This window comes from Nicotiana tabacum, chromosome 11, assembly GCF_000715075.1.
Source record: "Nicotiana tabacum cultivar K326 chromosome 11, ASM71507v2, whole genome shotgun sequence".
NCBI lineage: Eukaryota > Viridiplantae > Streptophyta > Magnoliopsida > Solanales > Solanaceae > Nicotiana > Nicotiana tabacum.
The window spans coordinates 125,006,375-125,078,463 of record NC_134090.1 but is presented as its reverse complement, the minus strand read 5'-3'; the positions used below and the strand labels follow the sequence as shown (position 1 = coordinate 125,078,463).

Below are 72,089 nucleotides of genomic sequence, written 5' to 3'. Positions count from 1 at the left end.
GAAATAATGTGGGCCTAGCCCATTTTTTTTATCAATATTTATTATTCTAATTATTTATTACCCAACTAATATGTGTAATATAGGCTCACTTATTATTTAATCAATCTCAATCTCACAAATAATAAGTATATCAAAATATTTTGGGTTATTACATTCTCCCCACTTAAAGAACATTCGTCTTCGAATGTTAAGCGAGCAATACCCTAGAAAAGAGAGGTATGAATACCTCATCGTTAAGCTCATCTTATATTTGCATATTTACCCTACATATGCCTTTTGTAACTCGTTTGGAATCTTATTAACAACTACCACTATCCCAAGGGTCAAAATCTCTACCCTATTGTCTTAAATCATAATTAGATATGTTGAACACCTTTTTATTCATCTCATATAAAACTTTCGTATTAGAAAATTCCTCGCCTATGGCAATCGCTAAGATCATAAGGAACATCAAATCTAATATCTTTTACCCGACAATTGTGCATCGCATAGTACGATACCAATCAATCCGTGCACATAATAACATTAAAGACAGACCTCAGCAACATTAGTAGATCTACTATGGTGTCCCATCCATGAACAAATATCACACATTCTCCGTGTACTCTATCCACAAATATAGTCTTCTTACTAGGATCGTCACCACATATGGCACATTAGGATTACTAAATATGACAAAACCAGTCAATTCAGGCCCAAGTTCACTTAAATATCAACAGTTCAAACCATAACGAATTCGCAATCATCCCTCTGTCCTAACTGTGATCCCACATGTCTAATAAACACAATCAATAATAGTAGGCTCCCTCACTTGTGTAAAATTATACATTTCAAGTTATCGCATCACTTTATCAATATTAAAACTTTCTCAACTCATGTTGTACAACATCATGGCAACTGTTAGAACTGAACACTAAATTCAATAATCTTTGTGTTAATTCTTTCCAAGTATTTCAACTCTTTGAATTGTCTATCTCTCTCGTATATAGTGCACGACAGTCTCCATACTATACGTTCTACCCTTATTTTAATAGCTAATCATGCCACTACTCGCTAGGTTTCATACTCGCCCTTTTACTATATTGGCGCATTAAGCGTTATACTTAAGTCTTACTGATGATAGGCTATAATTGCATATTTTAGTCGATTATTACACTCTAATTTACTGCACTTTAGTTGAGTTTGCGCTTTAATCGCTAGTGTTTTGCACTAATTATGTGTTTTATGCCTTGTAGGTGTGATTCCGAGCTATATAGATGTTATGGAATGAATATAAGAAATTTGAAGCTTTGAAGTCTGAGTAAAAGCTCAAGGAATTAAGCCGGGATCGTGTTCGGGGGTCAAATTTGATAGTTGAGAACAAACGAAGACTCGATGAGGCATATTGCGCATTGTCTAGTAAAATGCACATAACATTTTACGCAGAACTCCATTTTGGCTCCATAATATATGGCTGGAAAGATAACTCAAAGGGATACAACTTTCATGTTTTGCGTTTTTTAAATTCTAAATGGAACAAGATGAAAAACTGCGGTTTCACCGCAACTGCGGCAGAGTGCAGACGCAGACAATTGAAGAATTAGGGGCCATGTTTGGCCGCGGTTTGACCGCGACCGCGGCAGGAGGCGGAAATTTTAGGGACTAAAGTGAAAAATACGGGATTTTTATCCCAAAACCCTAACTCCGCCCAAGAGAGGCATGTATTGTTTTGGAGAGTATTTTTGGCAAGAAGAACAAGTGTGAGAGATCACCCAAAACATCTTGGTTTCTTCTTCTCTTTATTTTTCTTGCAAGTTTTATGATAAATATTGTTTTAGTTTATTTACCCATAGCTATAAGTGGCTAAATCCTTTGTCTAAGGTTTTGATGGAACCTATTTGGGGATGAACTTCTTGTTTATGTTAATACAAATTGCTAGTCTCAATCTTTATTTGTTCAACTTTGTGTATGTTGTAGTTAATTAATAGGATCCTCAATTAGTTGTGCCTATTTAGTATGCATAACTCGGGAGAGAGTGCATATTTAGGTTATTGTTGAGAAACACCACTCCCAAAGTATAAGAGGGATCTATAACTGCAGGTTTAAAGGCGGGATTAGGGATAACGAAGCTTTGGGTTCAATCTTAAGTGAACTGTGTTAATTAAAGCTAGCTAGTGTATCTCGGGAGAGTGCAATAGTATATTACTGTGATTACTCGGGAGAGATTTACGTTAAGAAAAGCGTTCATGATTGATAGAGGTGTGTTGGTCAATTTATATGAAGCATAAACAGAACGGATTCCATCAATAGGGGAAGTCATTACCTTAGCATTTTCTTATCATTGTTTACAACCTTAGCATTTTAGTTTACAGCTTGTTATTTACTTGCAATCTTAGTTAGTAAACAAACCTTCAACTGTGATTCAAAAGTTTGGGAAATTGATTCTCAAGAGCTTAGTAATTCTAAAGATAGTGATTGACAGGTTAACTCTCTGTGAATTCGACCCTGGGCGTAATACTCGGGTTATATTTGCAACGTCCGCATTGTCCTTTTTATAAGGCATAGTTGGGCGTGATCTGTCACGACCCAAATCCCGGTCGTGATGGCGCCCAGCACACTACTAGGCAAGCCCGACCATTATTCAACACTTAACCCAATTTATCAAAAATAGCGGAAAGAAATATCAATTAAGCAAGATTAAAGTACTGAAGAATTTAACAAAATACACAATATAATCTCACTAGGACCCGGTGTCACGAATTTGAGCCTCTAGAATACAGAATATCATCCTAATACATGGTATATCCAAAGTCTGATAATGCGGAAATAAAGAGATAGGATAGGAGGGAGAATATCAATGGCTGCGAACGCCGTGCAGCTACCTCGATACTCCCAGAAGCTGGATCTGCTGATCAACAGGATCTACTAAGCCTGAGACTGCCTTGGATCTGCACACAAGGTGCAGAGAGTAAAGTGAGTACTCCGACCCAGTGAGTAATAAAAGTAACTACAGTCCAAAGATAAGAAAATCCAGTAAATACACAAAGTAAGCTAAAATCCAAATATACAACAACATATGGAACTGAGCAGCTAAACAACAGTATAAATAGAAATCCATGAATGCAATGCAATGCATATGATGGTACATTCCAGTACCCACTGCAGCGTGCAGCCCGAGCCATCCATATTTATTTATCATCGACGACGCTCACTGAGGGTGTGTACAGACTCCGGAGGGGCTCCTACAGCCCAAGCGCAATATCTTGGGCAGTCATTGTTACCTGACCGGTCAGCCATTGTTACCTGACCAATTTATATCATACAATGCCATTGTTGCCACTGTTCAAGTATATCAGTCAGTGTCATTGTTACCACTATTTCAAGTATATCACACAGTGTCATTGTTACCACTGTTTCAAGTATATCACACAGTGTCATTGTTACCACTGTTTCAAGTATATCACACAGTGTCATTGTTACCACTATTTCAAGTATATCACACAGTGTCATTGTTACCACTGTTTCAAGTCACTTTATAATCAGTCCAGAAAATAATATAATAAGCCCCTTGGGCATTTACAAAACAGAAGTTCCCAGCCCGGAATACATTTAAAAATATCATTTAAGTTTTCAACACTTAGAATTATGGCTGAGTTTGTAAAACAGCATTTAAAACCTTAGACTGAAGATAAATGATATGCAAATCATGCTAAGCAGTAATATCAATCCTCGAAGGATTTTACAAATCGGCACAAGGCCCCAAACATGGCATCAAGCCCCGTAATATCAATGAAGTATGTGTATCAATCACCAGTATAGTATAAACATCACACGGGATGGACCAAGTCACAATCCCCAATAGTATCCGACCCCGCACTCACCATGGAGTGCGTGTCACGCCTCAATATAGTATTACGATATGAAAGTCCGGGGTTTCAAACCCTCAGAACAGCATTTACATCTATTACTCACATCTAACCGGCCGTAGACTTGTCTGCAATGCCCTTTCCTCTTGAATCAACCTCTTCGCGCGTCGAATCTAGACAAAACCACAACGAATACATCACAATAGGCTAAGGGAATATAACCCAATCGAAAAGACTCGAAAAATGTCGAAAATCCCGAAATTAGCAAAACCCGAGCCCCGGGACCACTTCTCAAAAAATTACGAAAGTCATATCACCGGATTCCTCGTCTCACCACGAGTCCGTACATATAAAATTTACCAAAATCGGAGTTCATTTGACCCCTCAAATAACCAAATCTTATTTTCAAATCCCTAGGCCTAAATCCTCAATTTTTCTACAATTTTCATGCTCAAATCCATACATAATTGATGTACTTAACTCAAAATAGGTGGGGATAACTTACCTTCACATTGATGATGAAAATCCCCTCTTGAAGCTCCCCAAAAATCGTCCATACTTTGAAGAAATGAAGAAAAGTGAGCTAAATCCGTGTATAAAAGAATTTGTGTGTGCTTCGTCGAGTTGTACCTTGCACTTGTGCTATACAAGTTGTACATCCTATTAAAATTGTTCCTTGTCGGACACCTTCTGTTTAAACACCCATAACGTCTTGTATAAATATCCAAATGATAAACGGTTTGAAGATTTAGTAACTAGACGCAAAGATCTTTAATTTGATAGGTTGTACACCACATAACTCTTTATATATCCCGAGATATGAGCTTCTAAAGTGCATCGTAAATTCTGCCGAAATTGCTCCAGCAGCCCTTTTCGATCCATCGTAACTTTCTGAGATGATATCCAAATCGCGAATGGTTTAACTTTCCGAAAACTAGAATGTATGGTCTACAACTTTTGTGTTTTGCACTCTTTCTGATTTCTTATAGATTACAAGATATGAGCTTCCAAACTGGACTACTCGCAGCTGAATTTCTGCAATTTTCTGCAATTTTTCCTAAGTCCGAAATCACTCCGAGACACCTCCGAAACACTCCCGAGCACTCGGGGCTCCAAACCAAATATGAACACTGACTCTAAAACATCACACAAACTTGCTCGAGCGATCAAATCGCCAAAATAACATCAAAATCAATGATTTGAGCCTTAAATCCAAGAATTCTTTCAAATTTCATAAACTTTCAAATTTTTCAATTTAAGGCCGAAACCCGTCAAACAACGTCCGTTTGTAACCAAACTTTACAGGAAGCGCTTAACCAACATATATGACCTTTACCGGGCATCGGAGCCAAAATACGAGCCCGATACCATTACTTTCTGATCAAATTTCATTTTCATTTTCCTCAAACATTTTCAGAAAACAATTTCACGAAAAAATTCATTTCTCGGGCCTGGGACCTCGGAATTCGATTCCGGAAACACGTTCAACTCCCATATTTTTCTATGGACCTTTCAAGACCGAAAAATCACGGGTCCGGGTCCGTTTACCAAAAATGTTGACTAAAGTCAACTTTAACAATATTAAATATCAAAATTCTTCAAATTTTTCACATAATTCATATATTTCAACACAAAAATATTCCGAACACACTCCTAAGTCCCAAATAACCTAACAAAGCTATCCAAACCATAAAATTTGCATTTCGAATCCGATATCAAAATTTCCACTTCCGGACAAATTTTCTCAAAAACCTTCAATTTTCCCTCTTTAGTCGAACGACTCCAAAATGACTTACGAACCTCCGAATTCACTTCCGATTGCGCTCCCAAATCCAGAATCACCATACGGAGCTACTCCCAGTCTCGGAATCCCAAACAGACATCAATAACACTGAAATGCATTTTAAACCAAACTGATGCAATTTCTTCTAAAATGCTATCTTCCACAATAGGCGCCAAAACACTCCCGGGTTATCCAAAACCCGATCCGGGCATACGCCCAAGTCCGAAATCATCATACGAACCTGCTGGAACCTTCAGATCCCAATTCCGAGGTCGTTTACTCAAAATTCCAATCCTAGTTCATTTCTTCAATTTTAAGCTTTCAAAATGAGAATTTCCATTTAGATTTGACTCCAAACTTTCTGAATTTTAATTCTGACCATACACACAAGTCAATATACCTGAGATGAAGCCGCCCATGGCCTCAAACTGCTGAATGACGCGCTGGAGCTCAAAACGACCGGTCGGGTCGTTACAATCTCCCCCACTTAAACATACGTCCGTCCTCGAACGTGCTGAGAACTACACTGAAGTAGTCTGAAATAACTTGTTTAACATATCATGCACCTTCCCATGCTACCACTACTCCGTTGAGCACATTAGCTCGATAATTCTGTAGATATACTTATTTATTCAAGCAAATAAGCCATTAGGCCCAATTCCAACATCCTGAATTTCCCTCCTAAGCCTGTTTCCATCATACGACCACCATATCAATCTCCACACGTTGTACCTAAACATGACTGCATAACTTTGCTGAATTCACACTTTGCATCACTTTACTCATAGAATCACAATAACATTCTTTAAACATAATAGTCGGAATTCCATGAATCTGATGCTCCCATTGCATCTCATGATCTACACAGGTCTTGCTCTAGTTTATTTATTATTATTATTATTTTTTTACACCGATACGACTGAAGAGATGTGTCGAAATTCACAACCAACTGCTGAATCAACAATTCATTGGATCTACACTACTGACAAGTTCCATTACCTTGTCCCAAACCAAAGAATGATCTTTGCTCTATAATATACTTTATATAATCAGTTTGCACTGACCCCAAATCTAGTAACCTCGTCTCACCCAGTACGAACTGATCAGGCAATAAGCTACCTCAGACATAATCAAAAATCCCACAAGACGCCACAATGTGCCAGTATGCTATCAATTCGAACGTGATACAAAAGGAAGGCGAACTCTAGAAGGAACTACTCAACTCGCACACTAACATAGACTTCCTCAGAAAACAGGGAAACAGAACACACAAAAGTAAATATGGGCACTGAATTGAACATCGCATTGTTGCGGCGTGCAACCTGATCCAAACAACATACCCATGGCGGTGTGCCACCCGATCCACATATAGAACTCACATAAGGAGATATATGTTGAGCTGAAAAGCTCATCACATCAAAACACCAGATATCGGTCATAAACACACTAAGGTGCATAATACCATTCCCAAGGAAACATATAGCTCTATAGGCTACAAACTCAAGCACAACTGAGGTGTGATACATGATCTAAGTCTCAAGAGCCATCCCGCTCATATAATATCACCGCTGAGCGGAACCTCAACACAAAAGGAATTTACCAAGCCGTCTCACAACTCATACGGCGCAATATATCTTTTCATAAATTAGCTGACCACGAAATAAGACTGTGACTATCTTTTCATAAAGAGCGCATTGCTGAAATAAACACAACTGGCCTGACGTAAGGCTCACTTCCACATTTAAATCTATCCACCGACCTCAAGTTGATCCTGATCGTGCCAAGCTAGGCCAATAATCTTTCACAGGTCCATAACCCAATAAACAGAGTGCCCTCCAGGCATAAATTCTCAAATGGATGATATTACCAAAATCCTCATACTTGGTTTAAATTTATAATTAATCAAGTGACTACATGTCACACTTATACAATATTCCTGTGGGACAAGCTCCCACCATCTTCCGAAATAATTAATGGGTCTGCACATCCAAACCACCGGCTGCACTAACGCTGAAAAGCGATCAAGAATCCCTAACCAGGATGCAAAGCCTTTCTCACAGAACACCGACCTCAGGTGATACTGACGTCAATACCCATCTTACTCGAAACACTGAAACTCATATACTGCTCATCCGAGATCGTGACATTACAGTCATTGACCAAACTGCAACCTTGGTCCTTACTTCAAATTCCATACCACTCACTGCACCTCACGTGCCAATATACGATAGACGCGATTTCCATCACAACTCTTGAACCGCTGATAGGCTAATACTTCATCACATAATACCTTCCATTTAACTCACTTCAGGAGAACTATAGCAACATACAGGCGAATTCTCATAACCGTCGAATATGCCAATCTCTAAGTAGTGGTCCAAGCCGCCATAACCCTTTCCGGGATCCGCCTACTCATAACAGGCCCTAACAGAAGAATGATTCAAAATAACATCAATCACTATGGCCGACAAGCCTCACACGCATCGCCACAAATCACATGCATAACTCGATCACGCTGAACGAACCGATCACTGACACCAATATGCCAACTCAACTATGGCTAATCAATCTACTTCCTTCCAGTTTATCCTTGATTGCCTTAGAAATAATAATATCTCCCTTCAACACCTAACTTATTCCAACGCACTCACCCCGAGTGACCTTAAATCATGAGACCATGCTGTCTCAAAAACCATGACCATTTCATGTCTCTCAATGCTACACCGCAAGTCAAAACATCATAGAACATTCTGTGTCTTTCTTCATAAGCTGCTTCAAAAGCTTGACTCTTAACTGTACTTATAGACTCAGAATCATCAGGCACCACACTTTGCCTCTTGAATTCACTAGGACCGCTATTGAGAGCCACCCAGCTCTGACTTGGCCCCGAATGCAACCAACTCTACTGAATTTTATAACATATGAATACCATCTCGATAAAGCACCCGACGGAATCACTTTCCTCGAAGCCTGCACCTATACGAGGCATAAATCATGAATCTTCCCTCAAGTCTAAATATGAGCCAATAAGGCTAACCATAGCATGCATCCAACAATTCATTTACTCAAATTACCACTCATGGTCCTTTTCCGTAGCTGCAATAACCCACCAATATGCCAATAACCAGAATTCACGCAGGTAATAAACCGTGCAATCAGCTAATCAACAGCAAGCTCCCCAACTTGGCTCGAAGCCATAGATCACAACACATATACTCTATTGCTGTCGTAATATCATGGTGAGATTAAACTCACTCCATCATAAGCTCGTGGAAACACGAATCATCTGGAATTTTAACTCTTCTGCAATTCTTGCATTTACTCACACAACAGTTAAGCCCACTCTCTAGGCGACCAATTTTTTTTTTTAACTAAGTCCTAAATTTTTCAAAAATTTCGGCAGAGCCTCCTTTGTAATTGGTCCTATCCACCTGCCAAAGAATCACCAAAACCATCCTAACAACACATCCACAACTTGACAAAGCATCACAATGCATATCAATTACATAAATCTAAATTGATACATGGACATGCGTTGCACCTATTTGAATCATAACACATAGAAAATACCTTTCAACTCTCCATTTTTGGGCTATTCAACCAAGTAGGAACATATTCTTTCTTTAATATTTTTGACCTTCAAGTGGTCTCCTTGACTCAACGATTTCGTCATAATACATTTACGGAAGCGATCTCAGCTCCCAGACTTATCTAACTAGGAGATATGAAAAAATATTCTTCACGCGCCCATAACTCGGGCTACTCAACAGATCACAATAAGAAACGAATCACTTAACAGTTCATCTACTATCCAGTGGGCTTCTTCGCCACTACCAAGTCGTACAAATACACCTCGCAACACAAACATACTCATCACGTGGATATCCAATCGCCATTTCGGCTAACAAGGACAATAATGAACATATGAGTTCAAAACACTTGCTCACAAAATCAGCACCTCGGTGCTCAAGCCATTGGCAAAGATTTGGCCCCAAGTCCTCCAGAATGGTCTAACTTCAAACTCACAGAGATTACAACTCGCCCCTCGATCGGGGAATCAAAGCCATCAAGACACATCTGATACTGAGCGCCCGTAGGTGCATACGATCACGCGGAAGGAATTTCAAAAGTTTCTTTTCAAGATGAATCAAGGACGCACGATGAGAATTCAAGAATGTGAAGTTTTCCTAAAGGTTCGGCAGCCTCTCGAGGATAAGTACAGATGTCTCTGTACCGATCCGCGAGACTCTACTAAACCGGCTCATGACTCGCGAGACCAAGTAACTACAGTCCGAAGATAAGAAAATCCAGTAAATACACAAAGTAAGCTAAAATACAAATATACAACAACATATGGAAATATCACAACGACAAATAATGAACAAATGCATGAATGCAATGCAATGCATATGATGGTACATTCCAGTACCCACTGCGGCGTGCAGCCCGAGCCATCCATATTTATTTATCGTCGACGGCGCTTACTGGGGGTGTGTACAGACTCCGGAGGGGCTCCTACAGCCCAAGCGCAATATCTTGGTCAGTCATTGTTACCTGACCGGTCAGCCATTGTTACCTGACCAATTTATATCATACAGTGCCATTGTTGCCACTGTTCAAGTATATCATCCAGTGTCATTGTTACCACTATTTCAAGTATATCACACAGTGTCATTGTTACCACTGTTTCAATATCACACAATGTCATTGTTACCACTGTTTCAAGTATATCACACAGTGTCATTGTTACCACTATTTCAAGTATATCACACAGTGTCATTGTTACCACTGTTTCAAGTCACTTTATAATCAGTCCAGAAAATAATATAATAAGCCCCTTGGGGATTTACAAAACAGAAGTTCCCAGCCCGGAATACGTTTAAAAATATCATTTAAGTTTTCAACACTTAGAATTATGGCTGAGTTTGCAAACCAGCATTTAAAACCTTGGACTGAAATTAAATGATATGCAAATCATGCTAAGCAGTAATATCAATCCTCGAAGGATTTTACAAATCGGCACAAGGCCCCAAACATGGCATCAAGCCCCGTAATATCAATGAAGTATGTGTATCAATCACCAGTATAGTATAAACATCACACGGGATGGACCAAGTCACAATCCCCAATAGTATCCGACCCCGCACTCACCATGGAGTGCATGTCACGCCTCAATATAGCGTTACGATGTGAAAGTCCGGGGTTTCAAACCCTCAGAACAGCATTTACATCTATTACTCACCTCTAACCAGCCGTAGACTAGTCTGCAATGCCCTTTCCTCTTGAATCGACCTCTTCGCGCGTCGAATCTAGTCAAAACCACAACGAATACGTCACAATAGGCTAAGGGAATATAACCCAATCGAAAAGACTCGAAAAATGTTGAAAATCCCGAAATTAGCAAAACCCGAGCCCCGGACCCACTTCTCAAAAAATTACGAAAGTTTTATCACCGGATTCCTCGTCTCTCCACGAGTCCGTACATATAAAAATTTACCAAAATCGGAGTTCATTTGACTCCTCAAATCACCAAATCTTATTTTCAAATCCCTAGGCCTAAATCCTCAATTTTTCTACAATTTTCATGCTCAAATCCATACATAATTGATGTACTTAACTCAAAATAGGTGGGGATAACTTACCTTCACATTAATGATGAAAATCCCCTCTTGAAGCTCCCCAAAAATCGTCCATACTTTGAAGAAATGAAGAAAAGTGAGCTAAATCCGTATATAAAAGAATCTGTCTGTGCTTCGTCGAGTTGTACCTTGCACTTGTGCTATACAAGTTGTACATCCTATTAAAATTGTTCCTTGTCGGACACCTTCTGTTTAAACACTCATAACGTCTTGTATAAATATTAAAATGACTAACGGTTTGAAGATTTAGAAACTAGACTCAAAGATCTTTAATTTGATAGGTTGTACACCACATAACTCTTTATATATCCCGAGATATGAGCTTCTAAAGTGCATCGTAAATTCTGCCGAAATTGCTCCAGCAGCCCTTTTCGATCCATCGTAACTTTCTGAGATGATATCCAAATCGCGAATGGTTTAACTTTCCGAAAACTAGAATGTATGGGCTACAACTTTTCTGTTTTGCACTTTTTTTGATTTCTTATATATTACAAGATATGAGCTTCCAAACTGGACTACTCGCAGCAGAATTTCTGCAATTTTCTGCAATTTTTCCTAAGTCCGAAATCACTCCGAGACACCTCCGAAACACTCCCGAGCACTCGGGGCTCCAAACCAAATATGAAAACTGACTCTAAAACATCACACAAACTTGCTCTAGCGATCAAAGAGCCAAAAGAACATCAAAATCAATGATTTGAGCCTTAAATCCAAGAATTCTTTCAAATTTCACAAACTTTCAAATTTTCCAATTTAAGGCCGAAACCCGTCAAACAACGTCCGTTTGTAACCAAACTTTACAGGAAGTGTTTAACCAATATATAAGATCTGTACCGGGCGTCGGAACCAAAATACGAGCCCGATACCATTACTTTCTGATCAAATTTCATTTTCATTTTCCTTAAACATTTTCAGAAAACAATTTCACGAAACAATTCATTTCTCGGGCCTGGGACCTCGGAATTCGTTTCCGGAAACACGTTCAACTCCCATATTTTTCTATGGACCTTTCAAGATCGAAAAATTACGGGTCCGGGTCCGTTTACCAAAAATGTTGACCAAAGTCAACTTTAACAATATTAAATATCAAAATTCTTCAAAATTTTCACATAATTCATATATTTCAACACAAAAATATTACAGACACACTCCTAAGTCCCAAATAAACTAACGAAGCTATCCAAACCATAAAATTCGCATTTCGAATCCGATATCAAAATTTCCACTTCCGGCCAAATTTTCTCAAAAACCTTCAATTTTCCCTCTTTAGCCGAACGGCTCCAAAATGACCTACGGACCTCCGAATTCACTTCCGATCGTGCTCCCAAATCCATAATCACCATACGGAGCTTCTCCCAGTCTCGGAATCCCAAACGGACATCAATAACACTGAAATGCATTTTAAACCAAACTGATGCAATTTCTTTTAAAATGCTATCTGCCACAATAGGTGCCACAACGCTCCCGGGTTATCCAAAACCCGATACGGGCATACGCCCAAGTCCGAAATCATCATACGAACCTGCTGGAACCTTCGGATCCCAATTCCGAGGTCGTTTACTCAAAATTCCAATCCTAGTTCATTTCTTCAATTTTAAGCTTTCAAAATGAGAATTTCCATTTAGATTTGACTCCAAACTTCCTGAATTTTAATTCTGACCATACACACAAGTCAATATACCTGAGATGAAGCCGCTCATGGCCTCAAACTGCTGAATGACGCGCCAGAGCTCAAAACGATCGGTCGGGTCGTTACATGATCAAATTTTGGCGCCGTTGCTTGGGAGTTAACGGAATTATCAATTACCATTGATAGAAATACAAAAATTCTTAGTATGGTCAGTTTTCTCTATACCCAACTTGTGAATATTTGTGTAATTAATTTTTCTTACCTTAGTCTATTTTTATTGTTTGGGTCTTGTTTATTTTCTTTGTTTTGAAAAATGGCATCATATAATAAAAATTGGTGGGATGGTAGTTGTTCATACTGTGATGACCCTTGTCTTTATTGTGGAGGACCACACTCGTGGCAAAATTGTTTAAATTTTCCCGGAGGTGGACTGTGCGCACAATCTCAAACCCATGAGTGGAGTATTCGTGATAAGTGTGGTTTTCAAAATGGTCATTGGGATGATTGTGTTGATTGGTCATTCCCTTCCCCAAGCCCTCGCTATGATGATTCTATTGTTTTTGATGAAAATTATAGGGCTAACGAATTGGAAGAAGTTGAGCATGGCCGAAAGAGAGAGTTCAAGCTCATGTTGGAGTGCTTACTTGAAGGAGGACACTAAGAACAAAGTGCCTTGGAGGAGCTTTTGGAAAATAGTCTCCAAAATTCCTTGGCACTTAATCAAAACCAAGAACTCTCAAATGCCCAAAATGAGAAAATAATGCTCATGTTGGAGACCATTCTTGAAAATGAGGAAGAATGTGAGCTAAAATTTGAAGAGTCAAGAATTGAACCTCCGCCAACCGACCCCATGAGTACCAATGATGCCGAGAAAAATATGTACTTAGAATCAACCGGTGCAAATAAAAATCTGGTTGAGAATGACTCTAGTCCGGGGGAAGAAGAGGATGTCAGAATAGAAAAAAAGTGCAAAATGAAGGTTTGAAGTCACATTCCAAGCATTTTTCAACATTAGAATTGTGTAGTGATATAAAAATTGAACTACATGAGTTCGTGAGGGACTGCGAGGTGGAAAGGCAACAACCATACATTTTACAATTTGAGGAAACAAAAAACCAAAATAACATTCCTCACATGAGAGCCAAGAAGTGCAAAATAAAGAATTTAAGGCTCGGCTCGATAATCAACTTACCATCCCCTATCGCTCGTGGTCACAAGCTTGATTCCAAGCTAGGTGCACAGTTCATATCGTCCAAGTGGCGAGAAAAGTGGTAAAATTGTTTGCGTCGTGCCGCGACTTTAAATCAAGCGCTTGTTGGGAGGCAACCCTATTTTATTTTATTTTATTTTTATTTATTATTGTATTATTCTTTTAGTGTAGATTTTTTATTTTTAGGAACATGGAACACAAAGCCATTGGAAAGATGTAACAACAAACCATTGGTTGGAACTAAGTGTGAGGTACCCCCACGAAGCACCAAGATTGGGAGAAGTCTGAGTACCCCATGAACTGCTAGTGCTTCGGCCTTTGGCCTACCAGGGAGTTTCTTTTACCCTCTTATTAGTATGGTGTGAATTGGGGATAATGCACAATTTTAAGTGTGGGGTGGGAGACTTGCCTTGATACTGTATTGTAGTGTACATAGACATGGAACATGTTGTAATATTGTATATGTGTTGTTGCGTATAGTTGATTGTACTCACATTAGGAGTAACTGACTTGTCCCAACGACGGACTATTGTCGACGGGTCTCTTGAGGGTCAAGGTCGGATCTAAAAGAAAAAAAACAAACAAACAAAGGTACATGACTCTTCTTGAGGACCGACCACTTGGACAGTACTCTTGAGGGAAGTAGTCCATGTAGCTTCTTTTTATTTTATTTTATTGTTCTTTTCTAGGTAGTGTAGTAATTCCTCCTTGGTTTTTCTTTAAACCACGGTTCTTTTCCAAGGGTTTTATTTGAACTGGGTATAGTTAGTTTTTTTTTGGGAGGGAGTAGGAGCCATTGTGTTGTGTTTTGAAGTGAAGCAATATCTCTTGACTTTGTTATGCCTTGAGAATAGTGAGTACTTTGGTTGTGACGCTTAGGCTCAGTTTTTGACTCTTGTAGAAGTACCTTAAATTGTATTATCTTAACTTTGATCAACTGCTTTGACTAGAGTGTCTTGATGAATCCAATCCTGAGTGAGTTATGTGCCATGCATGTGTAAGGTTTGTTGTATTATGTGCATTGCATTTGATGTCTAGAACTTGTCGTGTGTGTTTGCAAAGCGAAATAGTAGTTTTGTTCAGTCTTGGAAGTGTTATAGGCGTTTCTTTGTTGAGCCAGTTATGTATCGTAGTTAACCCCTTTGAGCTTGTAATCTAGTTTTTTTGGCAACCACATTACAAGCCTTACCCATTTATTTGAATTAACCATCTATTTGAACCATTGTAACCTCTCATGAGCACTTGAATTGTTATGAACTTTCTAAAAGTTAAAGTGTGGGGTGGTTGGTTTGGATTTTGAGTGGAACCAATGAAATAAGGAGAAAGGTGCACTGATTTGAAAAAGCAAGAGCCACTTGAATTGGAAAAAAAAGGAAAAGAAAAACAAATATTCTTTGATAGTGGTGACTCTTGATATAATTGTGCTTAAATAATTTGGGAGTTGATGTATATTGATGTGAAGGTGGAGTTTGGTTTGACATAAGTATGGGGTTTGAATGTTAAATTATATGTATTAAAGTGCTTAGGGAGGTGTAGTCACTCTTATATCTAAATGTATCATACCCGTCCCGTAGCCTACATTACAACCAAATAAAGTCCTAATTGATCCTAGATTGAATGAGCTCGATTAGTGGAGTAGTACACTACGGGCAAGCTTATGGTGCATCTTTTGTGGCATATGAATGTTATTTCTGAGAGTGAGTGAATTCTTTCTATCTTGAGTTCCTAAGTGTTCTTAAATTTTATTGTGTGGAACTACTCTCTTTTGTTGTGTGAGGGCACTTGATTCATGAAGGAAAGGTAATGTCAGTGACCTCTATATTAGAGTAAGTGGGTGAGTTGTGAATAATGTGTGGTACTTGTGAGTCAAATCTTGAGGTGAAGATGTTACACTTTTGTACTTAGTCTATTTTAAATATTTTTGGTGTGATGAGTTAGGAAAATTGTTTAAAAAGGCCGTGTCTATAAAAAAAAAGGTGTAGTTTGATTGCTCGAGGACGAGCAATAGTTTAAGTGTGGGGTGTTGATGATTGGTTATAATTGTATATTTTAGTCGATTATTACACTCTAATTTACTGCACTTTAGTTGAGTTTGCGCTTTAATCGCTAGTGTTTTGCACTAATTATGTGTTTTATACCTTGTAGGTGTGATTCCGAGCTATATATATATTATGGAATGAATTTAAGTAATTTTAAGCTTTGAAGTTTGAGTAAAAGCTCAAGGAATTAAGCCGGGATCGTGTTCGGGGGTCAAATTTGATAGTTGAGAACAAACGAAGACTCGATGAGGCATATTGCGCACTGTCTAGTTAAATATATATAACTTTTTACGTATAACTCCATTTTGGATCAATAATATATGGTTGGAAAGATAACTCAAAGGTCTACAACTTTCATGTTTTGGGTTTTTCCAAATTCCAAAGGGAACAGGATGAAATCCCGCGGTTTCACCGCGACCGAGGCAGAACCGCGGCAGAGTGCAGACGCAGACAATTGAAGAATCAGAGGCCATGTTTGGCCGCGGTTTGACCGCGACCGCGGCAGGAGGCGGAAATTTCAGGGACTAAAGTGCAAAACACGGGATTTTTAGCCCAAAACCCTATTTTAAACACTAGACTCCGCCCAAGAGAGACATGTATTGTTTTGGAGAGTATTTTTGGCAAGAAGAACAAGTGTGAGAGATCACCCAAAACATCTTGGTTTCTTCTTCTCTTTATTTTTCTTGCAAGTTTTATGATGAATGTTGTTTTAGTTTATTTACCCATAGTTATGAGTAGCTAAATCCTTTGTCTAAGGTTTTGATGGAACCTATTTGGGGATGAACTTCTTGTTTATGTTAATACAAATTGCTAGTCTCAATCTTTATTTGTTCAACTTTGTGTATGTTGTAGTTAATTGACAGGATCCTCAATTAGCTGTGCCTATTTAGTGTGCATAACTCGGGAGAGAGTGCATATTTAGGTTATTGTTGAGCAACACCACTCCCAAAGTATAAGAGGGATCTATAACTGCGGGTTTAAAGGCGGGATTAGGGATAACGAAGCCTTGGGTGCAATCTTAAGTGAACTGTGTTAATTAAAGCTAGCTAGTGTATCTCGGGAGAGTGCAATAGTATATTACTGTGATTACTCGGGAGAGATTTACGGTAAGAAAAGTGTTCATGATTGATAGAGGTGTGTTGGTAAATTTGTATGACGCATAAACAGAAGGGATTCCATCAATAGGGGAAATCTTTACCTTAGCTTTTTCTCATCATTGTTTACAACCTTAGCATTTTAGTTTACAGCTTGTTATTTACTTGCAATCTTAGTTAGTAAACAAACCTTCAACTGTGATTCAAAAGTTTGGGAAATTGATTCTCAAGAGCTTAGTAGTTCTAAAGATAGTGATTGATAGGTTAACTCTTTGTGGATTCGACCCTGAGCGTAATACTCGGGTTATATTTGCAACGTCCGCATTGTCCTTTTTATAAAGCATAGTTGGGCGTGATCACTTACTTTCTCCCACATATCAGAATTCATTAAGAGACCCCAAGTAGAATATGGTGTACCTTTTACATCACATAGTGCTCTATTAAGGTCATACTCAATGCACTTAAATTAGAATAGTCATGCCACAATTGCACATAACATTACCATCACGATATCACTAGTAATATCATCACTTCAAATGATATTAATCTTAGACGATAAGCATCTTCCTCATAATATCTTTCACGCCAAGTCTAACTCTAGAGGTGTTGAAGCTATTGTTACCTAACACATCTTACTTCTGCGTCCAATTCTTTTATTCTCCAAATCAAACTCATAATATCGAGTTGTATCCACAACTTTGAATATTGAACACGTCGCTTTCAAGAAGAAATGAAATCCTTAGACCACTTTACAATTCAAACATATTTCAACATTCAAAAATTTGACTAACTCTCAAACCTAAATTATTATTATCATTTTTTTTTTGAATTTTTTTTTGGCATGCGTTCCTTCGAAAATAGAGTTATCCCAAATTTTAAAGCAAGTAAAATATCAACTATCACCAATGTACATAACATTTCATGTACTCAATACTACTGTCAATCGCCCGCATATTGTAAGAAACTTCCATATCAATTGTGTCATCTAGAAGAGGAGGATTCACGCGGCTTAGCCATTTTCTAAAAGGACATTCTAAAAATAAACTTGATTTAACTTAACGCACGAATAACGAACGAAAGAAGAAAACATCCTAAATGTTTAGTAGCCTCAAGCTCATAAGTATGAGCGCTTACATGCCCATGAACAAGACTCTACTAGACACTACTCCATGACCTGGGACTTAAAGCCTAAGCTCTGATACCAACTTTGTCACGTCCCAATCTACCTCCTAGACGTGAGTGGCACCCAGCTAACACCACCTGCCGGGAGAACCATACTTTCTTACCTTAGCCATTTATTTGCAGCATTTGATTAATTAAATGAGTATCCAAATAATCAGATAACTATTACGAACAATTAATAGCTCAAAATATTAGATTAAAACTCTACCCCAAATCCCACACTAGACCACGGAGCATCTAAGAGAATTACAAAAGACCTCATATGAATAAATGATAAAGACTCTTTGGACAGCCTCCACGAACAATGCGGCGGCTCAGCTCAGTAACTTAATCAACTCTAGCGACCTCGTTGGCTACTATCACCTTCTTCACCAATAGTATCTGGATGGACATGCAGGTAAGGAGTGGGTTATACGTAAATATAACCCAGTAAGATCATCGATCTGCCACTCTGATTTCCTCTGGACAAGTGTTAGGAAAACAAACACACAACGAGCACACAAATAATATGTATAGAAATTAATTACTATATAAGGTCCAAATAATTTTTCAACAACATTACTATATATACCTCAACACAATCTATACTAAGGACTTGTCATTAACGACAGCGTAGAAAATTAACCAAACACCCCCAACGAGTCCACGACAACATGCACAATACCCCAAATCTATCACGGCAGCATACACAATGCCCCAAATATATATCGGCGGCATACACAATGCCCCAAAATCTATCACGGCGGCATACACAATGCCCCAAATATATCGCGGCAGCATACACAATACCCCAAATCTATCACGGCGGCATACACAATGCCCCAAATATATAGCGGCAACATACACAATGCCCCAAATATATTACGAAAGTGAAAAAATAATTTCTAATGCTCCAACGCCATAGCACAAGGCTACGCCACATCACACTACACTAAAAATCACTTATTAAATAATTCTAGCTGTTAAAAAAATAATATATTTATTTGCGGTTAATCAAAGACCACGATTATGCCCAAGCGCACGCTCGTTCCAACACATGGACCAAGCAAAAATAAAACATACTTTCAAACGGATTATAGAAAAGCAGGCATTCAAAGCATAAAGTCTCACTTACCTTACAAATGACAAGTTTCCCAACCTTTCGATTTCTAGAAAACCAACCAATTTGATACTCGGCATATGGCATGTTAACTACTTGACTAATCTTTTAGTTACATAGATATTCAAAAGCACAATAAAGCTCATTAAGACTAAATTTATTCCTAAGTAGAATATGATAGTGTCGGTTTCATAGATACATGGGAATCTTTACCTGAAGAATGAATATATATAAGTACAATTAGTCCAATATTGTATGAAGTTTTCTGGAACAGATTCCTATGCCAAGTATTCTGACTCCATAATACCAATTATTATTAACTAATACTAAGGTTCTATTATAAGATTCTATGTATTTTTCCAAGGTTTTCTAAGTATATGTCTGCCATGATCAGTATGTATCCAAAGTAATTCTTGTCAACATTACAAATAGCTTTAATTACCCCTAATTTAATCCTAGGAATGTGAAGTTAATCTTATACCTGGATAGCAAATTTGAGTTGCAAAAGCAGTCTCAGTCTCCTAATTCGCGGTTTCGACATTGCACTCCACCAAAGATACAAATTATAGCCTTTTCTACCAAAACATGAGTGCCGCCGACTAATCCCTTATGTATATGCATTAGATAATGGCCTTACCCTCTAACTTAAGTCATTGCACGTAGGCCAGCACAGAAATAATGTGGGCCTAGCCCATTTGTTTTATCAAAATTTATTATTCTAATTATTTATTACCCAACTAATTGTGTAATATAGGCTAACTAATTATTTAATTAATCTCAATCTCACAAATAATAAGTATATCAAAATATTTTGGGTTGTTACATTCTCCCCACTTAAAGAACATTCGTCCTCGAATGCTAAGCGAGCAATACCCTAGAAAAGAGAGGTATGAATACCTCATCATTAAGCTCATCTTATATTTGCATATTTACCTTATATATGCCTTTTGTAACTCGTTTGGAATATTATTAACAACTACCACTATCCCAAGGGTCAGAATCTCTACCCTATTGTCTTAAATCATAATTAGATATGTTGAACACCTTTTTATTCATCTCATATAAAACTTTCGTATTAGGAAATTCCTCGTCTATGGCAATCGCTAAGATCATAAGGAACATCAAATCTAATATCTTTTACCCGATAATTGTGCATTGCATATTACGATACCAATCAATCCGTGCACATAATAACATTAAAGACAGACCTCGGCAACACTGGTAGATCTACTATGGTATTCCATCCATGAACAAATATCACACAATCTCCGTGTACTCTATCCACAAATATAGCCTTCTTACTAGGATCGTCACCACATATGGCACATTAGGATTACTAAGTATGACAAAACCAATCAATTCAGGCCCAAGTTCACTTAAATATCAACAGTTCAAACCATAACAAATTCGCAATCATCCCTCTGTCCTAACAGTGATCCCACATGTCTAATAAACACAATCAATAATAGTAGGCTCCCTCACTTGTGTAAAATTATACTTTTCCAGTTATCGCATCACTTTATCAATATTCAAACTATCTCAACTCATGTAGTACAAGATACAACATCATGGCAATTGTCAGAACTGAACACTAAATTCAATAATATTTGTGTTAATTCTTTTCAAATATTTCAACTCTTTGAATTGTCTATCTCTCTCGTATACGGTGCACGACAGTCTACATACTATACGTTCTACCCTTATTTTAATAGCTAATCATGCCACTACTCACTAGGTTTCATACTCACCCTTTTACATATTGGCGCATTAAGCGTTATACTTAAGTCATACTTTCTCCCACATATCAGAATTCATTAAGAGACCCCAAGTAGAATATGTTGTACCTTTTACATCACATAGTGCCTCTATTAAGGTCATACTCAATTCACTTAAATTAGAATAGTCATGCCACAATTGCACATAACATTACCATCACGATATCACTAGTAATATCATCACTTCAAATGACATTAAGCTTAGACGATAAGCATCTTCCTCATAATATCTTTCATGCCAAGTCTAACTCTAAGAGGTGTTGAAGCTATTGTTACCTAACACATCTTACTTCTGCGTCCAATTCTTTTCTTCTCCATCGAACTCATAATATCGAGTTGTATCCACAACTTTGAATATTGAACACGTCGCTCTCAAGAAGAAATGAAATCCTTAGACAACTTTTCAATTCAAACATATTTCAACATTCAAAAATTTGACTAACTCTCAAACCTAAATTATTATTATTATTTTTCTTGAATTTTTTTCTTGGCACGCGTTCCTTCGAAAATGTAGTTATCCCAAATTTTAAAGCAAGTAAAATTTCAACTATCACCAATGTGCATAACATTTCATGTACTCAATACTACTGTCAATCGCCCGCATATTGTAAGAAACTTCCAAATCAATTATGTTGTCTAGCAGAGGAGGATACACGCGGCTTATCCATTTTCTAAAAGGACATTCTAAAAATAAACTCGATTCTGCTTAATGCACGAATAACGAATGAAGAAGAAAACATCTTAAATGTTTAGTAGCCTCAAGCTCATAAGTATGGGCACCTACATGACCATGAACAAGACTCTACTAGACACTGCTCCATGACCTGGGACATAAAGCCTAAGCTCTGATACCAACTTTGTCACGTCCCAAACTACCCTCTAGACGTTAGTGGCACCCAGCTAACACCACATGCCGGGAGAACCATACTTTCTTACCTTAGCCATTTATTTGCAGCATTTGATTAATTAAATGAGTATACAAATAATTTGATAACTATTACGAACAATTAATATCTCAAAATATTAGATTAAAACTCTGGCCCAAATCCCACACTAGACCACGGAGCATCTAAGAGAATTACAAAAGACCTCATATGAATAAATGATAAAGACTCTTTGGATATCCTCCACGAACAATGCGGCGGCTCACCTCAATAACTTAATCAACTCTAGCGAACTCGTCGGCTACTATCACCTTCTTCACCAATAGTATCTGCATGGACATGCAGGTAAGGAGTGAGTTATACGTAAATATAACCCAGTAAGATCATCGACCCGCCACTCTGATTACCTCTGGAACAAGTGTTAGAAAAACAAATACACAACGAGCACACCAATAATATGTACAGAAATTAATTACTATATAAGTTCCAAACAATTATTCAACAACAATACTATATATACCTCAACACAATCTACACTAAGGACTTGTCATTAACGGTAGTGTAGAAAATTAACCAAACACCCCCACGAGTCCACGACAGCATGCACAATGCTTCAAATCTATCACGACAGCATACATAATGCCCCAAATATATAGCGGCGGCATACACAATGCCCAAAAATCTATCACGGTGGAATACACAATGCCCCAAATATATAGAGGCGGCATACACAATGCCCAAATCTATCACGGCGGCATACACAATGCCCTAAATATATAGCGGCAGCATACACAATGCCCCAAATATATTACGACAGCAAAGAAATAATTTCTAATGCTCCGACGCCATACCACAAGGCTACGCCACATCACACTACACTACAAATCACTTATTAAATAATTTTAGCTGTTAAAAAAATAATATATATGCGGCTGGTCAAAGACCACGATTTTGCCAAGCGCACGCTCATTCCAACACATGGACCAGGCAAAAATAATACATACTTTCAAACGGATTTTAGAAAAGCAAGCACCCAAAGCTTAAAGTCTCACTTACCTCACAAATGACAAGTTTTCCAACCTTGCGACTTCTAGAACACCAACCAAACAGCCTCCAATTGACTCAATCTATCCAAAATATTAATTAACAATGTCAACTATGCTAGTCGGGTTAATTTCTTATATTAGAGTACAATTTGATACTCGGCATATGGCATGTTAACTACTTGACTAATCTTTTAGTTACATAGATATTCAAAAGCACATTAAAGCTCATTAAGACTAAATTTATTCCTAAGTAGAATATGATAGTGTCGGTTTCATAGATACATGTGAATCTTTACCTGAAGAATGAATATATATAAGTACAATTAGTCCAATATTGTATGAAGTTTTCTGGAACAGATTCCTATGCCAAGTATTCTGACTCCATAATACCAATTATTATTAACTAATACTAAGGTTCTATTATAAGATTCTATGTATTTTTCCAAGGTTTTCTAAGTATATGTCTGCCATGATCAGTATGTATCCAAAGTAATTCTTGTAAACATTACAAATAGCTTTAATTACCCCTAATTTAATCCTAGGAATATGAAGTTAATCTTATACCTGGATAGCAAATTTGAGTTGCAAAAGCAGTCTCAGTCTCCTAATTCCCGGTTTCGACATTGCACTCCACCAAAGAGACAAATTATAGCCTTTTCTGCCAAAACATGAGCGCCGCCGACTAATCCCTTATGTATATGCATTAGATAACGGCCTTACCCTCTAACTTAAGTCATTCCACGTAGGCCAGCACAGAAATAATGTGGGCCTAGCCCATTTTTTTTATCTATATTTATTATTCTAATTATTTATTACCCAACTAATATGTGTAATATAGGCTCACTAATTATTTAGTTAATCTCAATCTCAAAAATAATAAGTATATCAAAATATTTTGGGTTATTACATTCTACCCACTTAAAGAACATTCGTCCTCGAATGTTAAGCGAGTAATACCCTAGAAAAGAGAGGTATGAATACCTCATCGTTAAGCTCATCTTATATTTGCATATTTACCCTACATATGCCTTTTGTAACTCGTTTGGAATCTTATTAACAACTACCACTATCCCAAGGGTCAGAATCTCTACCCTATTGTCTTAAATCATAATTAGATATGTTGAACACCTTTTTATTCATCTCATATAAAACTTTCGTATTAGGAAATTCCTCGCCTATGGCAATCGCTAAGATCATAAGGAACATCAAATCTAATATCTTTTACCCGACAATTGTGCATGATACCAATCAATCTGTGCAAATATTAACATTAAAGACAGACCTCCGCACCACTGGTAGATCTACTATGGTGTCCCATCTATGAACAAATATCACACATTCTCTATTTACTCTATCCACAAATATAGTCTTCTTACTAGGATCATCACCACGTATGGCACATTGGGCTTACTAAATATGACAAAACCAGTCAATTCAGGCCCAAGTTCACTTAAATATCAACAGTTCAAACCATAACGAATTCGCAATCATCCCTCTGTCCTAACTGTGATCCCACGTGTCTAATAAACATAATCAATAATAGTAGGCTCCCTCACTTGTGTAAAATTATTCGTTTCCAGTTATCGCATCACTTTATCAATATTCAAACTATCTCAACTCATGTAGTACAAGATACAACATCATGGCAATTGTCAGAACTGAACATTAAATTCAATAATATTTGTGTTAATTCTTTTCAAGTATTTCAACTCTTTGAATTGTCTATCTCTCTCGTATACGGTGCATGACAGTCTACATACTATACGTTCTACCCTTATTTTAATAGCTAATCATGCCACTACTCACTAGGTTTCATACTCACCCTTTTACATATTGGCACATTAAGCGTTATACTTAAGTCATACTTTCTCCCACATATCAGAATTCATTAAGAGACCCCAAGTAGAATATGTTGTACCTTTTACATCACATAGTACCTCTATTAAGGTCATACTCAATGCACTTAAATTAGAATAGTCATACCATAATTGCACATAACATTACCATCACGATATCACTAGTAATATCATCACTTCAAATGACATTAAGCTTAGACGATAAGCATCTTCCTCATAATATCTTTCACGCCAAGTCTAACTCTAGAGGTGTTGAAGCTATTGTTACCTAACACATCTTACTTCTGCGTCCAATCTTTTCTTCTTCAAATCGAACTCATAATATCGAGTTGTATCCATAATGTTGAATATTGAACACGTCGCTCTCAAGAAGAAATGAAATCCTTAGACCACTTTACAATTCAAACATATTTCAACATTCAAAAATTTGACTAACTCTCAAACCTAAATTATTATTTTTTTTTTTGAATTTTTTTTTTGGCACGCGTTCCTTCGAAAATAGAGTTATCCCAAATTTTACAGCAAGTAAAATATCAACTATCACCAATGTGCATAACATTTCATGTACTCAATACTACTGTCAATCGCCCGTATATTGTAAGAAACTTCCAAATCAATTATGCCGTCTAGCAGAGGAGGATACACGCGGCTTAGCCATTTTCTAAAAGGACATTCTAAAAATAAACTTGATTCAACTTAACGCACGAATAACGAACGAAAGAATAAAACATCCTAAATGTTTAGTAGCCTCAAGCTCATAAGTATGGGCGCCTACATGCCCATGAACAAGACTCTACTAGACACTGCTCCATGACCTGGGACATAAAGCCTAAGCTCTGATATCAACTTTGTCACGTCCTAAACTACCCCGTAGATATGAGTGGCACCCAACTAACACCACCTGCCGGGAGAACCATACTTTCTTACCTTAGCCATTTATTTGTAGCATTTGATTATTTAAATGAGTATCCAAATAATCTGATAACTATTACGAACAATTAATATCTCAAAATATTAGATTAAAACTCTGCCCCAAATCTCACACTAGACCACGGAGCATCTAAGAGAATTACAAATGACCTCATATGAATAAATGATAAAGACTCTTTGGATAGCCTCCACGAACAATGCGGCGGCTCACCTCAATAACTTAATCAACTCTAGCGAACTCGTCAGCTACTATCACCTTCTTCACCAATAGTATCTGCATGGACATGCAAGTAAGGAGTGAGTTATACGTAAATATAACCCAGTAAGATAATCGACCCGCCACTCTGATTACCTCTGGAACAAGTGTTAGAAAAACAAACACACAACGAGCACACAAATAATATGTACAGAAATTAATAACTATATAAGGTCCAAACAATTATTCAATAACAATACTATATATACCTCAACACAATGACTTGTCAGTAACGACAATGTACAAAATTAACCAAACACCCCAAACGAGTCCACGACAGCATGCACAATGCCCCAAATCTATCATGGTAGCATACACAATGCCCCAAATATATAGTGGCGGTATACACAATGCCCCATAATCTATCACGGCGGCATACATTATGCCCCAAATATATAGCGGCGGCATACACAATGCCCCAAATCTATCACAACGGCATACACAATGCCCCAAATATATAGCGGCAGCATACACAATGCCCCAAATATATTACGGCAACGAAGAAATAATTTCTAATGCTCCAACGTCATAGCACAAGGCTACGCCACATCACACTACACTACAAATCACTTATTAAATAATTTTGGCTGTTAAAAAAATAATATATATATATATATATATATATATGTATTTGCGGCTGGTCAAAGACCATGATTTTGCCAAGCGCATGCTCGTTCCAACACATGGACCAGGCAAAAATAAAACATACTTTCAAACGGATTTTAGAAAAGCAAGCACCCAAAGCTTAAAGTCTTATTTACCTCACAAATGACAAGTTTCACAACCTTGCGACTTCTAGAACACCAACCAAACAGCCTCCAATTGACTCAATCTATCTAAAATATTAATTAACAATGTCAACTATGCTAGTCGGGTTAATTTCTTATATTAGAGTACAATTTGATTCTCGGCATATGGAATGTTAACTACTCGAATAATCTTTTAGCTACATAGATATTCAAAAGCACATTAAAGCTCATTCAGACTAAATTTATTCCTAAGTAGAATATGATAGTGTCGGTTTCATGGATACATGTGAATCTTTACCTGAAGAATGAATATATATAAATACAATTAGTCCAATATTGTATGATGTTTTCTGGAACAGATTCCTATGCCAAGTATTCTGACTCCATAATACCAATCTTAAAGAGCTTTGTTATTATTAATTAATACTAAGGTTCTATTATAAGAATCTATGTATTTTTCCAAGGTTTTCTAAGTATATGTCTGCCATGATCAGTATGTATCCAAAGTAATTCTTGTAAATATTACAAATAGCTTTAATTACCCCTAATTTAATCCTAGGAATATGAAGTTAATCTTATACCTGGATAGCAAATTTGAGTTGCAAAAGCAGTCTCAGTCTCCTAATTCCCGGTTTCGACAATGCACTCCCCCAAAGAGACAAATTATAGCCTTTTCTGCCAAAACATGAGCGTCGACTAATCCCTTATGTATATGCATTAGATAATGGCCTTACCCTCTAACTTAAGTCATTGCACGTAGGCCAGCACAGAAATAATGTGGGCCTAGCCCCTTTTTTTATCAATATTTATTATTCTAATTATTTATTACCCAACTAATATGTGTAATATAGGCTCACTAATTATTTAATTAATCTCAATCTCACAAATAATAAGTATATCAAAATATTTTGGGTTGTTACAGATTTCAGCACCAGCAGCTACACCAGCCGCACCGCTAGTTCGGGGTGTAGTCATCTCGTGGATGGCCTAGAGGGGGAGGTCGATCAAGTGGTGGCCAGGCCGGTTGCTACACATTTCCAGCCTGCCTCGTGATTCTTTAGTTATGGTTGTTCATGTATCCATACCAGTGGGTGATTATATTGTGGTAGACCATGTATATCGGTCGTATGTGGTGACTATTGGGGGATTAAAGATGAGAGTTGATCATTTACTGCTTAGCATTATTGATTTTGACGTGAGTTTAGAAATGGAGTGGTTGTCACCATGTCATGTTATTTTGGATTATCACGCTAAGATCGACAAATTGGCGATAACGAGGTTGCCTAGGGTTAGGAAGGGATGTCTTGCATATTTGGCCTTTGTGAGGGATGTTAGTATTGATACTCCTACCGTTGAGTCAATTCTCGTAGTGAGAGACTTTCCAGATGTGTTTCCTGCAGATCTATTGGGTATGCCACCCCTGATAGGGACATTAATTTTGGTATTGATCTGGTATTAGTCACTTATCCTATCTATATTCCAGCATATCGTATGGCACCAACAGAATTGAAAGTGCTAAAGGAAGAATTTCATGAGTTGCTTGATAAGGGTTTCATCAGGCCCAGTGTGTCGCCTTGGAGTGCGCCAATTCTATTCGTGAAGAAGAATGATGGTACTATGAGCATGTATATTGACTATCAGCAGCTGAACAAAGTTACAATTAAGAGCAAGTAACCAATGTCGCGCATTGATGACTTATTTGGCCAGCTTTAGGGTACTAGAGTATTTTTTGAAGATTGATTTGAGGTTAGGGCACCGTCAGTTGAAGATTCGGGGTTCTAATATTCTAAAAACGACTTTTAGAACCCGCGATGGTCAATAAAAGTTTCTAGTGATGTCTTTTGGGATGACCAATACCCCAGAGCCTTTATGCACTTGATGAACAATGTATTCCAGTCGTACCTTAATTATTTGTCATCGTACTCGTTCTTGACATATTGGTGTACTAACGCATCCAGGAGGATCATGAGCAACATTTGAGGATTGTACTCCAGACTTTGAGGGAGAAGAAGTTATATGCTAAATTCTCTAAGTGTGAGTTTTAGCTTAATTCGGTGGTGTTCTGGGGTCGCATGGTGTCTAGTGAGGGATCAATGTGGACCCTAAGAAGATTGAGGCAGTTTAGGGTTGGCCTATACTGTCTTCAGCTATTAAGATTCAAAGCCTTCTTGGTTTGGCATGTTATTATCGTCGTTTTGTGGAGAGCTTCTCGTCTATTGCTGAACCTTTGACTAGATTGACCCAGAATTGTGCTCTATTCAAATGGTCTAACAAGTGTGAGGTGAGCTTTCAGAGGCTCAAGCCTGCATTGACTACAACCCTAGTGTGGTGTTACCTACAAGTTCGGGATCATACACATTGTACTATGATGCGTCGCTTATTGGGCTTGGCGCAATGTTGATGCAGGACGGTAGGATGATTGCCTATGCATCTCGGCGGTTGAAGGTTCATGAGAAGAACTACCCTATGCTTGACTTAGAGTTGGCAGTTATTGTTCACGTATTAAAGATTTGGAGGCTCTATCTGTACTGTGTTCATTGTGAGGTCTATACAAACTATCGGAGTCTCTAGCACTTGTTCAAGCACAAGGATCATAATTTGCGGTAGCGGAGATGGTTAGAATTTCTTAAAGACTATGATATCAACATATTATATCATCCTGCCACACCTTCTTTTCAAATGCTGTTGCAGCTTTTCTTCTTTTTGGGTTCTAGGGATTTTAGGTCTTAGCTCGGTCTAAGAAGTAGCGAATGAGATATATAAAAGATGTAGGGTTTTGGGAAGGAGGAAATCTGATGGGTTATTGGATATTGGGCTAAGGTTTGGCCTAATTTGGACAAAGCAAGAATTTAGGAGAAATAGTCCAAATTAAAACTTCTTTTCTTTTCTATTTTTTGTGATATTTAAATTTTTTTCTTTTATTGATTAATAGATAAAAATAAAAAATACTACCTAAACTTGAATAGCAAGATTAAATACTAATCATTCAAAATTTATTTAAGAAACTAATATATTTTTTGGAAAACCTTTTCTTTATTTGTAAATGAAGAAAAAGCTTATATTAAAATGGGACTCTTTTTTAATTGTTTTCAATTTTCTTTAAGAAAAATATATAAAAGGAGAAATAAGAGCTAAAATATGTAGATTAAACTTAAAATATATTTACATACTAAAAGGTGATGAAAAATTCAAATATAGTCATAAATTAGGTGCTCACAGCTGCCCCTCTTTGCTCGGAAACATGAAAAATTTTTGGGCAAAGATAAAGTGAGTCATGTGACTCATTTTTTGGCTAAATCTTTATTTAAAAGGAAAAATTAACAAAGGAAAGGGTGCAACTGAATCCTGGTTTTGGACAGCCTAGATATCTCGGGTCATAAGGGAATCAGGTCGTATGTAGTTCAAGAAGAATGATGGAGTGATGAGCTCGAGAGTCCAGTGAGGTTCCGTCGAGGCTCCGGTCCGTGGTCCTGTTATTATATCAAAATCAAAATTAAAAAGACTAACTAAGCCTATCAGCTACGAGTTACAAGATTCCTATCTACGAGTCTTCTGAAGCTTGATCTTGAGTCTTGTCTAGTTCTTCATGCAGACTCTAATCTACATCTTGATGCTTGTTAGCTGCAAGTGCTGGTCCATTCTTCTTTTGGCTTTTCAGGTCGAGACGGGGCACGCAAATCTTGTGACTTCAATCATGTCTTGAGCAATCCACATCTTTTCTCCGCTTCTGCAATTTGAGTTCACTTCTTTTTCTTTTATTCTTTTTCTTTTATTCTAGATTGAGACTTCTTCTTTTGGTCGTATCGAACCCTGTGTCTCGATGTATAACCTACTAAGACACCAGAACAAATAAACAAATGAAATTTTTCTGCCCCGGTTTTCACTAGGAAAATTTCGCGAGTTATGTATAACCAAAACTCTATACTACTTCATTATTGGAAGCAATAAAATCAAGATTGTGTATCCTTAGAAAAAAGAGATTAGGCTGTGGAGACCTTATATCTAAAATGAAATCAACTAGGGATTGGATACCCTATTGTTGGAAAATCATCAACTAGGGAGTGGTAACCCTATATTGGTATCAGGTTATGCTGGCATCAACTAAGGAGTGAAGACCCTATGTTGGCATCAACTAGGGAGTGGTGACCCTATGTTGGTATCACGTTATACTGGCATCAACTAGGGAGTGTAGACCCTATGTTGGCATCAACTAGGGAGTGGTGACCTTATGTTGGCATCAGGTTATGCTGGCATCAGGTTATAGTGGCATCAACTAGGGAGTGGTGACCCTACATTGGCATCAACTAGGGAGTGGTGACCCTATGTTGGCATCAGGTTATGCTAGCATCAACTAGGGAGTGGTGACCCTACATTGGCATCAACTAGGGAGTGGTGACCCTATGTTGGCATCAGGTTATGCTAGCATCAACTAGGGAGTGGTGACCCTACATTGGCATCAACTAGGGAGTGGAGACCCTATGTTGGCATGAGGTTATGCTGGCATTAACTAGGGAGTAGAGACCCTATTTTTTTTGGTTATCTTAGGAGAAAGATTCATCAGACTATGACGTTTATCCTAGGAGAAAGATTCATTAGATTAGGTTTCTTATCTTAGGAGAAAGATTCATCAGATTATGATTGTTTATCCTAGGAGAAAATTCATTAGACTAGGTTTTCTTATCTTAGGAGAAAGATTCATCCGACTAGGTTTTCTTATCTTAGGAGAAAAATTCATCAAACTAAGGCTTCAATCCTAGGAGAAAATTCATCAGACTAGGTCTTCTTTTTTATTTGTTATCTTAGGATAAAGATTCATCAGACTAAGATTTCTATCCTAGGAGAAAGATTCACAGACTAGGTTTCTTATCTTAGGAGAAAGATTCATCAGACTAAGACGTTTATCCTAGGAGAAAATTCATCAGACTAGGGCTTTTTTTTGTTTGTTATCTTAGGAGAAAGATTCATCAGACTAAGACTTTGATCCTAGGAGAAAATTCATCAAACTAGGTCCTTTTTTGGTTATCTTAGGAGAAAGATTCATCAGACTAGGTTTTCTTATCTTAGGAGAAAAAATCATCAGACTAAGATTTTTATTAGGAGGAAAATCCATCATACTAGGACTTTTTATCCTAGGAGGCAAAATGTGACGAGCAAATGGCAAAATTTTATGCACACAAGCAAGATAGAAAAAAGCAAAAATTTGAGAAACTTCCCTTTGTCAGCTCTTCTCTTCTTTATCTCGTTTCTTTTTTTTTTATATATATATTTTTTGAACTACTTTCCTTGCACTGCTTTGTTCTTGTTTCAAAAAAAAGAAAAATTTTTCAGTTTTGAAAGTGGTGGTCGGTTTGTGGCCTTGAATCTTTGGCAGCTTGGCTTTGTGTCCATTCTCTTTTAGAAGACCGATTACATTGGTAGTTGGCTGCATAGTTGGGAAGCTTTGTTGTTGCTTTCAAGGGGCCTTTATTTTTTGTGCTAATCCTAATTGTTTCGCTCCCAATGCCAGTATTGTTATGTGGCTCAATCACCCTTATCCCGACTGGAGATCTTTGCTCAGGTGACCTTTTCTGATATCTTGAATGACTTTCTGCTTTTGAGCAATTTGTCTGTCATAGAAAATCACAAGTTATCTTTGTTTGCACCAAGTAGACTGATAAGAGTCTTTTGGGGGAGCCTTTGCGTGAATCCTCAAAGCATGTAGGCTGTAATAACTGAGTGTGCTGGCCAAATTTACTTTATGCAATTGAAAAGTTGGTAGCAGATTTTGAAATATTTTCTTGTTTGTTTTGAAAAAAGTTGGACTCAGAGTAAAGGGGCACAATGATGCAAAGAAATAGTGTTAACAAGAAATTTCTCTGTCGGGAAGGACAGAAGGAATAGTTTTTTTTTCAATAACTAGACTTAATGATCATGATATGCATTTTGGACTCAACGGCCTGATCTATCAAACTAATCAAAATTTTCCTTTTACCATTCCTATGACCTTTGAAGTCAGGCTGGTTCGTGTCAATCCTTTGCATCAGCTTCACAACTCACTTTTGACTAGTGGTGCCCCGAGGTACTTTCACGAACAAGCCTCCCTCATTTACTAATCTCTACTTACCGTCTCCTTACAGTTACCATGAGGGTTTTCACTAGTAAGACTCTCTCATTTTTCTTTTATTTTTTTCTTTCTTGCTTTCTTGTGTGAGCAACTTGACAGTGTTCTATGTCGAGTGAAAATCGTTGCTCATGCCATGTTTCACTTAGCATTCTTGAAGGCATATCGGGAGGTCTTTGTTTGGAGGGTTAATGGATATGGTTGGAAAGAATAGATGGCATGAAGGCTCAAAGTAGACTCAAAATGAGGGTTTGTAGACGTACAACTCTTGGAATCGACTATTTCAAAAATAAAATAAAATCTTTGCCCTTGTTTCAGATAATGGGATTTCTTTTTTGAATTCTTATTTGGTTGGACCGAACAGTGTAAGGCTGCCTACGTATCCCTTTCTTAAAGAAATTAGGTCGAACGTAGTTCAAAATATCTGACCTAACTATTTTTAATCTTTCTTTCTATTTCTTGTTTTTCTTTTCTTTTTTCAAAATAAATTGCCCCGACTTCTATTTTCTAGGGGCATGGACCTTTAACTGTTTTTTTCTTTTCTTTTTTCAGTTGACCTTTCTAAGAGTTGCCCCAGTTTGTACTCTTGGGGCATGGACTTTTTTTTCATTTTTATTTTTTATTGGATTTTTAACTCTAAACTTGATTCCAAAAAAGGGTGGTCAAAGAAATAACACAGGCTCAAAAGGGGTAACAAAGGGTGTAAGTGTTTGGGTAGCAGAAAAAGGGCCTCCCAGCCTCAAGAACGCTAAACATAGTATCTTTTCGCGATCACAACATTGACAAACATGTTTGTCTTATTGGTGTGTCGTGGTCACAAGACACTTTCCACCCCTTAATGTCAAAGTTTCCGACAAACTTCAATTGATTCTTCCTCAACCCGATCTTCACAATGATTTTGAAGGTAAACATCCTTAACCTCCACGGGTTTAACTATTCTAGTTCCATTTGAATTTTACTTGGGCTTAATTTTTAAAGTATTTCAACTCTTTTTCATCCTCAAAAGTGTTTTTTTCTCAGTTATCTAATTCAAGCTTAAATCAATTTTCTAAGATTTGGCCAATAATTCCACATGCATGTCATGTTACTAGAACTAGCGGTGAAAGAACTAAGCATGGAATGACACAAAAGGACAAACTATATTTCATTGAGCAAAGGATGGAAGGGCTTGGTTATAAGAAAAATAACCTAAAATCCGAATTACAACCTTGAAATAACCCAGACACTGAAAATAGCAAAAGAACAAACAGACAAGACTCACACAGATAAAATAAAGGGATAGAAGAGTTTGACTCAATAAAACAAATAAAATTTGGATCATAACCTTGAAATAACCCAGATAACAGGAAAAAAAACATCAAAAAAATCTACCAAGATTCTTTCCTAGAGAGGAGGAAATGACTTTTCAATTGCTAAAACTTGACATTTAGCCACCAATATGCTCATCAGAATCACCAGGGCCTTCTCCAATTTCAATCAGTTTTTCCTGGATCATCCTTTCTATTTCTCTTTTCAAATCCCGACAACTTTCAACATCGTGTCCCTGGGCATTGGGATGGTATTCACACCTTTTAGCAGCGTCAAAACTTCTCGCACGCGGGTCCATATAATATGGAGGAATAGGTGCAATCATGTCATAATGCTTTAATTTCTCGAACAAGCTTGCATAGGACTCTCCTATTGGTGTAAAAGTATCTTTCAACCTTTGTTTCCTTTTATACCCCTGGCTTAGATGTGGGTTAAAGGGCACTTGAAATTTTTTTGGAGGCTGGTAGAGATTTTGTGATGCTCGTGGTTGCCTTCTGGGGTGTTTTGGTGGCTAGACAATATATTGAGGTGCGACAACAAAGTATTGTGGGTTATGAGGTAGATAGTAGTGCTCATTGGAATCCTCGGAAACCAGACGAGGTTGGTCATACCTTCGAGATGCTCTCCTAGGACCTCTTCTCGACCCTAATGTCATCATGGTTTCTTCATCCTTCTCATTCGTGTCACTAAAATTATCAGATTCAATATGGATAGCCTGAGTTGCGACTTTAAGAACTGCTTGACTTATAATTCTGCCTGTCTTGAGGCCTTTCTCAATCATTTCCCCAATCTTGATTACTTTCGAGAAGGATTTTCCCACTGCGGACATCATGTTTTGAAAATAATCTGGCTCTTGAGCCTGAAGGAAGGCAGTGATTAGCTCGTGGTCATTCATGGGTGGCTTAACTCTAGCCGCTTGCTCTCCCCATGTAATAGCATATTTTCTGAAACTTTCAGTTGGTTTCTTCTTCAGGTTTGAAAAGTAAATTGCGGTCTGGGGCGATGTCAATGTTATATTGGAATTGTCTGACAAAGTCCTAGGCCATGCCATCCCAGATATACCAGCGAGATGTGTCTTGACCCATAAACCATTTGGAGACTACACCCATAAGGCTTTCTCCCAAAATAAGTCATCAGTAATTCTTCCTTTCCTCCTGCACCTCTTAGTTGATTGCAATACCTTTTCAGATGGGATACGGGGTCTCCATGTCCATCATACTTTTCAAATTTGGGAGTCTTGAAACCAAGTGGCAAACAAACATCGAGGAACATACATATATCCTTGAAGGCAATACTCTTCTGACCTGCCAACCCTTGCATATTTTTCAACTATTATTCTAAGCTTTTCACTCTTTTGGTCATTTCTTCCTGTGCCATCTTTGGGGCAGGCTTCTCATTATTTACGGGAAGATCAAACAAGTACGATTGGTACTCAGGAGAGTGATACTGTTCTTGCTGGGTAGCAAATTGCGAGTCATGACTTTTCTTCTGTACCACTGTTGGTCATGGGATGGTGCAGACGGGCATAACAGTATTGGTTGTCAATGGCACACTTTGAGAACGTATAACAGAAGCTCCAGCTGTAGTCATACAGTTTGGATAAAGACTGAACCCAAATGGATAGGATTGATCAGACAAGGAAATCGAAGTGGTAGTAGTTGAGACGGATGTGAACTCTGGAAAACCATGAATAGAAAAGAGTAGTCTTTGGCCACTGGCCCATGCTTGACACATTTCAGTCATTTGCTGCTTCAGTACTCTATTTTTCTCAACCACATTAGACTCTTGTTGAACCCTCTGACCCCGAATCTCTTGACCACTCGTAACAACTTCAATGTCAGTTGTCATTGATATTTTTCTCTTGGACCTTGTGAATTAAGGATGTGTTGCAGCATACCAAAAACTGACCACCTCAAACTTTCTTGACAATTCAAAACAAACAACATGTTAGAATGGCCACTCTTTTGTTTTTTAAGCAATTTTCTTCCTTTTTTTCCTTCTTTTTTTAAATGATTCAATCGAACCTGATGTAGGTTGCCTACGTATCATGTGGGAACATGAATCAGATCTTTGAGTAGTTCGATAATATCGATAATAAAGGAAATAACCTAATTTGTTTTTTTTGGATTTGGAATTTTTTTTCTTTTAATTTTCGAAAGAAAAACATATAAAGAAGAAAGAAAATATTTTTTGAATTTGAATTTTTTTTTTTGAGAATTCTTGAAAATAAAGACTTCTAAAGAAGAAATAAAATATTTTTCTTTATTTCTTTTTCTTGACATTCGATTTTTTTTGTTTGTTTTTTGGAATTTTGAAAGAAAAACTTCTAAAGAAGAAAGAAAATATTTTTTGAATCTTGAATTTTCTTTTCAATTTTCAAAAGAAGAATGAAAATATTTTTGGATCTTCAGAAGAAATTAAAAGAAAATATTTTGTATTTTTTTTTAAAATTGGGGTCTAAAAGAAAGACTTTCTAAAGAAGGAAGTAATGGAAAATATTTTTGAATTTTTTGAAAATTGTGGGCCAGAACCGATGAGGTTTGCCTACGTATCTCTTATCTGGTGAGAATCAGACCCGTGTAGTTTGACCAGTTTTGACATAAACGGAAACATATGGTATTGACTCATTTTTAAATGACTCTTTTTTTTCATCATTGTTCTTTCTTCTTCTTTTTTTTTTGAAAACTTACGGCAGAGTTTCACGATATTTTCAAATATTGAGGTTTTCAGAACTGGACTTAATTTCTCGCTCCTACCTCACTCTACTTTTCTCAAGTTTCTGTATTTATTCTTGCAGCCGGTCGACATGCAAACCAGATCAAACAAAATGCACAAGTATAATGTAGGATGCATCAAGATGGTCTTTTTTTGGCTAAATCTGTCCTAGACGGACCCAACCCTGTGTTGAGTCCCCAAAGTCAAATGCACGTGATGCAAACATAGGTTCCTACTTGGGATCCGGTATGAGGTCATGTTATTCTAGATTTAAACCTGGGGGTGTGTTCTAGACATTGCTTACCCGAGCGGACAGCTCGAGTCGAGGTGGGGGCAATGTACCGGGAGAACGAAAGTCTACTCGGCCTAGTTGATATCTGTGTTGTGATTATGTGATAAAGTTAGTGAGCTGTAAATCATGCTAATTATCATGTTAAGATTTCACGCCAATACTGTTGATACCCGAGAGGTCATTTCTTACTGTCATATCATTAGCTTTATTGATATTTTGTACTCAATCTTGTTCATGCATATTATATCATGGCTTAGTCTCATTATTGTTATTTGGCACATCATATCATTGTTCGGACTAGTATCATAACATTTTGAGCCCGTGTGTGTGAGATTGGAGAGTGATGACTGAGTGAGGCCGAGAGCCTGATATTGAGTTGAAGTATGGGATCGGGCTGCACAACACAACGGGATATTGATTATGCCTTCGTTTGCTTGTTATAGCGCTTGGGCTGAAAGGAGCCCCTCCGGAGTCTTTACACCCCTAGTGAGCGTAGCTGATGATATTGAGGGATGGATCTTACCTGGACATGGATCTTGTCCAAAGTATTTATGCCTGGAGATGGATCTTCTCCATACGGCTGGTGTCACACCTTCTTTTTACCTACACCTCCGGAAGGAAGTATATAAGGGAATTTTTTCAATTTAAGTGACAATCGAAATAGGATTATTTATTTATTAAAATCAGAGTCGCCACTTGAGATAATTTATGGTGTCCCAAGTCACCGGTTTCAAATCCCGAAATTGAGGAAAGATTGACTATGTTTTACAGTCCACGAACACAAAAATCCGGGTAAGGAATTCTGTTAACCCAGGAGAAGGTGTTAGGCATTCCCGAGTTCCGCGGTTCTAGCACGGTCGCTCAACTGTTATTATTGGCCTAATTATCTGATTTTAAAACACTTTTGAACCTATGTGCATTTTAACTTTAAACCGCTTTTCATTATTTTAATGAAGATTTCAACGTCATCTAAAACACGTCTTTGGACCACGCCAATGAAATGCACCTGCAGTCCGAGACATATTTTATTTAACATTGTTAAGATTTGGATTTGGGTCACATGAAATGCACACCCGAGTTTAAGGAAATTAATTTAAATAGCGTGTCATGACCCAAACCGAAGGGCCGCGACGGGCACCCGGTGCCTTACTCAGCCGAGTACCAACGTAACATATATTTCTTATCATGTTGCCATGAGTAAATGAGCCAGAAAACCGGTCATAAGATAACAAGAATAAAACATAAGGAAATAGTCAACATATGAAGACCCAACATGATATACAAACTAATAATTGTGACATACGGGCCTATAAGGCCGACATGACCATTAGTAAACTCGAAACATAGGCCGACAAGGCCATACAATTATCCATACACCTGACATATGTCTACAAGCCTCTAAGAGTACATAGAATCATAAAGGTCGGGACAGGGCCCCGCCATATCAATCAATACATATCCAAAGCATACTGACCAAATAGGCAACTACGGAGCAAGTGGAGTGCACCAACACCTTCGCTGAGTTGATAGCCTACTAGGAGGACTGTCAACCTATCAATCGGGACCTGCGGGAATGAAACGCAGCGTCCCCAGGCAAAAGGGACGTCAGTACGAATAAAGTACCGAGTATGTTAGGCAGGAAAGCATAGACAAGAATAGTAATGTAAAGAGAGAGATAGAGGAGATATAACCTGTAACATTTGAGTGCCTTTTGGGGCTATGATATGAAATGCATAATACATATATATACATAAACTTTTTAAAACATTCGCCTCTGTGGGAATCATCATCATCATATCGTACCCGGCCTCAAAGAGGACTCGGTAAAAGCGTACCCGACCATCATAAGGTTCGGTAGAATCGTACCCGACCACATGGAGCTCGGTAAACCAACTGATTAGTGGTTGCACAATAGGTGTCGTACCCGGCCGACTATAGCGCGGCTCGGTAGAGTAAAATAGATACATATATATAATGCATGCTCAACTCATGGAATCACCTTCTAAACCTTTTGGAGTGACTTAAAAGCATTATGGACATCCATACCCTCAATATGAACCTTAGTAGGATTCAAGGATCATACACACTTGCTTAGAATAATTTTATAAGGAAAGAACAACATGGACAACCTTAGTTGCTAGGAGTAGATCCGTTATGAAATAGCGTATTCATTTCACTTTAGATCATGCCAAAAGAAAGAATAAAGTGCCTTAACATACCTTAAACCCGTTGAGTCCCTAATCCCTTCAAAGCAACTCTTCAAACAAGTCAACTCAATCTATCATAGTATAAGGAGATTCAAAATCTGTGCTGAGCAAAGGCTAAGTCTATAACTTAATCTAGTAGCTCGTTTACGTAAATTTGGACAACATCTACCTTGTAACAAGGGCATCCTCCAATACCATATACCAACAAAAATTACCAGAGAAATCCATCAATACATAATTATCAATATCAAGACATCATATAACAACAACAAGTCACAACTACATTACGACGAGCGGCAAGCTCCGATTGGAATCCGTATACCCCTTATCAATCCTTATAGACTTCTTACTTCAACATAAAAGTATCATTAACATGATAATGAAGTCATTAATCAATGATTCCATCCTTATACCATATATTTATAACAACGAAAATAATCCACAACTTCAATTATCCTCAGTTAGCAACTTTATTCACTAGTTCATGTCTAGCCCATCCATTTAACTTAATAAATATCAAGATAACCTTAGGAACAAGCAAGATCACAATATACATACCTTATACAGTAACTTCAAGTCAAAATCCAAGTTATATTCAGTTTACAACAACCCTTAATAGCAATACAACACCATAGAAGTGACTTAAGCTAATCCAAGTATTATCTTGTAGTTTATCATCCTAACAACTTAACCAACATACAATAAAGATTAAGGACAATTAGTAGGATGTTATACTCACCTTATAAAGCAGCAACAACTTGGAATTTCATCCAAATACAGCCCACAACAATCCTCAATGACAACACAACCTCAAAGAGGTGTTGTTCTTCACTAGAACTAAGTTTTGATATTGAAATATGGTGTAATCACGTCAAACCCTTGAGGTATATGTTTACGAGGGTTAGGAGAGGTTTGGAGACGAATCTTAGTTGAAAAATGAGCAAAAATAGGCGTCCAAATCGTTTATAAATTGAAGTAGGTCAACCACCGCCTAAGTGGGTCCCATTGGGAGCTGCTTATGCGGTCTCGCGAAAACGCGAATATCTCTCTACTCCGATGTCATATTGATAAACGGTTTAATGAGTTAGAAACTAGACTCGTAGACCTTAAATTTGGTAGGTAGAAAACCCCATGATTCCAAGTATATTTGGATAAATTCTCAAATATATTTGACCTAAATTCCAGCAAATTTATGAATGTAACTTGTGATGACCTTTGCCAACTCTTGTTCCACAACTTGCTGGCCTTCAAAATGTAGAAAATGAATATCATACGACTAAAATAACTCATAGAATAACCTCCTTATCATGTTAATAACCCTAGTCTCACCCCAAAGTACATGTTATAACATTCGAAACTTGTCGACTTTCGACGAAACTTATTTTCTTCAATTGGTTTAGCTTCTAAGATTTCCAACCCTCTTGGTACTCGTTATTCATGATCTTAAATATTTGTAACCTCCAAGGTAACATGATTAACTTACTTTATTTGCTTCGAAATATAATCTCATTTTCGAGCTTACATCAATGACTTACGACGTACTCTCACATATGAAAACTTGGGGTGTAACATCATTCCCCCCTTTGGAACATTCGTCCTCGAATGTTGACTGATGTGCTTATCAGTTTCATAAACTATGGCTCTTACGAATACTTAATGCTCATCTTTCCATATAAGCAACTGTTTTGTGAATAAATCCAAAGGCTTGGGCATTCCCCCCTTTTAGGCCTCTTTGTCACACCATGACATGTGGTTTGAATTCTTCCAACATCGTAACATTTGATACCTTATGTCATGCAGTATGTACGACTGTGTCCTTGTATGAGCGCCTAGTAACTCATCTTCTCTTTTTCCTCCATCTTTTAGCCAATCTCTAAGCCTCACTTTATGAACATATACAGAATTATGACAAGCTGTCCCTCTAGGCTTCTATAGGTGTACTGATGTCTTTCGCTTGGTACTTTATCGAACTTAAGACTATTTCTATCTCTTGTTTCATAGCCTTGTATATCTATCCTTATGGATTTACTACATCTAGGTAGGTTATAATATACCATAAATCTTACTTCGGTTTATTATTACTGAGGTTTGCTACCCAACTCCAGGTTACTCTCTCGCTGCTTATCCTATATGTATAAATCTAAGTCCTTTAGTGCTTCCTCATTATTATTCATCTAAGAATAACAAACAAATCTCATCTCGAACTTTGGAACTTGTACCCATCTATTGTTTATTCACCTTAATATTGATCTATAATCTATCACTGATAACTTGCAACCTCTTACGTAATACATTGTCACTAGGGCTCACATCTTATCGGGAAACATATGAAGTGATTTTCCTGATCCACCTAGGGATAATACTATACTTCAATAACCGTATTTCATTGCATCCCAACGCGATTCATCTTATGGGGGTATTCTAATCCCGTGCAATTAATGAAATCCCTTTCTCGTTAAATCATTACTCAATCAAAGGCCTAAGAATCATCCTCTTATCTATCACAATTACACCCTTATTCTACCGCCACGGCAGCATTCCATCTCTTCTAAATGCACCTAGTCTCAGACTCCTCTGTGTTCATTCAGGTTGTACCGAGCTTTTTATTACATATGGAAATCATCAGCTCCCTTATTTTGATGGGTTTAATCCCGAGGACATACATATTCTCGTCACCTTCTCACTCACATTTTCATATCCTTACTCCTATCTACCTAAAACCTTGTTGCTCTACAGTAATTTACCTTAGGACCTACACCGATCTATTTATACTACTACCAACCTTCCTTTAACTTGCTAGCACCATAAATTTCCTTTCGTGCCTTCTCAGTTGCCCTTAAATGTAAGCAATTACTTTTGCTGGTCATTCTATCACTTGTTGCATGAATACTTGGCTTGTTTTTTTGCCCACGAATACTATAATTTCTTGTACCTCATATGATCTCAAACATCACCTTTGATAGCTTTTTTTTACCATTCATTAGCCATGATAGGTGCCACTTTCTTATGGAGTGTATACAATATTGTAGTGAGACTGTTGTTACTGGATCATTTACTCTCTAGCTCACTATGCTTAGGTGGAAACCTTCTTCCTTATTTCCTCAGCTAGTCTTTCATTGTAGTACTTAGGGAGACCTTCTGGCTCTTGTAAATTTGCGAGCCTGATATATCGTACACCCGAAGGTGATTTTCGTTATTCTTACTCGCCCATAATAATCCTTAGTTACATAAATTTATGTCTTTGTGCTCGTAGGGTTACTTCTAAGCTCAAATTTTTATTGTCTCCTTAGTGGCACTCTCTCTTATTTTCATAAACCTTAAAAATGGTACCTTTAACTGCCTCAACTCCTATCTGAATTTTTTTTCAAATGATTGTGATCTCGTATCTGCGAGACTGAATTCACTATGCTGCGATTCACTACATTTATCTTGCATGATCTATTAATTTATCTGTGACCTCTTGTCTAGCCATAACTGGGTTCTTCCTGAATCAACTACTAATTACTCGTTGGTCCATTCTCATATATATATATATTCTGCATAATCCCTCTTGGGATATATCCTTTGTCTTAACTTATCTCTCGCCATTAGCTCCTGATGTATCAAGTGTCCATTCACACTTATTTATCAATAACATCCTGGCCGGAAACTTTTACTGCCCCTCTCTGGTGTCGTGCTTGTATAATGTTCTGGAGTCACAACATATCTGCAGGAACTGAATAAATGCAACATCATCCCTTTCTCCTTTTTACCACATTCTTCCTTTACCATTCCATAGTTAACTGAACCGCTTAACTTCGACTTAATACCATATCACACCATATTCCCCCCCCCCCTTCAGGGGAGTACTAAGATTTAGTACTACGACGATCTACCTATAGTTGTTTTACCTCTTCATCTTTGGTGTATTTTCACATTATCAATGAACCTTAATCACCTTATGGTAACCATCTGTACCAGGGATAACTAAATTTCTTACTCACGAAGGTGACACCTACGGTAACTGGCACACTTAGTCCCTTAAGATTAACTCTTCTCAGAGTGCTTGCTTTAGGTAAGCGACTTCCTAAATAACCTTTAAAGGTTATTCGTCTGTTGTCTATTCTATTATTGTTGGAGCACGATCTTTGAAATTCTCACGATGTCGACCATTATCAAATCCTCCGGTCCCTAATTCATGTTCGGTTTTATCTTGTTCACCAGCCCATACTGATTTTTATTACTTAGGGGTCTAACCTTTCCTCCTGGTAATCACGTTAAAGTCACCAACTCATCTCTCGAAATAAGAATATGACTTTATGGCTTATACTCTTTTATTGCCTTAAGGCTTGTCACCTCTTGTATTTTCCTTCACTTGACTATAGACTCTGTCATCGTGTCATATTTTGATTTACTGTTATCACCCCTATATCACATCTTACTCATGATGCTTTATTTATTTTCTTCTTATTCTCCGGATAATATGTTTTTGTCGATCACTTTATTCTGAAAACTTCAACAAAAAGTTCTTTCCCTTTAAGCTCCCCTAGATTCATCTCACTGGCTCTTTGGAATGCCTAACATTTTTTTTTACTCGGGTCTAGAGTCATACTAAGGTAAATATTTGTGCATTCTAGGATCCCACTGCCTATCTTCTGAAATTTTTTAATATTCCAGTATTCGTATCTGATTGTACTACTCTAGAGTTCACCATCTGGGTGTCTTAGAAGGAGATCTATTACCACATTTGCACCATCTTTCGGAAACGTTAGTTAATGATAACAACCCATCCACAATTTTTGGGTTACTCTAACTCCAACTGGATCCTGATATCTCATCTTTCTCTTAAATAATATCTGTTAGCTCCCATAGAACATAACTGAGATGGGTGTGCCCAATTGTACTTACCTCTGTCATTGATGAAGGTACCAAAATGCTTATATTTCTCTGCCTAATTTGAAAATATTGATAATCTTCGTTATCTGGGTGCCTCGTACCCCTCTTCACTTTACTTCTTTTACTTGTTAAAACTTGTATCTAGCTTCTGAATTCCTCATAGATTTTCACCATATTCGTGAATAGATATATGTGCCTTAAGGCTCCTTATTAAGAAGCATACACATCTTAGTACACACATGATCTGTTGAAGACCTCATATTTACTCATCATAAGCATGATGTGAAATCGAGTTCCTCTGACTCAACTCTTCAACATCCACATGCAATCTCTTACCAACTGTCTTTGTGGATGTAGGTATCGTTGTATTACGACTAAAGTCGAATTTAGGAGTTTGAATTCTTACAACTGAGCTCTACTGCACGATCTAGAGTAAGAAGAAAGAGTGACAGACCTAAATGCCCTGTAGCCTCCTGCTTATAAGTGTGGTGCACAACACACCCATAAACAAGACTCTACTAGACACGGCTTGTAGACTCCCTAGGACAGAACTGCTCTGATACCACTTCTGTCACGACCCAAACCGAAGGACCGCGACGGGCACCCGGTGCCTTACTCAACCGAGTACCAATGTAACATATCTTTCTTATCATGTTATCATGAGTAAATGAGCTAGAAAACCCGTCATGAGATAACAAGAATAAAACATAAGGGAATAGTCAACATATGAAGACCCAACATGATATACAAACTAATATATGTGACATATGGGCCTATAAGGCCGACATGACCATTAGTAAACTCGAAACATAGGCCGACAAGGCCATACAATTATCCATACACCTGACATATTTCTACAAGCCTTTAAGAGTACGTAAAATCATAAAGATCGGGACAGGGCCCCGCCATATCAATCAATACATATCCAAAGCATACTGACCAAATAGGCAACTCCGAAGCAAGTGGAGTGCACCAACACCTTCGCTGAGTTGATAGCCTACTAGGATGACTGTCAACCTATCAATCGGGACCTGCGGGAATGAAACGCAACGTCCCCAGGCAAAAGGGACGTCAGTACAAATAAAGTACCGAGTATGTTAGGCAGGAAAGCATAAACAAGGACAGTAATGTAAAGAGAGAGATAGAGGAGATACAACTTGTAATATCTGAGTGCCTCTAGGGGCTATGATATGAAATTCATAATACATATATATACATAAAATTTTTAAAACATTCAACTCTGTGGGTATCATCATTATCATATCGTACCCGGCCTCAGAGAGGACTCGGTAAAAGCGTACCCGACCATCATAAGGTTCGGTAGAATCGTACCCGGCCACATGGAGCTCGGTAAACCAACTGATCAGTGGTTGCACAATAGGTGTCGTACCCGGCCGACTATAGCGCGGCTCGGTAGAGTAAAATAGATACATATATATAATGCATGCTCAACTCATGGAATCACCTTCTAAACCTTTTGGAGTGACTTAAGAGCACTATGGACATCCATACCATCAATATGAACTTTAGTAGGATTCAAGGATCATACACACTTGCTTAGAATAATTTTATAAGGAAAGAACAACATGGACAACCTTAGTTGCTAGGAGTAGATCCGTTATGAAGTAGCGTATTCATTTCACTTTAGATCATGCCAAAAGAAAGAAGAAAGTGCCTTAACATACCTTAAACCCGCTGAGTCCCTAATCCCTTCCAAGAAACTCTTCAAACAAGTCAACTCAATCTATCATAGTATAAGGAGATTCAAAATCAGTGCTGAGCAAAGGCTAAGTCTATAACTTAAGCTAGTAGCTCGTTTACGTAAATTTGGGCAACATATCCCTTGTAATAAGGGCCTCCTCCAATACCATATACCAACAACAATTACTAGAGCAATCCACCAATACATAATTATCAATATCAAGACACCATATAACAACAACAAGTCACAACTACATTACGACGAGCGGCAAGCTCCGATTGGAATCCGTATATCCCTTATCAATACTTATAGACTTCTTACTTCAACATAAAAGTATCATTAACATGATAATGAAGTCATTAATCAATTATTCCATCCATATACCATATATTTATAACAACGAAAATAATCCACAACTTCAACTATCCTCAATTAGCAACTTTATTCACTAGTTCATGTCTAGCCCACCCATTTAACTTAATAAACATCAAGATAACCTTAGGAACAAGCAAGATCACAATATACATACCTTATACAGTAACTTCAAGTCAAAATCCAAGTTATATTCAGTTTACAACAACCCTTAATAGCAATACAACACCATAGAAGTGACTTAAGCTAATCCAAGTATTATCTTGTAGTTTATCATCCTAACAACTTAACCAACATACAAGCAAGATTAAGCACAATTAGTAGGATGTTATACTCACCTTAGACAGCAGCAACAACTTGGAATTTCATCCAAATACAGCCCACAACAATCCTCAATGACAACACAACCTCAAAGAGGTGTTGTTCTTCACTAGAACTAAGTTTTGATATTGAAATATGGTGTAATCACTTCAAAACCTTGAGGTATATGTTTAGGATGTTTAGGAGAGGTTTGGAGACGAATTTTAGTTGAAAAATGAGCAAAAATAGGCGTCCAAATCGTTTATAAATTGAAGTAGGTCAACCACCGCCTAAGTGGGTCCCATTGGGAGCTGTTTGCGCGGTCTCGCGAAAATGCGAATATCTCTCTACTCCGATGTCGTATTGATGAACGGTTTAATGCATTAGAAACTAGACTTGTAGACCATCAACTTGGTAGGTATAACACCCCATGATTCCAAGTATATTTGGAGAAATTCTCAGATACATTTGACCTAAATTTCAACAAATTTATGAATGTAACTTGTGATGACCTTTGCCAACTCTTGTTCCACAACTTGCTTGCCTTCAAAATGTAGAAAATGAATATCATACGACTAAAATAACTCATATAATAACCTCCTTATCATGTTAATAACCCTAGTCTCACCCCAAAGTACATGTTATAACATTCGAAACTTGTCGACTTTCGACGAAACTTATTTTCTTCAATTGGTTTAGCTTCTAAGATTTCCAACCCTCTTGGTACTCGTTATTCATGATCTTAAATATTTGTAACCTCCAAGGTAACATGATTAACTTACTTTATTTGCTTCCAAATATAATCTCATTTCCGAGCTTACATCAATGACTTACGACGTACTCTCACGTATGAAAACTTGGGGTGTAACATAAGGCCTATGTATCCATTTTCAAGTTTGCGAGGGCCATGGAAAATTCACTTTATGGCACACCTCGATTTCTAAAGAGTAAAAATTAATTAAGTGAGGGATATGGGTTTTGAGATTTTATTTGGCATGACACGCCTCGACTCTTATTTCAAAGGGCTTTATTATTCGAAGTTGTTATAATCGGGTTACATGAAATGTACCCCCGAATTGAGATTTACGTATCGTAACCATGCCACGGAAACCGTACCCATGGCCACGATAATTTAATTACTCGTAGTTATGATGTTCGAGACTTAGTGAATTTCCCAAGATTTTGACAATATCCCAACATTCAAACGTTGGCCATCTAAAAAAATGCATTTATATATTAAATGCACGCTAATACACTATAGAACTGATGCCTATACATCATACAAATGCTACATAACTAATTTTATAAGGAATGTCCACTATCCAAACACACTACAGAGAAATCATAAGAAGCCAACTAAACATTTTTCATAGTGAATTTCCAACATTGATAGTACTCTCTGATTTCACACTTCATTTCAAACACATCAAAATACTTCAACAAACACACAAAAGAACGAAAATAGCTATTGAATAATCATGGGAATGAAACAGACGAAAAATGAATAATTCTATACAACTCTTATCTAAACAAATCTGAAATTTATATTATTCAAACAAAATGTAATACCTGATTACAGCAGCACAAAGACAAACGGGGAATATGTCTCTTCAAAATGAATCCGAGTTTAGCTGACTTGCAGCTCCAGAATCGGATGGAGTCGTGACCAAGACCAACGAAACTTCGACTTCAGAACTTGCCGGAAGTCAATGAAACACAGGCAGACCTCGACTCTTCAGCCTCGAAACTCGCTGGAAAGTAAAAAGTGTGTGACTGTGTGTTTGCGTGTTCCGACAGATATGGTGAAGAGAAGACGAAGCAGCGAAATACAAAAGGTCATAAAATCGGCTATTTGTGCGAATCACTTGCTGTAGCAGCAGGTTAGTCAACAAATCAACCGCAGAGACAAAATCTAGCAAAATGCTGAAAATGAAATCGTTTAAGAAGGACAGTAAGTCCCTATCACCATTTTAGGGGAATGATTTGAAATCAAAAAGGTCAAATGCAAGCAGAAATACCAAGTCTTCCATACATTCCTATGGTAGATCCTTCTGTTTTTTTTTTTTGGTTTTTAGATCTAGGATTTTTTTTGTCTTGTGTTGATATTGCTCTAGACATTAGGGAACACGACTGATAGTCTTCTTTGTATTGTTACAGCTGAGGCTTTTTTGGAGAAAGTGTATCGAAGAAGAAGAAACCGAGGCTAGGGGGTCTATGGTTGAAAATGGCGCTCCTCCTCAGACTTTAGAGTCTAGGTCTATTTTATTTGTGTATTTTCAGCTTATTGCTCTTAGGTCCTTTTGGTGTTTTTTATTTATTTTTTGTTTCAAAGAAGAATCTAGAAGGGTCCCTAGGGTTAGGTTGATGGGTATTGTGTATTGGGCTTAAGGAATGAACTAGAAACTTGGGCCTTTATGACTAGCTATGCTTAAAATTAGCTTAATTAACTAAAAATCTATCCATATAGAAATACTATCAAAAATATTAATTAACCCTATTTAAGTGAAAATAATTATTAAAATAAAGACTGGCCGTTAAAATAAAAATATTTTTTTTGTATTTTTCAAGATTAAAAATGACTACAAAACATTAATGAACCTATTTTTTTGTAATTTTCGCTTTCTTGTAATAAAATAAAAGTAAAAGAGTGAAAATTAGTTGAAATAGCTACATTATGCCTAAATTAAATATTTACGTGCTAAAATATAAAAAATCTTGGAAAGGGTCAAAAATCACATGTCTACAGCTGGAATGGCCTTCCTCGGTACTAGATGACTACGGTCAGTGATGTGTATATATTCCAGGATAGATCTTCCTTGGGCTGGATGGATATATACAGTACCGAGTGGTTGAGCACTTGTGAGTGGAGGTACACGGAACATTGTTCATGCTCTCTATGCATTGGTACATAGAGATTCCTGAGCTTTACTTCGTACTGTCCAAATTGTATCTATTCACTGTTGAGTTATATACTTGAACTGCAAGCATGCCTACTTTACTGTATAATTTAATTGTATTGCCTATTGAGGTTTGGATCGTCACTACATATCAGTCCATAGTTTGGACTTGTTATTACTGAGTTGGTGTACTCACGTTACCCCCTGCACCTTGTGTGCAAATCCAAGTATCTCAGGGCACGGTAGCGGCTGTTGCCTATTCCGGTCGCAGACTTCACGGAGATAGCGAGGTAGCTGCTTGGCGATCGCAGTTCCGCTTTTCTCCTTCTCTATCTTCTTATTAGTACATTGTTGTTATTTCTAGACTATTTTGGTCTTGTCTTGTTTCAGAATTATTGTAGCGTTGCTCATGACTTAGTGACACCCGAGGCCGGGCTTGTATTTTTCACTTTGTTTAATTTTTACTTTATATCTTTATCGGATTCCTATTGAAAAATGGTTTTACTTAAGCTTTAAATGAAATGTGGATAATTTTTTAAATGAGTTGGCTGGCCTAGTTTCACGATAGGCGCCATCACGATTGGATTGGTTTTGGGGTCGAGACAAGTTGGTATTAGAGCCTAAGTTACATAGGTCTCACAAGTCATGAGCAGGTTTAATAGAGTCTCGCAAATCGGTACGGAGACATCTCAACTTATCCTCGGGAGGCTACAGAACCTTTAGGAAAAACTTCACATTCTTGAATTCATGTCGTGCGAATCTGTTGACTCTGGTAACTAAACTTATGTTGTTATTCTATTGTCACAGATGGTGAGGACAAGTGTTATCGGTCAGGGCGGACGACCACCAGTACCACCAGTTGGGGCCACTAGAGGTCGTGGATGCGGTCGAGATTGTGGTAGGGACAGGGGGATAGCCCGCACAGCAGCTAGGGCAGCACCTGCTGATTAACCAGCAAACCCAATTCATGATCATGTCCTAGTTGTGGATGCTCCAGTAGGACAAGCTTAGGCACCAGCTATGCCTATTGTTATTCCAGGTCTTCAGGAGACCTTGGCTCAGATCTTGACCGTGTGCACTAGCCTTGCTCATGCGGTCGCAGTTTCTACTACCGCAGCTACTTCTCAGGCCGGGGAAGGCACTCAGACTCCCGCCACCCGTACACCTGAGTAGGTCATTCAGGGACTGCAAACACCGTAGGCACCACCAGCCTAGCCGGTTGGACCTGCTCAGGGTTATGTGGTTCCAGTTATGCCTAATGACGAGCATCGTTGATTGGAGAGGGTTGGTAGACTTCAGCCTCCGACATTCAGTGGTGTAGAGGGTGAGGATGCCCAGGGTTTCTTGGACAAGTGCTAGAGGATGTTACGTACAACGAGTATTCTATAGACCAGTGGGGTCTCATTTACTACTTTTCAGTTTTCTGGAGCTGGCCTTTACTTGGTGGGAGGCTTATGAGAGGCGTAGGCCTGTTGGTGCAGCGCCCCTTACCTAGCATCAGTTCTCCATTCTCTTCCTAGAGAAGTATGTACCGGATTCCCACAGAGAGGAGCTGCATAGGCAGTTCGATCAGCTGCATCAGGGGGATATGACAGTGACGTAGTATAAGATGAAATTCTTTGAGTTTACCCGTCATGTTATCTGGCTAGTTCCCGCGGATATAGAGAGGATGAGGAGGTTCGTTGATGGCCTCACTTATCAGCTACGGATTTTTATGACCAGAGAGAGTATCTAGCACTTGTTTTGAGGAGGTGGTTGACAATTCCATAGAGATTGAGTCAGTTCGCCTCCAGGAGAGAGATGAGAGAGAGGACAAGAGGCCTCGGGGATCTGGTAGTTTTGGTGGTGTTCCTTCGAAAGGTCAGTTTTAGCACGGTAGGGGCCGTCCATTCAGACATGCTCAGCCAGGCCGTTCGGGTCACCGTGGTGGATCATCTTTCCATGGTTCTCATAGTTCACATCAGGGTCACTCATCTCTCAGTTCCCTTCCAGCTCAGAGTTTGACTCAAGCACCATCAGTTCAGGGCTCATCTATGCCTGGTTCTTCTAGTGGGTATCCCGGTGCTCAGGGCTCCCTTCAGTCCCCACTGCCATTTACTGAGAGAGGTTTCTTTCAGTATGGAGATTTCGGTCATATCAAGAGGTTTTGTCCCCGTCTTACGGGAGGTTCATCCCAGTAGAGGAGTCAGCCTTCAACTTCAGCACTAGTTACTTCTCCACCCGCTCAGTTAGCTCGGGGTGAAGGTCAGTCAGCTAGGGGTCGCCCTAGAGGGGGAGGTTGATTAGGTGGTGGTCAGGCCCATTTTTATGCCCTCCCTGCCATACCAGATACTATTGCTTCAGATGTTGTGATTACAGGTATTGTCTCTGTATGCCACATAGATGCCTCTGTATTATTTGACCTTGGTTCCACTTTTTCATATGTGTCATCATATTTTGCTCACTATTTGGATACGCCCCCGCGAGTCTCTTGTTTTATTTGTACGTGTATCTACTCCGGTGGGCGATACTGTTGTTGTGGACCATGTGTATCTGTCTTGTGTAGTGACTATCGGGGGTTTAGATTTTGATATGATATTAGGCATGGATTGGCTATTTCCGTGCCACGCTATTGTGGACTGTCATGGTAAAATAGTGACGTTTGCTATGCCGGGGGTGCCACGGATTTAGTGGCGAGGTTCGACGGATTATGTTCCCAGTAGAATGATTTCATTTTTAAAGGCCCAGCGGATGGTTGAGAAGGGTTATCTTTCTTATTTGCCCTTCGTGAGGGATGTTAGTACAAAGACCCTTCCATTTATTCAGTTCCGGTAGTGAGGGACTTTCCGGATGTGTTTCTTGAAGACCTATCGGGCATGCCGCTGGACAGGGATATTGACTTTGGTATTGATTTGTTGTTGGGCACTCAGCCCATTTCTATTTCATCGTATTATGTGGCACCGGCGGAGTTGAAGGAGTTGAAGGAACAACTTCAGGAACTCCTTGGTAAGGGGTTTATTCGTCCTAGTGTGTCGTTGTGGGGTGCGCCTATTCTATTCGTGAAGAAGAAGGATGGTACCATGAGGATGTGCATTGATTACGGGCAGTTGAACAAGGTTAAAATCAATAATAAGTATCATTTTCCTCGTATTGATGATTTTGACCAGCTTCAGGGAGCGATGGTGTTCTCCAAGATTGATCTCAGTGTCAGGGTATCACCAGTTGAAGATCAGGGACTCGAATATTCTTAAGACGACTTTCAGCACCCGATATGGTCATTTTGAGTTCCTTGTGATGTCTTTTTGGTTGATCAATGCCCCAGCAGTGTTCATGCATTTGATGAACAGCGTGTTTCGGCCTTATCTCGACTCGTTCGTTATTGTATTTATTGATGATATTCTGGTATACTCGCATAGTCAGGAGGAGCACGTGGAGCATTTGAGAGTGGTATTGCAGCGGTTGAGGGAGCAGAAGCTTTATGCAAAGTTCTCCAAGTGTGATTTTTGGCTCAGTTTAGTGGCTTTCTTGGGACATATGGTGTCCAGCGAGGGTATTCAGGTTGACCCAAAGAAGATAGAGGCAGTTCAGAGTTGGCCTAGATCGTCCTCATCCACAGAGATTTGCAGGTTTCTTGGTTTGGCAGGTTTCACCCTTGACCAAGTTGACTCAAAAGGGTGCTCATTTCAGGTGGTCATATAAGTGTGAGGCGAGCTTTCAGAAGCTCAAGACCGCCTTGACCACGACTCTAGTGTTAGTATTGCTATCAGCTTCAAGTTCATATACAGTATATTGTGATACTTCTAGAGTTGGTATCGGGTGTGTGTTGATGCAGGAGGGTTGAGTGATTACTTATGCTTCTCGTTAGTTGAAGCCCCATGAAAAGAACTACCCTGTTCATGATTTGGAGTTGGCTGCCATTGTTCACGTGTTGAAGATTTGAAGGCATTATCTCTATGGTGTATCTTGTAAGGTGTTTACCGATCATCGTAGCCTACAGCACTTGTTCAAGCAGAAGGATCTCAATTTGAGGCAGCAGAGATGGTTGGAGCTGCTAAAGGATTATGATATCACTATCTTGTATCACCCCGGGAAGGCCAATGTGGTGGCCGATGCCTTGAGTAGGAAGGCAGTGAGTATGGGCGGTTTGGCGTATATTCATGTTGGGGAGAGGCCTTATGCAATTGATGTTCAGGGCTTGGCCAATCAGTTTGTGAAGTTGGATATTTTGGAGCCCAGCCGGGTCTTAGCTTATGTGATTTCTCGGTCTTCCTTGTTTGATCGCATCAGAGAGCGCCAGTATGATGACCCTCATTTGTTTGTCCTCAAGGACAGAGTTCAGCATGACAATGCCAGAGATATGACTATTGGTGATGACGGAGTATTAAGGATGCAGGGCCGGATATATGTGCCCAATGTGGATGGGATTCGGGAGTTGATTCTAGATGAGGCTCATAGCTCTTGGTATTCCATCCATCCCGGTGTCGCGAAGATGTATCAGGATTTGAGACAGTATTATTGGTGGAGAATAATGAAGAAGGATATTGTGGGATTTGAAGCTCGGTGCCTCAATTGTCAGCAGATGAAATATGAGCATCAGTGACCGGGTGGCTTGCTTCAGCGGTTAGATATTGCAGAGTGGAAGTGGGAGCGGATCACCATGGATTTTGTAGTTGGACTCCCATGGACTTTAAGGAAGTTCGATGCTATTTGGGTGATTGTGGATTGGCTAACCAAGTCCGTGCACTTCATTCCTGTGTGTACTACATATTCTTCAAAGCAGTTAGTAGAGATTTATATCCGGGAGATTATTTGCTTGCATGGTGTCCCAATTTCCACCATTTCAGATAGAGGTACTCAGTTCACATTGTCATTTTGGAGAGCCATACAGCGAGAGTTGGGTACACAGGTTGAGTTTGGCATAACTTTTCACCCTCAGATTGACGGGCAGTCCGAGCGTACTATTTAGATATTGGAGGACATGTTACGTGTTTGTGTCATTGATTTTAGGAGTTCATGGGATCAGTTTCTACTGCTTGTGGAGTTTGCATATAACAACAGTTATCAGTTGAGTATTCAGATTGCTTCATATGAGGTTTTATATCGGAGACGGTGTACATCTCCAGTCGGTTGGCTTGAGTCGGGTGAGGCTAGGCTTTTGAGTACAGACTTGGTGCAGGATGCTTTGGACAAGGTGAAGGTGATTCAAGATCGGCTTCGTACAGAGCAATCGAGACAAAAGAGTTATGCTGATAGGAAGGTCTGTGATGTGTCTTACATGGTTGAGGAGAAGGTTCTATTGAAGGTTTAACCAATGAAGAGTGTTATGAGGTTTGGGAAGAAGTGTAAATTGAGTCTTGGGTTCATTGGGCCTTTTGAGGTACTTCGGAGGATTGGGGAAGTGGCTTATGAGCTTGTTTTTCCACCCAGCTTGTCGAGTGTGCATCCGGTATTTCATGTTTATATGCCCAGTAAGTATATTAGTGATCCGTCTCATGTTTTGGATATCATCACGGTTCATTTAGACGGTGATTTGACTTATAATGTGGAGCCAGTGGCTATTTTGGAGCGGTAGGTTTGAAAGTTGAGATCAAAGGGTATAGCCTCAGTGAAAGTGCAGTGGAAAGACCGAGGGGGAGATGCAGAGCAGATATCCTCACCTATGTGAAGCTTCAGGTATGTTTCTTGACTCGTTCGAGGACGAACGCTTGTTTAAGAGGGGGAGGATGTAACGACCCGGCCGGTAGTTTCATGAGTTACCACTCTGTTTCCCCCATTTCCGCTTCCTTATGTGTTTATTTGGAAGTTTAAGTTGAAAAATTTAACTGGATGTTGACTTATATGTAGAAGTTCTCGGATGTGAATTCGGATGGTTAAGATAGCTTCATTAGGTGATTTTGGACTTAGGAGCGTGTTCGGAATGTAATTTGGAGGTCCCTGGTAGATTTAGGCTTGAATTGGCGAAATTGGAAATTTGGCATTTTCCAGTCGGTAGTAAAAATCTTGATATCGGGGTCGGAATGGAATTCCAAAAAATGGAATAGGTCTGTTGTATCATTTGTGGCGTGTGTGCAAAATTCCAGGTCATTCGGATGAGGTTTGATAGGTTTTTGGATCGGTTGCGGAATTCGGAAGTTTTGAAATCCTTAGGCTTGAACCCGAGGGTGATTTGGTGTTTCGATTTTGTTTTGAGTATTTCGAAGGTTGGAATAAGTTTTAATAGTGGTATATGACTTGTTAGCATGTTTGGTTGAGGTCCCAAGGGCCTCGGGATAATTTCGGATGGTTATCGGAGAGTTTGAAAATTTGGGAATGTAGCTGAAAATGTTGGTTCTGTCATAACCGCACCTGCGGAGTGGGGCCTGCAGGTGCGAGACCGCACAAGCGAAGGAAGGCCTCAGGTGCGGCCAAGGCCGAGAAGAGTACGAACCGCAGGTGTGGAAAGTGGAGCGCACCTGCGAGACCGCAGGCGCGATAGAGTGACCGCAGAAGCAGTTCTGGTGGATTAAGTGGAAGTTGCAGATACGATGGTCTGGACCACAGATGCGGAAAAATGGGCCACATGTGCAAGATGCTTGGGCAGAAAATATATAAGGTGGACTTCGCGAAATTTGGGTTATTTTTCACCATTCCTATTCGGACATGGAGCTTTTTGGAGGGTTTTGAAGAGGCAATCAAGAGGGTTTTCATTAAGGTGAGTTTCTTGAACCTAAAACTCGATTCTATGGTGATTTTCAGTTGATTAAGTATGAAATTTGTCGGATTTAAGGGTGAAAATTTGAGAAATTAGGGCTTGAAATTGGAGAGTTCAAATTGGTGATTTGAGGGGCCATTTGAGGTTCGATTTTGATGTTCTTGGTATGTATAGACTCGTAGAAGGATAAGGATTCTAGTGATGTAATTTTTATCAAATTTCGAGACGTGGGACCGGGGGTCAGGTTTGGCTAAATTCAAGATTTTTGAGTTAATTTGATAATTTTCGTATGGGTTTCATTCCTTTAGCATATATTGATGATAATATACTGATATTATTTAGATTCGTGGCATTTGGAGGTCGAATCGAGAGGCAAGGACGTCGCGGGCTAGAGTTTTGGCTTGGCTTGAGGTAAGTAATGCTTCCAAACTTGGTTCTGAGGGTTCGAAACCCCGAGCTATGTGTTCTATGATTATTATTGAGGTACTACAAATGCCAAGTGATGGGCGTGTGGGCCTGCACCGTGAGAATCGCGGCCTGGATCATTTCATGGCACCGCTTAGTACTCATTCTTGCCGATATCTATGTTGTGATTATGTGATTTAGTTAATGAGCTGCAAATCATGCTAATTATCATGTTAAGGCTTCACGTTGATACTGTTGAGACCCGAGAGGTCATTTCTTACTGTCATATCATTAGCTTCATTGATATTTTGTACTCAGTTCTGTTCATGCATATTATATCATGCCACAGTCTCGATTATTATTATTTGGCACATCATATCATTGTTCGGGCTAGTATCATGACATTTTGAGCCCGTGTATGTGAGATTGGAGAGTGATGACTGAGTAAGGCCGAGAGCCTGATATTGAGTGACAGTATGGGATCGAGCTGCACGCCGCATTAGGATATTGATTATGCCTTCGTTGGCTTGCTATAGCGTTTGGGCTGAAAGAAGCTCCTATGGAGTCTTTACACCCCCAGTGAGTGCAGTTGATGATATTGAGGGATAGATCTTCCCTGGACATGGATCTTGACTGAAGTATTTATACCTGGATGGATTTTCTCCATAGGGATGGAATGGCCTTCCTCGGTACTGGATGACTGCAGTCAGTGATGTGTATATATTCCGAGATGGATCTTCCCTGGGCCGGATGGACATAAACAGTACCAAGTAGTTGAGCACTTGTGAGTGGAGGTACATGGAACATTGTTCATGCTATTTGTGCATTGGTACATAGAGATTCCTGAGCTTTATACTCCGTACTTTTCAAATTGTATCTATTCACTGTTGAGTTGTATACTTGAACTGCAAGCATGCCTACTTTACTATACAATTTAATTGTATTGCCTATTGAGGTTTGGTTCGTCACACCTTTCAGTCCATAGTTTGGACTTGTTACTTACTGAGTTGGTGTACTCACATTACCCCCTACACTTTTTGTGCAGATCCAGGTATCTCAGGGCACGGTAGAGGCTGTTGACTATTCCGATCGCGAATTTCACGGAGAAAGCGAGGTAACTACCTAGCAATCACAGATCCTCTTTTCTCCTTCTTTATCTTCCTATTAGTACATTGTTGTTATTTCCAAACTATTTTGGTCTTGTCTTGTTTCGGAACTATTGTAGCGTTGCTCATGACTTAGTGAAATGTGAAATGTGAAATGTGAAATGTGAAAAATGATTATACTTAAGTTTTAAATGAAATGTGAATTATTTTGGAAATGAGTTGGCTTGCCTAGTTTCACGATAGGCTCCATCACGACCGGGTCGGTTTTGGGGTCGTGACAAGATTACATTACAAGCTCGAATTCTGAACCTTGAACCAGATGTTCTGGGTTCCAATTCCCCAGCAGAGTCACCAGAGCTGTCACAACTCCTTTTTAAAATGTTGTTCCGCAACTTTTCTTCCTTTTGGGTTCTAGGGATTTTAGGTCTTAGTTCGGTCTAGGAATTAGAGAATGAGATATATAAAAGATGTAGGATTTTGGGGAGGAGAAAATCTGATGGGTTATTAGCTATTGGGCTCAGGTTTGGCCCAATATGGACAAAGTAAGAATTTAGGAGAAACAGTCCAAATTAAAACTTCTTTCCTTTTTTGTGATATTTAATTTTTTTGTTTTATTGATTAATATATGAAAATAAAAATACTACTCCTAAACTTGAATAGCAAGATAAAATACTAATCACTCAAAATTTACTTAACAAACATAATATATTTTTTGGAAAACTTTTTCTTTATTTGTAAATGAAGATAAAGCTTTATATTAAAATGTGACTCTTTTTTAATTGTTTTCAATTTTCTTTAGGTAAAATATGTAAAAGGAGAAACAAGAGCTAAAATGTGTAGATTAAACTTAAAATACATTTACATACTAAAAGGTGATGAAAAACTCAAACATAGTCAAAAAATTAGGTGCTCACATCCAGGGAAGGCCAATGTGGTGGCCAATGCATTAAGTTGGAAGGCAGAGAGTATGGGCAGTTTGGCATATTTACTTGTAACAGAGAGGCCACTGGCCATGGATGTTCAGGCCTTGGCCAATAAGTTTGTGAGATAGGATGTTTTAGAGCCAATCGTGTTATGGCACAATCATCGTTGTTGGAGCGTATCAAGGCTCGCCAGTTTGATGATCCTTACTTGTTGGTGTTGAAAACGGTGTAGCGAGGTGGTTCTACTGAGGTTGTGATTGATGATGATGGTGTTATGTGGCATCAAGACCGGATTTGTTTTCCTAATGTTAATGGGTTGAGAGATTTGATCCTTGAAGAGGCTCACAGCTTGTGCTATTCCATTCACTCGAGTGTCACAAAAATGTACCTTGATTTGAAACAATACTCTTGGTGGCAGAAGATGATGGAAGATATCGTTGGTCATGTCTCTTAGTATTTGAATTGTCAACAGGCGAGTATGAGCATCAGAAATCAGGAGGGTTGATTCAGAGATGGGAGATAACGGAGTGAAAGTGGGAGCGCATCGCTATAGATTTTGTGGAAGACTTGCCACGGACCTTGAAGAAATATGACTCAGTATAGGGTATTATGGACTGGTTGACTAAGTTCGTACATTTCATTCTGTTAGTAACTTCTTATTCATCAGAGCAGTGGGCTCAGATCAACATTCGGGACATTATCCGCTTGCATAGCATTCCCATTTTCATCATTTCTGACCTAGGCACGCAATTCACATTGCATTTTTAGAAAGCACTGCAGTGAGAGTTAGGCATTTAATACTACATAAAAATAATATTAATAACTAAATATACCGACCATTGTCGTTCGAAAAAATGGAGAAATAAAATAGATATAAATTTAAAACAAGATTCTGACCGAAATTGGTCAGAATTTATTATTATTTTTGTAATTTAAAATTAATTTATATATATTTTTCATGGTTGACCAAATGTTTGACTTCATTATTGACCGAAATTGGTCGGTGAACTGGAAAATATTTTCCAGGTTTAACTATCCGACCGATTTCGGTTGAAAATTGTCAAACATTATTTAATTTATCTTGGCGTTATGGCTTCCTGACCACTTAAACTTGTACCGGTTTGTAAAGCCGATACATGAACTTATATTTTTTTCATTTGAACACTTCAACTTGACAGAGTGAACACTAATAAACACTTTCTGTTGAACATGTTCACCAATCGCGCTGACATGGATGCCATGTCACATGTTTGGTCTTTATTAAATGACATGTGGATTTTTTGGTCCTATATTATTTAAATAAAATTGACGTTACATTATCATCTCCAAACATAAAAAAAATCATAAATTTTACCTCTAAGAAACCATTAGTATCAGTAGTCAAAGCTTACAAAGCTATCTATGCTTCACTCAACTAAAGCCCAGCGTTGTTGGCATATGAAATTAACAATTTTTTCACACAGATCTGGATAAATTGCATTCTGAAGAGAGTAATTACCGAATGAAAGAGTCAGAGGAAGAAGAAGAATTAGTGAAGTTAGGAGTAGAGGCGTAAATTCCTTCGTTGCCGCCGTGGACAACAAATGCATTGTCTTTGCTCACGAATTTCTCACCATTGTAGTAATGCACTGAAGCTTCTGTGAAATGGAGCAAACCTAACTACAGTAGGATTACTCCTGAAGCTCCATGGGAAAATTATACCGGTTTGTAAAGTTGGATTACTTCTGTGAAATGGAGCAAACCTAACCACCGCATCTAACCCTACCAGAAAATAAAAATTTTTACAGGATGGGGATAGGAGTTTGCTTGGGAAGATGAGAGAGGTGGAAGGAGAGGGAAAAAGAACAGTGGAGAGAGAAAAATCTTTTTTTCTTTTTCTTATTTATTTTTATTCTATTTCTAATATTTTTTAATAGAAATAAAACTATTCACGCGCTTTGGCAGCGTGATTTGCACACAATTTAGCCATGTCAGCTGTGCCACTTCCACATAGGCTTGGTCAATGGTTAAATGTGTTTATTAATGTTCACTCTGTCAAGTTGAAGTGTTCAAATGGGAAAAATATAAGTTCATATATCGGTTTTACAAATCGATACAAGTTTAAGTGGCCAGGAAGCCATTACGCCATTTAATTTTTAATTTTTGCACAAATGTCAAAGCTTGACTCGATACCGATCGACTTCGGTCGGAACGTTGAAAATTACATACGCAAATTGTATTTCTCGAGTATTGACGCTAAATTTACCGACCAACTTTGGTCGGTTCAATTATTAAAAAAAAAGGAAAAATTTTATTTTGGCCATTTCCGACTGAATGTGGATGGTTTGGTGGACGGTTTGTTTTTCGACGGATTTCGGTCGGAAATCGTTGTAAAAATTGCACGGGGCGCCCAAATTGGTCGCACCCATTTAACCATTACCCATTTTTTTTAAACTTTTAACTTGTACTCACTTCTTAAATAACTTCAGCCCTCTTTCTCCTCTTTCTCCTACTTCGTTTTCTTCTTCTTCTGAAATAAATAGCTGAAATATGCAAACAAGCAATTGACTGTATTGTCAAGCAAGAGGACAACCATCCCGTTGCATTTTAAAATATTAATTCTTCTACTGTCTTCCTATAAATCTGTGTTGCAAAATCTGGAGATTTATAGCAATCACAAAGTATGGATGTTGCAAAAAGAGTAACTGCTGCACAGAAGAGAATAGCCAAAGGACCTGCTATCCATCCTAATTGTGCTATGCTCCATGCAAGTGATAGGAATCACTATGTCTGAAGCACTCATAGTGCTGGGTACTACATTGTTTCTCCTATATTCTGCACTATAGAATTCTGATATAATGGATCCACCACCTTTGCTCATATGCAAATCTTCAGTATTTGATTGGATAACTAAATCAAATGTACTATTTGATCTCTTCAGCCTAGTCTTAGCCTCATATGCAACAATGGCAGAAGCATTGTCGACATTAGATTATGAATTTCTAAAACTTCAGCTCTAGAGTTGAAGTTTCCCAGTTACAATACGAAAACTTCAGCTCTAGAGCTGAAGTTTCTCAGTTACTACACGAAAACTTCAGCTCTACAGCTGAAGTTTCTAGTTACAACACAAAAACTTCAGCTCTAGAGCTGAAGTTTCCCAGTTACTACACGAAAACTTCAGCTCTAGAGCTGAAGTTTCCCAGTTACTACACGAAAACTTCAGCTCTGGAGCTGAAGTTTCCCAGTTACTACACGAAAACTTCAACTCTGGAGCTGAAGTTTCCCAGTTACTACACGAAAACTTCAGCTCTCGGTTACTACACGAAAACTTCAGCTCTGGAGCTGAAGTTTCCAGTTTACAACACAAAAACTTCAGCTCTAGAGCTGAAGTTTTCCAATTACAACACATAAACTTCAGAGCTGAACTTCAGGCCCGGCTACTAGAATGCTAAAGTTTTGCGTGATTGTCTTCGCTACTTTAGCCCCGTGTGCTGAAGTTATGAGAAAAAGCGGGTACGCTTGCAATTTGTTTTGCAAAACGGGCACAAGTTAAAATGTGACACAAAAAGCGGGTATAGATGCAAATGCCCCGAAATCGTTAATATCTACACATAAGATTTCATATTTTATGAGATGTTTTATGAATGCCCTTACTTTTAAACCTTAGCATATCACTTCAAGTTGGATCAACCATATAATAATAGCAACCAATATATATAATTCTTCTTAGTAGAATATATGTGCAAGTTCAGATATTCTGACCGAGGCAACAACCTGAAAAGAAAGTAAATATGGTAGCAACCCAAAATGGACAGAAGATTTTGCAGTATTAGTTGTAATTGGTTGGCATAGTCAAAAATGGCCCGAAGGATAGAGTCAGATACACATACTCTGTTTGCTCTTAGCTACTTGTTGTTTTCACATACTAATGTTTAGGAATATCCGAGTTTCAGACTTTCAGTTGCCATATCCAATTTGTTCTTTCTTTTCTCTTCGAATTCTTTTCTAACATACAATTGCTCTGTGTTTGGTTTTTAAAAAGAAAATTGTGACGCAATCTCGAAATCAAGGTTTGTAGTGTTAATATGGCTCTAACACTACAAGAAAGAGCTCGTTTTGTGGGGGTTAATTTAAAGATTTGTGACAGTTTTTGACCTCCACAAAATAAATTGTGGCGGTTTTAAAAAATGCCACAGTTACCTTCGCCACAAGCATTTCTGTGAGAGTTTTTAAGAACCTCCACGACAACCGCCACAAAATCAATTTATAATTTGTGGGGGTTTTTAGAGGCTATCAGTGACGGTTTGTAACCTTCCAAATATGATCTCAATTTTTTTAAAAAAATATTACGGGGGAGTTATAAACCCCCACAATTTCTATCTCAATCTTTAAAAAAAAAAATGGCAGCTTATAACTGCCAGAATATTTCTTTTCTATTGAAAATTTTAGTTCTAGAATTCAATAAATACACCGTAAATCTAATTCCATTAAAAGTATCCAAACAAACAAACACCACAAATTCAAGTTCATATTAAACTAAAGTTATACAACACATACGGTATATGATAGCTTAAACATTTTACAATCTAGAGTATGTCAACAATAAATAAATATACAAAAGTACCATGTATTTGCTTGGTGATCTTTATTGTTGTTACCTCATGATACTCTTACACCCATGAGTGAAGCAGATACACTCTACATATCACTATACTGAAACTGTGAAATAAATCAATAATTAATTTATCAAACTAAACCAAACCACACCAAAGTCAAAATCTTTTGGAGCTAACTTCAAACAAAAGTAACAAAAAGTGCAAAACATTTCTGGAAAAAATTAAAAATATGTACTACTAGCTTACCTCAATATCTCATTTCTAGAGGAACTAACAACTACAAATATGAAACAAATTTGGTTACTTGATATAATTTAGGAAAATAAGTAAAAGAATTGAAAATTTAGGAGATGAGTTAAGAAACATAACTTACCCCTCGGTGTCATCATGCAAGCACAACAATCCTTTAAACCAAATCTGCATAAATTAACATCCAATCAAGTTGGCTTCAACAAAGCTTTTTGTCTCTCGAACTGCTTCATAGTAAGAGATCCTCTTAAAGGAAATACATGAACATCATAAATTTAAAAAAAGGTGAATTAAATAAAAAGGGTTGAATCATATATGAATACCATTTCTAAACATACTTTTAAACCAAATATGAATACCATTCTAACCATACCTATAAACCAAAAAAAAATGAAATAAGAACTACTTAATTGTTGTTACCTTCAGATAGGGCACACATTTAATAAGTCAGTAATAACATTTCCCTTTACTACATCATCAATTAGATGGTATAGGTAACTAGTTGTACATACTCGTCACATGGCCAAAAAGTGTTCAAGTTCTTGCTCTTGATATGTCTCATTCTAGTATATTTCTTCTTCCATATCTCTTCTAACATATCATATAAATTCAATCTTTTGGCTATGGATGCACAACACATCTACATAATACATCTTTTGTGCTTGAGATGCTTCAATGTAAGGCTCGTGTTCTTCGCTCTCTATCTCTAGTAACCATATAGAAAATTATAGTTCCCTGTCTTTTTTCAAAATAAATGAAGCATCAGTGATATACTAATAATTAATCTACCCAAAAATCCCCAAGATTAAAGTTCACTGTAAGACCTTAGCAAGTAAAAGAGATAATAAAGCCCATGTAGTTTCGTGAGATTTCCCAATGGAGATGTTAGAGATAACATTAGCAAATACTATGTCTGAATAATTCCGATGTGCTCTCGCACAATGATTAATATATGGGTCTTTTCAAGCTTTTTAACAAGATTAATAGTAAAGGTACCGTTTGTTTAAAGTATTCATATATTTTGAAGCATATATATTTAACAAGATTTACTCAATCATATTCTTCAAGAAAGACTATTCCAAGGCAGATTGTCCATAAGGGATTTATTACTGATTCACGCAATAACTAAACTACAATTGAAAATCACAAATTCCATGGCTACTGAGATAAAGAAAATAAATTGAGTTAAGAGAAAAGGAAAAAACCACCTTAATACGAGTAGCGACATTCTAAAGTTGATTTGCCCAAAAGGATACTTCCCTTTAGAAAAACCCGTGTCATCCTTCAAGCCTGAAAATAATTGAATAAAAAACCATTAAACTGAAACATTGGGGCTACGGAAAATACGTAATCCCTGATCTCAAAAGTCAGCCTAGGAGCAATAAATTGAGAAGAAGAATAATACTTAAATGTAATTAAACTAGATCAAAATTGAAACAGATGAAGAAAGAACGCACCTGAAGTAATTGAAGCGAAAGGAATTCACTGGGAAGAAGGTAGTTTAGCCGAATTGTTGAAAAGAGAAAACCTTGAAGCATAGTGAAATTAAAAGAGGGAAAGATTTGGGAAATTTTTTGAAACGGGAGGGAGAAATTATCGCAACTGCTTTTGGAGCAAACAAGAACGAAATTTTAAGCAACAAAACCAAACTAGTGAGAAAATTAATTTTTTTTTAAATAACAAAAATATTTTTGGCATCAATAAAATTGCTAAATCTCTATATTAGATAAATGTAACAATATTTTAATCGGTATGATGAAAATAACAAAAATTCAAGTGCTTAGTTTTGTTAGTATTATTTATATCCTTTCAAAATTTAAATTATCTCAAATAAAATGATAAGACAAAAATTATTGTATATAATTATAAAACTTAAATTTCTTTTAGGTAAATGTCGCGTGCCTGACGTATGGTCGTTACCTCACATAACATGTTGTTTACGGTAAATCTAAAGCGTATTATTTCACAACAATGATTTATACTTGACTTCGAGCCTATATTTTGTACATAGCCTTAAGGTAAGTTATTTCTTACTATTCGCCAGGCATAAAAACATATAAACATTCATCAATAAGATTTTTATTGCTTATATTTATATATATTTTTGTCTCATTCTACTATTTAGCTAATACTGTCCTATTCTTTATAATTGTAAAATTTTGTCACGATCCCAATTTTTCTCTGTAGGATGTCGTGATGGTACTTAGTCTCTAAGATTAGGTAAGCCTAACATTTACTGCTTATTAGTGGAATTTTAACTCAATTAACTACATACTTGAAATAATATTTGTAACAACATCGTTGAACCAACAATAGTTACATAACCCCAAAACCGGTAGTACAAATCATAACCTTTTCTAAGAGTAACTATGTAAAATGAATACACCATTGTTCCGGAATAATGGAAAATAATGAAAATAAATACAACAGAAGATGACTTCGGAGCCTACAAACGTCCAGCAAGTGTACCTTGAAATCTCCAGCCGCACAAGCATAAGTCTCAAAACCAACTTGATCTGACGTACCTGGTTCTGCACAAAAAATATACAGAAGAATAGCACGAGTACACCACAGTGGTACCCAGTAAGTATCAAGCCTAATCTCAGAAGAGTAGTGACGAGGTCAGGTCAAAACACCTACTGAATATGTAAACTTGTGCGGGATATGGCATAAATCTAACAAGGAAAAAATATCAATGTAAGGCCAACAACATAAAGAATTCAAATTACTATCAACAGTGAAGTTAAGGGGAACACGAATGGCAACGAGAAATAACCAAGTAATTAAGCAACAATATAGTTGGGGTACGGATGAAGTATGAATGCATTCAAGTAGGGAACGCGATGACAACTCAACCAATCAAATCATTCCTAATACACAAGTTTCAACAATCCTACTTCTCCTAATCTCAGATCATAAATCACAACTCCTAAACCTTTAACACACATGGTACTTTGTGCCCATATTTTTTATATCACTTCGCACGACAAAATCCACGTGCTACCAGGTACATAGTATCTGTGTCAAATGTTATAAATAATACTCAAGGGATCTATTCATATATAATAAAGTAAAATTGCAGTTTCTGAACCAAAGAGGAAATCAATAAGAAATTGAGTTTATTTGAAAAATATTTAGGTGAGGAGAATAATGTTTTCAAATAAAATAAGACATCGATAAGCTACAAATGTGAATATAGAATTTAATAAACTAAAACATAATAGTAGTTCCTTTTTAAATAAAGTAGAAGCATCAGATATAGTAAGGAGATTAAGTTGAGAAATCGATTAATGTGAAATATGACGACCATTAAAAATAGTAAGGTACCAAATGAAACGACGAGTTTTAACTTAGGAGTTACATAAGGTAAGTATGTTATTAATTCTTTTATTTAAAACTGATATGTTACTAACAACTCAACAGGTTATGAGATAATGATGCAGCGTAGTAAATTCATCTTAAAAATTAATTCATCACAATAATAGTAATAGGAAAGGAAAACAGAAAATGCAGCAAAGCAGTAAACTAATGACAACTCAACCCTTGAAAACTGGTAAAAGCCAGAAATACCAATCCTCAAAGTCTCGTACGAAAAAACTGAAGCCAACATAATACAATAAGGAATACAAACACATAAACTGTTGCGGCACGCAACTCGATCCCACCGTACAACACTCTCCTCCCTTATTCCACTATGTAAATATCAATAACAATAAACAAATATATGTTGCGGTGCGCAACCCAATCCCACCATATAATCAGCATCAATATTATAGTTCTCTCTTATTTCACCATATCAATTCACTCTTATTTCACCTGCTGTGGCGCGCAATCTGATCCCACCGTACAATATAAATTCTTCTTTATTCCACTTGTTGTGGCGTACAATTCGATCTATAAATAAACCAATAACATCAACAATCCAATAGGCAATTTGCAAGAATTTCAACAATCATAGGGTATGAGTACACATCAATGAAAGAATTACATAAAAATCAAGAAACGCAACAACTCAACAAAAAAAAAACAGGACAAGTGAAGCACATGACCATTAAGGTGTGCAATTACAACAATAAAGACAAGTAACAGATTAGCACGAAGTCAAGGAAGGAACTCAATAATTAAGAGGTCACAAGACAATAAGGAAAGCAAAAACTTCAACTAAAGCATTTAAATGCACAGTAACATATAAGAGGAAAAATAAGTGCTACAACGTCAAGTAAAGCATGGAAGAGTAGACTAACGATGAAAGAATCACAGATTATAACACTTCAATTAAAGGCATGGAAAGTGTATAGATACTCGAAACCGGTCAAATACCACATATAGGTCGTGTAACCATTCGTCACCTCGCGTACACGGCCTTTAGATAACATGAATAACACAATTATCTCAAATCCTAAGAGGTAGTTTCCCCTACACAAAGTTAGGCAAGATACTTACCTCAATTCGGTCAAATCAATACTCAAATTAGCTTTTCCATTACAAGTTCACCTCCGTCCGGCTCAATCTAGCTAAAGACGACTTAAATACATCACACAATGCAAGAGAAAGCAATTTCAATTAATAAAGTTGTGATCTTTACACAATTTCTAAAAAGTCAACAAAAGTCAACCCCGATCTTTTTCGGTCAAAACCTGGGTCCAAGGGTATAGGTCTTGACTACCCATAGCCCCACGAGTCCATATATGTGTTTTGTTTTTAAATTCGAATTCAATTCGAGTCTCAAAATCCCAAATTTTTATTTTTCAAAACTTTGACAAAATCTCCAAATTTTTCCTTAGATTCTCATGAATTTGATGTTAAATCTAATGTATAATCACGAAATAGCATTGAAAGTTTATTAAAATTACTTACCTGATAGTTTGGTATGAAAATCCTTCCACAAAATCGCCTCCCATCGAGGTTAGGGTTCAAAATATATCAAAATGAATATAAGTCTCGGAATTACTTAGCTATATGCAGACTGTAGTTGTCGTATTTTCTATACGAGGTTAGAAAATGCGAACTCTGCAAAAGCGGACAAGGCATAGCAAAAGCGAACGAGGAGGAGTTCTGCTAAAGTCGCATTAGCGATCAAAATATCGCAGATGCGAAGATAGCTGCCATCGCAAAAACGGCAGAAATCTTCGCAAAAACATATAACCCACACTCGCAAATGCGAGGAATATCTTCGCAAATGCGAACTCTTCCCCAGCAGCCCAGTTTCACAAATGCAAGGGCTAATTCGCAAATGCGATGGAACTAGTACCAGCACTCAAAAATTATATAAAATCATTCCGAAACTCACCCGAGCCTCTGAGGTTCCAAACCAAACACTCACACCAATCCAAAAACATAATACGAACTTGCTCTCGCGATCCAAACAACCTCTAGAATCACGAATAGGACGCCAAAACATATGGAAAATCCCCATGAACTTCGAAAACTTATAGAATCGCAACCACGCATCTGAACCATATCCAATCAACTCTAAATGACGCGAAATTTTGCAGGTAAGTTTTATATGACGAAACGGACCTATTCCAAGTTCCGAAACTAAAATCTAAACCCGATAATTTTAAAGTCAAACCTAGGAAAGTTTTAAACCTTTAAATTACCAACTTCCACAAAATGATGTCGGAACCCTCAAGAAACATTCACATGCAAATTCGGGCATACACCCAAGTCCGAAAACATCATCCGGACCTATCTGAACCATCAAAACTCCGATCCGAGCTAGGCCAAATACTCAAAGGTCAAATCTTGATCAATTAGTCAACTTTGAGCTTCTCAAATGAGAGTCACTCCTTAAAATCATTTCCGAACCACTTCAAAACCCGAGCCGATGATGCACGCAAGTCATAATACACTATGTAAAGTTACTCATGACCTCAAACTGCCAAACCGGATGCAATTGCTCGAAACGACCGGCCGGGTCGTTACAAATTTTTCCATCCACAATAAAATCAACATCCTCAATATTGAGAAGTGACAAATAAAGAGGATGAAAAGGAATATAAACCTTTGGGTGAGCTACTTTAGCTTCTAGAGGAACAGGGCAAATTGAGATAAACGAAAGATAAGAATGTAATTTCAAAGACGTTCGATCGGACCAAAGAGCAGTATACGCCTTTAAATTGTATTGAATATCAACTATTTTTGAAATAGCTTAAAGTAATGTATTTGTGGAGGTTATCAAAATCTTTCACAAAAAAAACCCCACAATAAGAATAATTTTGTGGAGGTTAGAACAAAAGCGCCACAAATAGAATATATAATGGGGGTCTTCTACAATCCTCACAAATAAGCTGCCACAAAAAGAATTATTTTGTGGTGATTGGCACAAATGCCACAAAATAAATGTATAGTGGGGGGTTTTGTATAACCCCTATAAATAAACGTCACAATTTAATAGATTTTTTGTAGTGTAAACACTATTGTTTTAAGGTTTGGATTCAGGTTTCAGGTTTAGCTTTTGACTTTTGGAAATTGCAAATTAAATTAGACAATAAAATCCAAACATGCTTGGTTATGCCACAAAGAGACTGATTTACTATTTTATCTTGTGCTTGTTTAACATCACAATATTGTATGTTGATTAAGCCAATTATTCTAGTTAAAATAAACTCAGAATAACAGAAAGTATAACGTGAGTAAAAGAAAATACCATAGCCCGTTTGATTTCGTCCTGCAACTAAAACAAGTTTGATTCGGAGTTACTTTGAAGTAATATAGCGTCTTTATCGTCTTTGATTAGTAAGTTATTTAAATCAACCCGGGCTGTGAATTAATGAGATGACACTATTTCTAAAGAAATCAAGACAACCTAAGCTGACGTTAATGCCATATTAACATATTAAAACAAAGAGAAAATCACATCAGACTACGAAAAATTATTAGAATAACCAATAGCATTTGGAATTCCCAACGTGAATATTCCTATTTACCAAGTAGTAGTACCAAGTGGATTGGGGATGTATTTTATTATGTATATTGCCATATTGGGGTCTTAAAGAAAAGTTGTCACTTTCTTGTTACTGTTGTTGTTCCTCATTTTCCTATCCCTCGGCAACACCAAAGGTCCATAATATAATAATCTAGTTTTTCTCCTCCATTTTTGTTAATTATAGGAAAAATGAGGTCATTGATTAGTTGTAGTTTGATTGTAAGTCAGCCTGTTACCTCCGTGTAAATGTATCTTTTTTGGTTAAAAAGAAAACTATTATTAATACTTTAGGTTGCATTACAGTCATAGTAATACTGAAAAGGATATGGTGCAGTGGATGAGACTGTTCCTCCCTTAACCAAAGGTCTCGGATTCGAGTCCTGGGTATGGAAAATCCTTGGTAGAGAGTGCTTCCCCCCAAATGAGGCCCTACGCGGCGCGAATACGGATATAGTCGGGCTCCAATGCGGATACCGGATACCGAGTGAGAAACAAAAAAAAACACCGCTAGCGGAAATAGTACTAGAGTTACTGATAATACATGGATTTCCTATCGTAATTAAGCTATTACAAACATTAATAGAGACTATTTTGATAGAGCCTAAGCCTTCAGCGTCTTCTTGGACTAGTTTCAAAATAGTGGTAGGTGTTAGAATCGAAAAAAATCAGGTGTCATGCGGAAGTTAGTAAAGCAAACCTTGAATAGCGATAAATCAGACAAGAAAAGAGAAATATAACAAAAGAGACACAAATATTTAACGTGGTTCGGTCAATTGACCTACATCTACAAATGGAGATGAACAATTCACTATATAAAATAGAGTATAAAATATCGAGAGAACAACCTCACGAAGAGGCAAACACAAATGACACGCTAATACTTATCCCGAGAAATTCTCCCCTGAACAAGACTCACAAATCCTTTATGGCTACATTGTGAACGCTACTGAATAAGAAGAAGAATTATCAATTTATAGAAATCCAAACATTTTCTTCCAAGAAATGGGACTAGCCAAATATGAGAGATTTATATTTTCCTTCTAAAAGAAGAAAACTCAATTAAGATACATAATGATAAGAAATTCTGGCACATACACTCAGAAGCAATATTGTAGTAAGTAGGATATTCCTGTTCGGTAAATGTATCTTAATATTCTTATATAGAAGGTTTGTTATGATTATTTTCATAGTTAAATCAAATCAAATTAATCTGTTTAAAAACTAAAATCTAAATGTGTTTAAAAATTATAGAAGTATATTACTTATAATCTTCTGTCATTTCAATATTAGGTAAAATATATCTTAAAACGCTAAACCAAACCTTTAGGATCACATGTTCTTAAGACATAAACCAACAGGACTTCGGAGGATGAATATAACCTCATGAGTCAAAATGAATATATCTGATACGAATCCAGCTTTGATTAG

General features: G+C 37.7%; 2 long non-coding RNA genes across 3 annotated transcripts; both read right to left on the bottom strand.

Annotated features, from left to right (window-relative positions):
* Positions 1 to 2,658: 2,658 nt before the first annotated feature.
* Positions 2,659 to 23,920, bottom strand: LOC142166556 (uncharacterized). The gene is made up of 3 exons (XR_012696966.1): positions 23,791 to 23,920; positions 23,237 to 23,307; positions 2,659 to 2,927 (listed from the first exon to the last, which is right to left on the bottom strand). It is a non-coding gene; the product is annotated as an uncharacterized LOC142166556 (long non-coding RNA).
* A 14,778-nt stretch (positions 23,921 to 38,698) lies between these two features.
* LOC142166361 (uncharacterized) lies at positions 38,699 to 49,138 on the bottom strand. Of its 2 annotated transcripts, none has more exons than XR_012696735.1 (3): positions 48,458 to 49,138; positions 46,200 to 46,258; positions 38,699 to 38,997 (listed from the first exon to the last, which is right to left on the bottom strand). It is a non-coding gene; the product is annotated as an uncharacterized LOC142166361 (long non-coding RNA). The 2 variants fall into 2 exon arrangements; XR_012696734.1 differs by lacking the exon at positions 38,699 to 38,997 and adding an exon at positions 45,119 to 45,545.
* Between the last annotated feature and the right edge of the window lie 22,951 nt (positions 49,139 to 72,089).